The sequence below is a fragment of the Quercus robur genome, chromosome 5 (assembly GCF_932294415.1).
Source record: "Quercus robur chromosome 5, dhQueRobu3.1, whole genome shotgun sequence".
NCBI lineage: Eukaryota > Viridiplantae > Streptophyta > Magnoliopsida > Fagales > Fagaceae > Quercus > Quercus robur.
The window spans coordinates 71,271,251-71,343,339 of record NC_065538.1 but is presented as its reverse complement, the minus strand read 5'-3'; the positions used below and the strand labels follow the sequence as shown (position 1 = coordinate 71,343,339).

At 31.9% G+C, this 72,089-nt stretch overlaps 3 protein-coding genes and 2 long non-coding RNA genes across 6 annotated transcripts in view; 4 read left to right on the top strand and 1 right to left on the bottom strand.

Moving 5' to 3' along the window:
* Window positions 1-1,136, top strand: part of LOC126726942 (tonoplast dicarboxylate transporter) — a 3,848-nt gene extending 2,712 nt beyond the window's left edge. Inside the window, exons 5-6 of the mRNA XM_050432359.1 lie at window positions 72-585; window positions 692-1,136. Coding sequence (XP_050288316.1) covers window positions 72-585; window positions 692-726 — 549 coding nt within the window. The 3' untranslated portion in view covers window positions 727-1,136. The remainder of the gene's footprint in view (window positions 1-71; window positions 586-691) is intronic.
* Window positions 1,137-16,140: 15,004 nt separating this feature from the next.
* Window positions 16,141-19,054, top strand: LOC126726941 (uncharacterized). The gene is made up of 2 exons (XR_007656100.1): window positions 16,141-16,270; window positions 18,763-19,054. It is a non-coding gene; the product is annotated as an uncharacterized LOC126726941 (long non-coding RNA).
* Window positions 19,055-27,675: 8,621 nt separating this feature from the next.
* On the bottom strand, window positions 27,676-30,390 carry LOC126726939 (uncharacterized). The gene is made up of 2 exons (XR_007656099.1): window positions 30,135-30,390; window positions 27,676-28,269 (listed from the first exon to the last, which is right to left on the bottom strand). It is a non-coding gene; the product is annotated as an uncharacterized LOC126726939 (long non-coding RNA).
* Window positions 30,391-33,440: 3,050 nt separating this feature from the next.
* LOC126726938 (DNA-directed RNA polymerase IV subunit 1-like) lies at window positions 33,441-56,599 on the top strand. The gene is made up of 19 exons (XM_050432358.1): window positions 33,441-33,560; window positions 35,805-35,930; window positions 36,321-36,441; window positions 36,547-36,671; window positions 37,464-37,520; window positions 37,628-37,852; window positions 38,147-38,296; window positions 38,411-38,506; window positions 38,601-40,535; window positions 42,281-42,450; window positions 42,545-42,611; window positions 42,691-42,809; window positions 45,637-45,782; window positions 45,940-46,199; window positions 46,321-46,494; window positions 46,600-46,737; window positions 47,745-48,007; window positions 54,086-54,206; window positions 55,926-56,599. Exons 2-19 carry the CDS (start codon window positions 35,817-35,819, stop codon window positions 56,094-56,096), a joined length of 4,452 nt encoding a protein of 1,483 aa, XP_050288315.1. The 5' UTR covers window positions 33,441-33,560; window positions 35,805-35,816; the 3' UTR covers window positions 56,097-56,599.
* A 13,768-nt stretch (window positions 56,600-70,367) lies between these two features.
* The window catches only part of LOC126726937 (cysteine proteinase inhibitor 1-like), a 13,359-nt gene continuing 11,637 nt past the window's right edge, over window positions 70,368-72,089 (top strand). The window contains exon 1 of one of the 2 annotated variants that reach the window (XM_050432357.1): window positions 70,368-70,907. In XM_050432357.1, coding sequence (XP_050288314.1) covers window positions 70,429-70,806 — 378 coding nt within the window. In that variant the 5' untranslated portion in view covers window positions 70,368-70,428 and the 3' untranslated portion in view covers window positions 70,807-70,907. Of the gene's footprint in view, window positions 70,908-72,089 lie in introns of those variants that run through there. The other variant, XM_050432356.1, reaches the window with a different exon arrangement.

Below are 72,089 nucleotides of genomic sequence, written 5' to 3'. Positions count from 1 at the left end.
ATTACAATGGGCTTAAAGGATGAACTTGATTCTCAAATTTGCACAACTTAGGGTGATTCATAATCATGCAGGTGATGATGGCAACCTTATTATTCATAATTCCAAACAAGAAAGAAAAGGGAGAGAAGCTGATGGATTGGAACAAATGCAAGAAGCTACCCTGGAGCCTTATTTTGCTTCTAGGAGCTGGCTTTGCCATAGCTGAGGGAGTGGAGTCCAGCGGCCTTGCCAACGTCTTGTCTGAAACCTTAGATTTCTTGGAGAGGGCTCCTTATTTAGCCATTGCCCCTGCTGTCTGTCTGATAAGCAGTATCATCACCGAATTCATCACATCAAACAATGCAACTACCACACTAGTAGTTCCTCTTCTCATCCAAATAGCAAAAAGTATGCATTTACACCCTCTCCTTCTTATGGTTCCCGGAGCAATTGGTGCACAATTTGCTTTCTTGCTTCCAACGGCAACTCCTTCAAATGTTGTCGGGTTTACAACTGGACACATTGAAATGAAAGACATGATCAAGATTGGATTGCCACTCAAGATTGCAGGAATTGCTGCATTGACCCTTTTGATGCCTACACTTGGTGATTAATCCCTTTCCACTCATCAGCTTACTGTTTGATATTTTTGTTTGAATAAAAAGATTACATTTGTCTGTGTTTGTAAGTGACTAACCAATTTGTATTGCAGGAGCTTATGTTTTTGAGACAAATAAAGATGTTTAACAACTGGCAAACTCCCAATCCAATTTCTGGCAAATTCTCAAGCAAAAGAATAAAGCATCATGTGAAAGATCAGTAGCAATCCATAGACAACAATGCGTTATTATTCCTTGGCAAACAAAAGGCTCACTGTATACAGAAGGAAAGAACATGACTAGAGAAAAAGAAATAAAAGGGTGCAGTTCTCATTCTTTTCCCCCGTATATATTTTTCACCGGTTGGTTGTGCTCGTGCATTTCATTTTATATTTTTATGTAGCAATAGTCTGTATATCTAATGATTGCTTGCTCCTCAAGTTAGAGCAATGTTTGAAAATTTTTCACTACTATGAAATGTATCAATGAAATATGTAAATTGGATGTCTGTGATTCATTCAAGCTTTGTATATAAATGCCAAGAGTCTTGTAGCCCCATGCACAAAGTGTTTGGAAGTTCTAGAGTAGAGAGGTTCGAGTTGTGGTGCTAGTAGCATATTACTGTATTTTTAACTATCTTATTTTTTATTTAAAAAAAAAAAAAAATTGTATGTAAATTATATAATGATTCGTTGCTTACATGCAGTGTTAGATTTTAGAAGTGTTAACTAATTTCTATGTCAAAACCAGTGTTAATGAGAGTTGTTCAAAATAGCTTCATTATATATTGTTCAACCAGTAAGTTCACTTGAGCGAGATTGCAGAAAATAGTGATTGAGTTTACTAAACCAATGTTTTATCCTAGGTTTCACCTATATAAACAACCATTGATGCACAATTTCATTTGGGAGTGGCAACCACCATAAAGATTATTGAGAGCTTGAATTCTTTGTGCCCACTATGTTTGAAAACCTCATCCCAGAGCTTATAGTTAAGACTGTGAGCTCATCTTTGAGTTTTCTCTTTGTAAGTTCCTTCCAAAGTTTCACTTGAGCTTCTCATTCAAATCACATAATTTGTTGCCCCTAATGCCTCAATCACTAATAGCCCGTTTAGATTGAGGGAGGAGGGAGGAGAGTACAGTAGAATTAGCTAAAAATAGACTAATTTTGGATAAACTTTACTCTACTCCCCCTCAATCCAAATGGACCATAAGTTCACTAACTTTTCTTTTCCAAGAGATTTACGGAATTATACATATTCAATATAAGTTTGTTATGAGTTTTGATTATCATAATTATAGGGGCCAACTATCTAGAAGGTAATATTAAAACTGTATGAATTGGGCCTATGACCTAATCCGAGAATGGTTAAATAAGGTTATAATGGGAATGGTATAAGAAAAAGAAATAAAGATTGTATGTGATGGTCCAAAATATGTCCGAGGAGAAAATTCATCTCGGAAAAGGGGATTCGAGGTCAGTAAGAATGTCTTATCATCCCAGGTATCCTTCAAGGTTGCATCACAACTAAGAGTCAGGCATTGGATAAGGAATGAGCAAAGGGAGGCAACAAATATCTTCAAAAACTGCTACCTTCATATTAAATGCCTCCCAACTAACTCTCTGACCATATTAATGTGGAGGTGATGCCTGAACAGTGATCAAGCAGCCTTGCAGCTACTAGTTGATGGTTCTGGAGGGTGTTGGATGGGACAAGAAGAAGTTCCTAGAATCCAACCTACACGTGTATGGTAGGGATGATATCAAGAATATAGTATATAGCATGGGAAGGTGGCTTAAAAAAGGGGATCGGAAAAAATCAAGAAGTCTTTGTAATAATATTGTGAACTCTTATAACTTTGTTCATCAACAACACATTATAATATAAGCTCCTCAGGCCAGGCCGAGCACAGATTTTCTTATCTTATTTGTGTTTAACAATCTTAATTCAACAACTTTTATTATTTTTCTTCTAGAGTAGAACTAGTTCTTTCACCCATGCTTTATAAATTTATTGTTCGGCCTTGTTGGGCTAAAACTCAATCCTATACTGCGTCCAATCCAAATTGAGTCCTTACAATAATAATTTTTTTTAAGAGAATGAAAATTTTGAATTATTTATTTAAATAAAAATTATACACACACACACACACACACATATATATATATATATATATATGTATGTATTTTACTTGAAGGTATAATCAACCTCATGTAATTCATTTAAAAGTAATACATTATAACAAATAAGAAACCGCCTTAAAGATTAGATTTGTATATTCATAGCCTTAAGGTTTAAAAAGACTTTTAGTTAAATTTAGATAGACTAAAGTGAACTGAAATGCTACATTAATGTGACTCAATAAAAGTGTAACAAAAAAAAAAAAAAAGTTTTGCTTAAAATTTTAGATACTGAGTTTAAGATCTATATATATTTTAGGGTAAATTCCATTCATACCTCTCGAAGTTTGGGCTAATGCCATCCAGGTCCAAATTTTTTCAAAATTAACCAATTTGGTTCCTAAATCCAATTTAGTCCCTTAAATAGTTGAGAAAAATAACTAACTATTTAAGGACTAAGTCGGCTTTAAGGACCAAATTGGCTGGTTTTGAAAATTCTTGAATTTAGTTGGCATTAGTCCAAACCCTAAAGTATGTTAGTGGAGTTTACCCTCTTTTTTAATGAATTTAGATTTAGAATAGGTACTCTCAACCCAAAAAAAATTCCTTATATATAACTACATTAAAATGAACCAAAGTGAACCAAAATGGATCAAAGTGGACATGTATGGACCAAATGGGAACAAGGTGGATTGAATAGGACCAAATAAGAATGAATGGATAGATTAGGACCAAAGTGGACATATGGACCGAATAAGACCATAGAGGACCAAATAGGACCAATGTCAACTAAATAGAACTAAAGTGAATAGAATGGACCGAATACGATCATAAAGGACCAAATGGGACCAATGTGGACAAAATAGAACCAAAGTGGACTGAATATGACCAATGTGGACTGAAGTGGATTATCTAGGACCAATGTAGACCGAATAGGATTGAAGTGAATAGAATAGGACCAATGTGGAACGAATAGGACTGAAGTGGATAGAATAGGACCAATGTGGACCGAATGGATCCAATAAGACCAATGTAGACCAAATAGAACCAAAGTAGACTGAAGAGGACAAAATGGACCAAATAGCATTTTTGAATATTTATCATTTTTATTGCATTTTTAGAGTCATATTTCTAATTTATAATGTCTATTTTATTTGTATTTTTTAACTCAAAACTAAAGAGTTTAGCCCAAATATAATAAAATTTCATACTTTTCAGCCCAAAAATTAAGAAAAAAAATGAATTTTTTAACTAAACTGGAAAAGGCAATCTACAAAAAGGATTATTCTAAGGCCAATTAGCCCAAAATGAGCCAAGGGGGACCAAAATTGACCAAATGGACTAATTTGGACGAAATGTACTGAAGTAGGCCTAATTGGATTGAATAGCAATTGTTTAATTTTTAGGTAGAGCAAATTATGTTCAACAAATTTTAGAGTATAAATTATACATTATATTACAATTACAAAATAATTATTTTTTCATGAGCATCATGTGGGTCTATGACTAATTATAAATAAATTGTTAAATTACTTGCTATTATGCAATTTATTATATTAAAGGAAAGTTAGTGATTAAATCAGATTAAACTACATTCGTACGCACTGACGAGGAAAAATCGTATTATATTCAAAGTCAATTAAGGAAAATAGCCAAGGGCCTTGTAGCTAAATTAGCACATTTCCATGCACAAAGTGCTTAGGGGTCTAAGGAAGAAAGGGTGTTCAAGTTGTTGAGTTAGCATCATATTGTATTTATCTCTAAAAAAAGGAAAAGGAAAACAATGATACAAGTAATTATTAACCTAGATTTAGGGATTCATAGTCAAACCAATTAATTAAGCATGTGAAAAATCAAATAGATTGATTGATGCATGAGATTTATCAATTTTAGGTTCTGGTTGCGTATGCAATCTCAAGCTTGCATGCGCAAGATGAAAATCCTACATATGTAGTCTCAAGATGCGTATGCACCTGTCTTGCAAGAATATACTTTCATGTGTTAAGATTGATTAACAAGAAAATTGAACACAAAAACTAAGAAGAACACATTGAAATTCCTTGAAACTGAATATAATTAACACAAATCCAAATTAACATATATTAACATATATCAGGGAAAAATAGGTTTTTTTTTTTATTTTTAAAATGAAGAATAAAGTAAAAAGACTCTAGCCTCCTCTTGAAATGGAGGCATAATAGTGTGTTTATAGAGATCAAATTAGGGGTTTTAGGCTCTTTCAGAGGTTTTAGAGCCTCTTAGGCATCTAAAATGCACTTACCTGAATATTAAAGAGTTTTGATCCCAAATATGGATGTTTCGGGCTTCTGGGGTGAAGCTGTGTTGTTAACCATGAAGCTTTCATATGCAATTTTGAGTCTATGCATGTAGCCTCATGTGGAACCCTAATTTCTTGATAACATTGCATTCTTGACTTCAAACAAGCTTAACTTGCTCATTTTTAATCCCAATTAGGCCAAATTGGTGTCCATTTTGAAGCACTAAGTTTTTACTTTATAAGTGAAAAAAACTCACTAAAAAATTATTTGTGGTTAAAAAGATATTGGCAAAATACTAAGAAAATATCATTTTTCATATTTCAAAGTAATTTGAACACTTTTGAGTTGTGATTACCTTTGAATTATCGAAAATGCTTCAATTACCCTTTGTTGAAAAGTGTCAAGCTTGTCATTGGTGTCGGGACTAAAGCTTATATACCATTACAAAAAAGGGTGTTTACACCAAGAAAGATCTAGGTGTGGGTATTCGGTTCCTACAAGTTAAATGAATCGATAGCTCATCATATTCAGTAGTTTTAATTTCTCATACACCTACTTTGAAACCATAAGTAGAGTGGGTAAAATGGTTTAGCAAATTTCATCAATAGATAAGAGGCACAATATGTTTTTCAATAGCTAACGGAGTCGCAACCTCTTATATATTGAAAATTTATGTAAGAGGAGCATTATGTAGGTGCAAAATTAGGGTTTAGAAAAGATGACACAAAAGAACCATTATCTAGGTGAAGTTATGGGTTGTTTTCTCAGGTAAGGTTCTCTTACACTTGAGTGAGTTTCATTTTTTCTTGAGTGAGCTTCACTTTTGCTCAAGCGAAATCCTCTAGATTTGTGCAAAGTAAAGAAGACTATTACAATAGCAACTTTCAATTAGGAATTGAAGCAAAGGTTCAACTGTAGGTTGGTATTTTTGGAAAGGCCAGGGTAGTGGTAAGATTCCTTATACTTGTAACTGTTTAATTATTGATTAATGGATTCTTAGGAGTAGTGACCTTAAATTCACCCAGTGAGGTTTTTGCCTTGCGAGAGGTTTTCCTCATTTGTAAACAAATCACCTTATTAATTTATTTTCAGATGCATATTAACTATTTGGTGATTTGTTGGTGCCTCCCTGATTTGCATGTAATTTGACCAAATTAATCAACTTGGGTAATTATATTAATTAATCGGGGTCAATTTATCTTAACCCAACAGACAAAAAGGCCACCACACAATGAATGAATGATATCAAAATTTGAATTGTGGTTACAATCAAATTTATGGGATTTTCCCACAATAAAATGCTAACAAACATTCTTTTGATTAATAAAAATAAAAATTCTAAGTTAATTTATGATTTTTATAAGTATGAAGTTTACTTTAGGTGCAATGCATACAAGAAACATAAACATATACATAACTTTATGCTTGTAGATATGGATATATACGTGTGTCCTATTTAACATTATTTTTATGATTAACACTTTTGGTCCTTAAAGTTTCAAATGACTCTTATTGGTCCCTGAAGTTTCAAAATTAAGCATTATTGGTCCTTTTATTAACCATCATTAGTCTCCGTGCCTTTGTGACCAACGAAATAATGATATGACTTTTTTAGGTGATATGACAACTATTTTATTAATTAAAAATTACGCATCACAATTTGCGCATTACACCTAGGTTTTCTTTAAGTCTTTCATCACATCAGATTCAATAGAAACAAAATTTCCCCCAAAATACACAAAATCCCTAAATTGAAACCAAAGAGAAATCATGTTAGAATTCTATCTAACTCCTATAAAAATCAACTCATAAGCCATCAACATTGTGTTCCTGTTGACACCCTATTTTACAACCCGTATTTAACCTCACATGGAGGGTAAAAGGATAATTTCATCTTGGAAATATGCATCTTGATTCTGGTTATTAGATCCTTAATCTCATTTCACCAAAATGATCTTGATATTGTAACAATTAAATCGACTGGTCATAAGCCCGAATCGGACCATCAGATTGAAAGTTATCATCAAATCAAGTTTTAATGGATGAGATGCACCATCATAAATTGAGTCCGACTATATGTGATTATGAACAATTGATTTCAATTGGTTATAAGTATAATCAATTTGAGATCAATGATGTGTTATAATTTGATTGGTTAGGATTACATTATATGGTAGGATCGCACACACTTAATTAACTAGATAGTTAATCATTAATTATTCAATGAGTAATTTGTGTAATTATCTTTTAATTAGAATAAATTTGAAACCAATTAAGTCTGAAATGGGAGTGATTGGAGCTATTTAATGTTAATTGGGAGCTAATTTGGGACCTTTTAATGTTAATTGTTCTGAAACCATTTTCTAACAAATGACCTCTGCTCACTATTCCATCAATATCTCTTAGAATATTTTGAATTTGTGAATGAGGTTAATTTTCCCAGAAACTAGACATCCGGGGCTTCAATTTGAGCATAAGAATGAAACAATTCCGATCAGAATTAAGTCAAATATAATTTTTTGAAGTTGACTCTACCTGTTGTTACAGTAGTTACGAGAAAACCGAACTTTGCTTGCTCCCCACTCTCATCAATCTCCACATTTAATGCACCAAATTTCCCCAAAGGCTAAAATAAGGTCTAGGTTCATGATTCTTTGTCAACCCTCATTAAATGGCCTTTCATTCATATTTCCTCCATCACTACTATATAAACCTTTCCTTTCCTTCATTTCAAAGCACACAAAAAAAACCCCATCTCTTCTCTTTTCTTGAGTTTTAGTGAAGTTAAGTAGTCTTTTCATATCTTGGTCTTCCTAAAACTCAAGATATTGAGTGAGACTTGCTCTCCCTCTCCTAACTCTTCTTTTCCTCCACCTTTAGGACCTCCATCAGAAGTCCCTTTCTCCACCATATGGATCTTGCATGAAGGTATAATCTCTTTCCTTAACTTGTTTTTTGTGTTGTCATAATGAGAATTTAGGATTAAAGCATGATAGTAAATATTAAATTCTCTAGAATATGTTTAAATGTTTTTAAATGTTCTTCTTGATTATTCATCACATGTTCATGCATATCACTAGATTTAATCTTAAATCCACATCAAAAATATGAAAAACATATTTGTTTAATAATTCTTTTAAATTCTTGAATCTAGTTTATCACCATCCACACATATTCACTAGAATTTATTTTTTTCAATTCTTAATAAATTGAATTAGGGTTTATCACATGCACACATATTAAATTCAACATGCAAATTAATTAATAACATATTGGATGATGTGATATGAATGTTGGCCACCATAGTCTAGAAGACGGGTTTCACCGGGTAAAGTGGGTGCCTAATACCTTCCTACCTTGTAACATAGTCTTCAAGTTTAGATCAAGGGTTAATAGATCAAATACTTATCCATGTACTTTTCGATTTTTAGATTGTAACTAGGAAATAAAGCAATGTACTTTATCTTAGATTGTATCTAAGGCCAAAGCCATGTAATTTCCTATGATCAATGTAAATTCAATTTCAAGTAAATAAAATGAGGAATTTTTTTCAATTTTGGTTTTCTTATTTATCCCAATAATTAAATAAGTGGCGACTCCCCTTAATCTAAAAGAAAAAATATAACTAGTTGAATCTCCATTTTGAGAGATAATAACACGACTCTACCCATTCACGTGGGTTTGGCCCAACATCTTATAAAAGCGAATCGAGGGCGCAGTCTTTCACAGTTCCTACAATAAATCTGAAATCGGAGCATCGGTTTTATTGGTTGCTACTGTGAAAATAGGAACACCACTTCAAAGTTTTAGATTAGGGAATGAAAAGTTTTTCAAATGCTTGCAAATTCTTCACAAGCATATTATTTGTTGATTATATGTAGACTCCAACAATATTTCAATATCATTATAATACATACTTGCAAATGCTTGGCATAAATACTCCAACAATAATACAATATTATTGGAATATTATTGCCTTATGGATGTTAGCTCGAATTTATGATGGGGATAATTGAAAAAATTCTAGAAAAGGTAAATGATGCAAAAAATAATTAAATTTTTTAGGCTATACAGTATTAAATTTTTGTTATCCTCTATATGCTTTTTTTTTTTTTTTTGGTTTTGGTTTTGGTTATCGCTAATTTTTATTGACAAGTTAAACATGCAATTTGAGTCATAGCTCATTCACAAATGTCAATTTTTTAATCCTTTTTTTACATATATTTTTTATTATATGAAAAAATTAGATATTTATGCGTGATATCTTGTGTTAATGTGTTTATATTAATGTTTATGTTCATCATATTCTTATTATAATAAAATTTATGAGTGAATTTTGAGTTTTGATTTCATAAAATATTTGAAATAAAAAGCTCTTTTGCATGGAATAAAATAGTGATACTAGCAAACATTTTTTTGAGAAGAAATCCATCAATGATTCTATTTAATCTGGTAAATCAGCCACAACAAGAGAAAGATAGTTAGACGGAACATCCTCCATTCAAACTAATAACGGGGTGCGAAAGTTTTGTCTTCCTAACTAAGGCATGTGCTATAACATTAACTTGCCGATAAACATAGGAGAAAGAATAACTTTGTAAAGAGTTTATATGAATAAGAGTATCTTTGATCAAGTGTCCATATGCAAATTGTAATGTATCCAAAGGTACTGTTTGCAATAGAAGAAAACACTGGTAAATTCACCAGGAAGTTCGTCCCCCATTCGATGGCTGCAACGACCCAACCTCCGCCCCCATGATACATTATTGGGTGAATTTCCGCGTTGATTATAGTTGGAATGCTGGTTATGATTGGAAAAGCAAAGACAACAACGACAACTAGCATTCCAATAGCTAGGAATCCATTGTTACTTGGGCAGCCGGCATCAAACAAGACCCCATCTTCATCCTAGCAAGACTGCTTACTCTCCCTCAGTTTGTCAACGCACCTACCAACTTTGAACTACAAGAATACAAACAACAATTTTTCAGTAGGAATTTTAATTGAACTTTGAAAAGAGAAGAACAGAAAATTCAAATATTTGATGATTTCCATACATTTTCTGTGTCGGAACAATAGCCACATCCTTGCTCCAAACATTCGTAACAGTTGGAATTTATCCTTGAAATACATTTTGTTGAAATGACAGTGGTAGTGGGAGACATAGCTTATTGGTTATAGAAAAAAAACTGAGTGCGGCGAAACCAAATAACAGTATTCCCAGAGAGATCAACATCATCTTTTTTCTTAAGGCTCTATCTACAAGAAGCGCACCGACAATGGATCCAACAAGTGATAGTGCTGAAAGCAGCACTAATACTAGAGATGCAGTTGATTTCGAGTTGACACCTCTGATTTGGAAGATCATTAGAGCCTGTGCAAGAGCACAAAACGGACACCAACAAATTTTTGACAAGTTTGAAGCGTAGCTCCTATGAGGATACCCACTAACAGGGAATTCCTCTTGATGTTGAAGCTCACATTCTCTTCTCTGTCAATGATGGATTGCAATCTCTTGAGCTTTACTTTGACAGAAGCTATATCATGAGTTTTCTCCAGTGCCACTTGGGCCTCCTCAATTTTTTATGTTTATGTTAATGTCTATGTTCCTTAAATTCTCATTATAATAAAAATCATGAGTGAATTTTGAGTTTTGATTTTCTTAAAACATTTGAAATAAAAAGCTCTTTTATATGGAATAAAATATTGGTATGGACAAACCTTTTTTTTGGAGAAGAAATCCATCAATGATTCTATTTAATCTGGTAAATCAACAATAACAAGAGAAAGACAGTTGGATGGAACATCCTCCATCCAAACTAATAAAGGGGTACGAAAGTTTTGCTTTTTAACTAAGGCATGTGCTATAACATTACCTTGCCAATCAAGAACAAGAGTATCTTTGATCAAGTGTCCATATGCAAATTGTAAAGTATCCCTACACTTAAAGAAAGTTTATGATCATTTCAAAGGCCTACGCTTAAGAAAGTTTTTCACAATTTCAGAGTCACCGTTGAAGATAGATTGACTGATACCAATTTCCTGAACAAGTAGTGTAGCCCGTCTAGTTGCTAAAAGTTCATGGACAACCATAGAGGAGGGTTTTGGTATCAATTCTGAAAGAGAAGCCATCACTTTACCATAGGAATTTCGAACCACTACACCAATTCCAGCTTCATCAGTGTCTTCAAACAAAGCCTCATCAAATATTTTTTTTAAAGGTAAGGTGTCCAAGTTTTCCATTTGATATTTCGAGCTCGGGGATTTTTTTTTAAAGTTCTGGGAGCATGAAATCTATGGAAATCCGAGAGAAGGGTCTTGGCAGCATCGGCCATTTTTTCCAGGGGTAACACCTTCTTTCCAGTCCTGGATTTGTTTCTTTGGTTCCAAATATGCCAAGTAGTGATAGCGAAGAGTTCCAGCAAATGAGATTGATGCTTTACCAAATCAACGAGCTCTGCAAAAGGTTCCCAAGCCCACTGTCCTCTTATCAAAGAAGCCAAAAAATTTTATCCAAACTACTTGAGTCGTTGCACAACCCCACAATGCATGTATGATGGTTTTAGGATTATTGAACAAAAATCATAGGTGGAATCATTAACAATTTTCCTCTTCTGCAAATTACATTTAGTTGGTAAAGCATCATTACAAACTCACCAAATAAAATACTTAATTTTACCTGGATTTTTAGCTTCCATAAATCTGACTAGAACAATTTTGCAGTTTCTTGATTCGAAGCAGTAGCAAAATCTCGGCCTTCTTCATCACATAAGAGTTTGTATCCAAACTTTACTGCATAAATGGTGCAATTTGAAGGAAGGAGGCATGTGTTCAATCTAACCGTGCTTGTAAAACAAGCTTTTAGAACATTCACATCAGTATGGCCATTTTAATATTTCAGCAAATATATAACTAAAAATTCAAAAAAACTCACACATTAATCTCATTAAACTAGTGCAAAAAACTTAGCGAGGACCAGTGCCACGCCAGATGTGACGAGACACTTTCCTCGCCATAGCCAAAAATTGGGACCATTCTCACTAATATCTTTCAGCTTTCATCTCTCTCTCTCTCTCATTTGTCCTTTGTCTTCCCTCTTGGTCTGATTCTCTCTCTCTCACTTCAAATCAAACCTCCATGGCCGAGCTCTTCTTTGAACAAATTGTGTCGGAGTGGACGACACCATAACCAGCGGTTGTGATAATCTATGACAACTCTGCGTGGCGACTCCATTTTCAGATCCAGGTCAGGTGGTTGAGCTGTGTTTGATCTGGGTTTCTGTTGCTTTATGCTTTGATATGGTTTATAAGTTTGATATGTGACTATGATTTGGTTTATGGGTATGGATTGTTTGGCTTAATTTGGTGGTCGATAATGTCGACTTCCGCTTGGTTTATGGTTTTGGATTGTTTGGCTAGGCTTGGCTTATGGGTCAGGCGGTTGGGTTGTGTTCGCTGCTGTTACTCTGCCATTGTCCGCTGCCTGTGATGGTACCATTGGCGGTGATCAGCAAAGACAGCTCTACTTGGGAGATTTTGAAGTCTGGGTTTATACTTTGGGAGATTTTGAAGTCTGGGATGTGGATATGATGGTGAAGGCTGTGGCCGTTCTTGGAGCTAGTCATTGACAAGCAGATCTCCTTTCTGGACCGAATTCCATGATCCAAATAGTCTTGGCAAGGGGGACATGAACTTAGAAAGAGCACTGGACTGCATCTTCGAATTCTTATGCACGTGCAGTAAAACTACCATCCTACTCATATGCTTGTGAAAGACTCGTTAAAAACTATTCTAAATAAATAACAAGCTCGTCCATTTTCTTTTGGGTCTAATTTTGTCGTGATCTTAAATTGGGTGCTTTGCTTCTCTTTGGTATAATACCAGCCTTTCATTAGCGGTGTCAGTATTACATAAAGTCACTGTTTTCATCCAAAAAAATTAAAAATTGTGAAGAGAAGGAAATAATATTTAATTGAAAGAGTGATGTAATATTGAGACTGATATATTTGTATGAAAAAAAGAAAAAAAGAAAAAAAAAGATAGTTAAACTAGAAAAAATAGAATTTTTTATTTATTAAATTGACTAAAAATTTGAGGAAACCGATGTGAATGCTCTTAGAAGAGCAATCAACCCTCGGCTCGCCAAAGAAATTTATATATCTATATCTATATATATAATAATAGATGAAGCAAAGAGAAATTCAAATTGCAATTTCAAATTAGAACTCTAATTTTGTGCCATATGTCTAGATTTATATGGGGACCACCAATTTTTTTTTTTTGTTGTTCAATATGAATAAATCACTTCTGGATTTATCTTGGAAGAGTAGATAAGGATAGTGAATGGTAACATTTATTCATCTCTCTCAATCTCAATACAATTTTTATCAGTTTGATAACCTTGACGTTTAGGCTTCTATTTCTCCACACTTGGTTGTCTGCTCAACTCCTTCTAAAGCCCCCATTGATTATTGGTTTCACTTTTTATAAACAAGCAAAGCGGGGGCAGTGGTAGATTCATCCCAAATTTACTCCACTATGGAAGGAAAACTCAAAGGTCTCTAGATGAATGTACTTTGGGGATCAACTAGCCATCCAAATTTGCCAAGGCCAATTTCTTTTTATTGCAGGTAGTTGTTCTTCAATCAAGATATTTTATTGTAGAGTATTTTTATTGCATTCAACAGCCACGCAATCAAAGTCATGAACATTAAATTTTTCTGAGTTTGTTTGTTTGATTAACATCTTATGTCTTAGAGGTCGTCTGTTGATTAGTGGGATTATTTTATAGCCACACCAGTTCTCTCTATCACTGTCATCTGGAATAAAACAAGAAGCCTCATTGATTGTGAAAATATTCACTGTAATAAGTTTTTTTTTTTTTTTTTTTTTTTTTGGGAGATTTTGATTGTTTGCACAATTGTGGCATGCATTTAGTTTTGGAGGAGATGTCAGGGTAATGGTGTGAATACTTCATTCAAGAGCACCAAACAACAACGGAAGCCACACCTATTTCCATATCCAATGCAATTATCAAGTTTCTTCAGGTAAAATCTATTTCAATTTCATGCTTTTTTCTTAATTATATTGAAATTATATTTTACATTGATTTTTCTGTTTTGTTAGTTTTGGGGATTTTAATATTTTTGCTCCACAATTGCTACATTTGGTTTAAACTTGTGTCCAGAGTCCACATACATGGAACCTAACAAGGGGTGGGATGTCAGTTTGCATCTAGATGTAGGACTTTTTACAAAAATATGTCTATGAGTTCACATCTGTCAAATGTTTATAGATGTAGGACTTTTTACAAAAATATGTCTATGAGTTCACATCTGTCAAATGTTTATTATTAATCTTCCTCATACATGCCGCATTTCAAAACTGTTGGTCTTTCAAGGTTAGTAACATGTACAATAAAGACGTGGATGTGATCTCTAGATATATATACTCCCACCATCTGCTACTCTCCCAAGTTGGTGATGCATTTAGACTTGATACATGATATTTTCATTTAACTTTATCTTTTACTCCTCATGCTATGATAAATCTGAGTAGTTAAATAATGTGGTTCTTCAATTTATCACTAAAACGTAGTTTTTGTGTGAGAAGCCTCCTACATGCACACATGGAATGAATCTCATAGTGGTGGCTTCTCTTTTTTAACACGTGTTTAACCAAATCAAAATGACAATAACATGTTTCAACATGCAAGTTGGTATAGATATTTCTATTTTCAAATTAATTATTCAATATGCCCTTGCTGCAGTAGTAGCCCTTGGAAATTTGGTTGAAGTTATAACAGGGTATTGACAACACCAATTTCATTTTTTTTTTTTTTTTTTTTGAGAAACAAGGACAACACCAATTTCAATATGAAATTAGAGTCTAATTTTCCTCCATTTGTCTAAATTTAAGTGGGATCAGTTGTAATTACGCTCACTTTCATTTAAAAAAACATTGTGCTCCTTTTTTTTCTTTTTTTTTTAGCTGAATAAAACATTTTGCTCTTCCACAATAATCACACCTGCGTATTTTCAGGTTCACCTCCCTTTCTACAATAATCGAAACCCAAAATCCTTCCTCTCCTTCAATATACAACTCCTCTCTTCTTCAATGAATGCTATGGAATTTCAAAAGAATCTCTCGGTATCAATGGTTACTTCTATTTGAGTTTTCCTGTTGGACAGGTTTAGATTTAATTTGTTTTTGTTTCAGGTTTTTAAAACACAGAATGATTGAGATTTGAGAGGGATACAAAGATAGTGTTCGTGAATGTCGCTGCCACCATCAGATTATCAGAACTGGTGCCGGTACATTCTTTCCCCCTTTCTAGATTTAGGTATGAATTTTTTTTTTTTTTTAATAACATTTAGGTATGAAATTTGATTTTTTTTTTTTTTTTATTTATTCTTTGATAGGATAGTTTTTTTTTTTCTTTTTTATAACTTACAGAAATTACAAAAAAAAAAAAAAATGATTTTAGTTTTGGCTTTTCATCTTGGTTTTGATTCCTTTTTGTTCTGGGTTTTTGGGTTCTCCATAAAAATGTTTGGTTTCTCAATTTTTCAATATTTTTTTCCCTATTTTGGATTACAAAAATCACTAAGCCTTTCCCTGTTTTCTAATATCTGCATTCATAGTTGTTGTTGTTGTTGTTTTTTTTTTTTTTTTTTTTTTTTTCTTTTCCTTTCTGGGGTCTCTGATTCTGGGAATTGAAGTTGCCCTCAAATTATGAAGTTCTTCTTCGGAAAGTATTCGATGATTGTACTAAGGTATTGCTCTCTCTATCTCTGTGTGTGTGTTTGTCTTCTGTTTGGGTGTTGAGAAAGTGTGTAAAAATTAAAAGTTTCAAGTTTTTAGATATGTTTTTTGATTGGTTGTGATGGGGTTTTCGTTTATTAGGAAATAAATACGGCCCTGTGATGGGGTTTTCGTTTATTAGGTTTTGAGAAAATGAGGGGTAGAAAATAAATTTTAATTTAGGAATCTTAGACTTTATTTTAATTAATTGAGAGGGGAATAAAATTATTTGGTTTTGTTGTGATAAAGTTTTGGTACCTCCTTGATATGGTTCTCTGGCTTATTTCCTATTTGGATTATTCATATTATATGATTTTCTTGATATGGATCTGTTTCTAATGGATTTATTGAAAAATTGGCTTTATGCATAGAGTTTGGCTACATAAAAGAACGGGTGGTGTTTGTTTGTCCATTGCTTCAAAAGGGTTAGCAATCACCGGGATAGGTGATTGAAGATATTGGAATCATATCCCAACTGAAGAATCTAGGTGAGATTCGTTCAATTTTTTAACCCTTTTTTTTTAGTTTTTATGTATTGATTTTTCAATGGAAATGGGAGAAAAACTATATTTTTCTTCCCATGTATGTTTTAGATGGACAATTGAAACTCCAACCCATTGTGGAATTCCTTTGTTGGAATTTGTCTGAGTAGGAATTTTTTTTTTTTGGTGATCTTTTCTATCAATTATGATTGAAATTTTAAAATTTATTGTGTGATGCTATCATAATTGCAATTGGTTTCATAAATCATAATAACTTTATTAGCAAGTTTTCTTAAATAATAAATATGGGTCATTTGAAGGATGTGGTCATTTCGAAGGATGTCCAATACCATTGAGTTTGTTTGGAAGTTCTTAATGTTTAAGACAGTTCTTATTGGTAATAAAATGACCATCATATTATGGAACTTGAAGTTATGCTGTCTTTGAGTTGGACTAACACATTTGATCCTTTAAAAACTAATTGCTATGAGAAGAATCATGACAAGCCTAAAAATCCTCCCTTCAAACTTTCCATTTTCCCTTTTCTTACATTGTTGCTGTGCTGATCCAAAAGTAGGCATTTGTAGTCTCTCAATTGTTGTTAAAAGTGTGAGGAAAATTATTAAAATACAACAAGACGCTAACTTTTGTTTTTTGCATGACTTTGTGATTCATTAGATTGATTAGAAAAGCTTTGAGAAATTAAAAAGCTTTTGTTGGTTTTTGAAGTGGTGCTTTAGTTTCTCAACAGTGGAGAACTGCAAAGCTTTTCATTTGTTATAGTGCTCTTTTTGCAATTGTATTTGCTAGAATATGCTGCCTTATTTCTTGGACAACTTTTCTGCCAAATTTGTTTGAAGGAATCTCTGCCAATCAATTACATTACATAATGATTTAGATGACCACCTACATCTATTAAATTGTATTATTCATTAAATCATCTACACAAGGCACGTGATTACTAAATATGTCATGATTAAATACATGTGAATAGCTGTTTTTTATCATTTCTTTTCCTGCTTAGTGTAATGGAGAGAACCTTTTGGTGAAGTCCAGTTTGTCTTCTTTTCTTGGTTTGCATGGAATTGGACATTTATTAATATACCATAAACTGGCTGTATCTATCCTCTCTCTCTCTCTCTTCCTGGGAAATTTAGATTTTAGATAAAGGCATTTGATTTTCATAGGAATTGAAACTTTATGGAATATGTTAGTGTATTGGGTCAAATATTTTCAAATCTTAGCATCTATCTAGAGATGGTTTCTTCGAATAGAAGGGTACCCCATGCATAGCACAGGTAATAGGAGGAGGTGCTGCCAAGTTAGGAGAAAATCACGCTTAAAATTCTAACATATGTACATATTAAAAGAGAAAACCAAGAAAAGTCAGTTTTTTTTTTTTGTTTTTTTTTTTTTTAATTCCTAACTTGCATGTCACATCTTATTGTCATTTTGGAAGTGGTATTGCGTTTTGTGGTGTAGAGTTTAGGAATTTGTGTTTGGCCTCTTTGTACTTTGTAGTCTAACGAATTTTAAGTAATTATACTTTAATTGTATAAATAAGATCTACTCAGGGAAAAGGTATTTCTAAATTTAAGTTAAGCATATGGATATGGTATCTAATGTAGAAAATATTTGCATGTTAATTAATCCTTTAAATAATTTACAAAATCATTTATTAAGGCTTAGCAGTCACAATTGGATGAAAATTGAAGAAGATTTTCATTATTTTAAATTTTGTTAGTTATGAGAGGATGAAAAATGAAAGACCATGTTACTTAATGCAGAAAAGACCATGTGGACACAAAAGCTCTTACTGTTTTGTATGTGTTAGCATATGGGACAGCGACAATGGTTTTGGATACCACAATATTGATTGTAAATTTTTGCCTATCAAGACTTGATTTTACACAAATCTATGAGATTTTCCTGTTGGGTGATTTCATAAATGTTAGAGTTGATTTATCATGTTCATTATGTGTGCATTATATTTTGATTGCTTTAATATATTGTTTTAAGTTATCGTACAATCCAGGATATATTAGCACTTAGCACAATTAGGCAATATAAGGAGTTCCTGTATAATATTCCATTTTTTAAATCATCATTTGTGAAATTATGTTTAGTTTATGAGAATGTTGTGGGCTAAACTTTTCCAATACTTTTTGTAATACCCAAAAGAGAAAAGGTGAGGAATGGGGTTAAAAGTGGTCATAAATTGGGTTTAATCTAGAGAAACAATAAGAGATATTTCTTTTATTTTAACTTTTTATATGCTTCTTCATACCCTCACACAAATTATGATACATACCTCAAAGGCTCTAACTAATATTGTCATATAAGTTTTAGTTTGGTGTGATTCATTGTGGTTCCTTGGAATAGCAAATATGGTGTTTGAAATTGTCATGTAAGTTTTAGATTTGTGTGTTTTAAGCCTTTATGTGGTTTGTAAATTTTTTTTTTTACTTAGGTTTGTTTCTGTGTATCATTTTTTGTAGGTTCTTGCTTGGAACAAATTAGTAAATGCTTTAAAAATAAAATGACCTTTGCAAATTGTTAGTGAGATTAGTAAAGGGCAGACTATTGAAAGCCAAAACCGTAGAGCACTCCACTGCAGAGCATACTATGCAAGCCATAGTCCAATTATAAATTTTATAAATGTGGTTTTTTCTTCTTCTTTTTTTTTGTATTTTATTGGGTTTGTTTATGTGAGGAATAATGGTTAATGGGTGTTTGATTAATTATATATTGAACTGAATTTACAATGATGGGCATGGATATCTAATGTTATCTGAACTTTTTTGTGTTAATTGTATTGGATTCGGTTGCCAAGGTTAGATCTTTTTGGGTCCTGTTTATTATGGTTGTTTTAGTGAGGAATAATGGTTAATTCTACATTGAACTTAATTCACAACGATCTATACTACTAGACATTAAGTACATTTCTGTTGTGAATTGATGTGGACTTGCCGACCAGTTATGCATGGCATCATAATTCAGCTTCCAAATCGGTTTTGTAACAAAATTGCAATAGAACTTATAATACCTAGAGCAATTTTCATGTGAATTGGAATTATAGGAGAGGACACATTATATGAGTTTGTAATAATACTATTAATAATGAATAGAGATGAGTCGAAAGGGACTATTCTTTATAAAGGTCGCCTTTTAATATATTTTCTTGATGGTTTATATATTATCTAAATTACAGACCTATTATCTTGCCATTATGTAATCATTGTGTTCATTTTTTGTGTTAGGTTTCATCAAACTCCTGACAATTTCGGTGCTATAACTATTTTTTACAGTGATATTTTGGATTCGCTTAATTTTCAAGTGGCTTATTAGAAATAGGCCCTCAAAGATTAAGAACAAATGTCCCATCATAATATTATTTACAACAACCCCTTGATGAATATCCTCCTTAATGTACTGACTCGACTTTGAAGATTAGTCCCAAATGTTTAGACAATGATGTTATACCAACTCATTTGGATATATTTGCACTATTTTCTAATTGATTTCCACTGTAATAAATTGTTATTATTTGTTTCCTTTTATTTCTAAGTAAGTTATGATGTCAAAGTAAGTCAAGTTTTAATTGCTTTGAAGATATTGCATTTTTGCATGCAAAATAGAGAAGCATTCTAGAGAATTCCCTTCATTCAAACTCATTTGAACACAATGGAAGTAATAAAAGTGGTGGTTGCTAATTTCATATGTTCCTCCAAATGGTCTATTGGGGAATGGAAGTACATACATGATGTGAAAACTGAATTAAGGTAGAAGCCATATCATATAAGGTTTGCTGGCCTGCTTGACTGAAATTGTGCCTAATTATCATCTCCTCTTCCCCTCCTCCTTTCATCTGCTCTATCTTACCCCACCACTCATTCTCATCAACAACTTCCATCTGCACATAAATATCATTTTCAAACCACAAAAATGGAACAAATAATATACATACTGCTAAGTTTTGTTAATGAAATTTTCTGGTTAATAATATGAATTAAGATTTAACTGAGCCTTTTAAACATGAATAAACTCATGATTAATAATATATTACCGCACGGGTTACATACTAGTATATAATAATAAGTGAAACTGAGAGAAACTCAAATTAAAATTTCAAATTAAAGTTCCAATTTTGCACCATGAGTCATAAATTATTTATTTTTAAAGAGTTTTATTTCTTAATTTTAGAATTAAATGTGGGACCGCATTATAAATATTCATCTAAATGACTTATTAAGTGCAAAAACCAATCTCAAATCTAATGTTATCGTCAATTATCATGTCCAATTAGCAATAAACAATTTTTTTTCCTTCTCCTTTAGGTAGCATTCTTTTCATATAAATTTTTCACTAGAAAAATCTTATTCTATATTGTGAGATAGATTATGCAAATGTCACCATATTACTCTATATTGTGAGATAAATTTTGCATTTGTCAAATAGATAAGGTATATTATGCATTTTTTTTTTTTTATAAATAATAATTTGATTGTTACAATAGGGGATTGAGAAGGAATTTAAACTTTGAAATTTTTTTGTTAAAAACACCAAAAAATGTACATTTAAGCTTAAAACTCTTGGTAGTATCTTATGGAATAAATATAAGGCTCTTGGCAGTATCTTACGTCAGCCAGTTAAGTTATAAAACTCTTTGCAGTATCTTATATTATAATTATATGTATTTTCTCTCTCACATTAAGTGGATATCCACACAATTATGGACTTATTAGACCTAACACAGCCCCAATCCTGCCTGCTAACTAATCATATCCCTACCATGTGTAGACCACCAAAAAAATCTAAACACATACAGGCATATTGTTTTCCGCATTTAGTATACATGTCAGGTGGTAATTGAATTAATTTTCATAAATGCCAATATTTTTTTTAACTATGTGTAAATGATATAATCAGTGGTGACTCCAGGAATTTTATCCAGGGTATTCCTATTTTACTTTGAAAAAATTTCGGGCCATTTCAGTCTATTTCGAGTGTTTTGGGACGTTTCGGTAAATACCGGCCGAAATTCAAAATTTGGCTGGTATGAGGTTTGTGCTTTAAAAAAAAAAAAAAAAGAAGTTCTTAAAACCAAAACAAATTTGCATTTTGTACATCCAAAAACCTCAAAAGGAAAAAAAAATGAAAAGAAAATTAATGAACAAAGGTTGCTTACAATAAACTATAAGTTCGTTTGAAATATTAATAAAATTATTAACTATTGTTGTTTAGTTATTTTATTAATTTATTTGTCTTTTATAAACTATAATTTGTTATATTATTATTTCATTAATTATAAAATTATTAATTATTATTTAGCCTAACATAATTTAATTTATTTGTCTTTTATAATGTATTGGTTAATTATACAGCTTTAATTATTGTTGTTTAGCATAACAATAAATTATATTACTTTAATTTGTTTGTCATTAATTATACTACGTTAATTTATTATATTATTTAGCCCCTTATACACATTACACTAAAAAAACCTAACATTATATATTTCATATGCAGCACAATAATTAAAACAGTGTCATGTATAACATATTACATTGCTTTAATTATTATGCTCCCAGCCCCACGTGTGATGTGCCCATCAGCCCATCTATCCCCACCCCACTCAATGGACAAGCATAAGCCTTATTGCCTGATGCCCAATCACAATTGCCTGCCAATCAGAAAATTTCGCAAGATTCACAAATCACAATATTCACTAAAAGACAATTAATATTACACCAACACAGAACACACACTGACCAACACAGCACCAACGGATAAAATAAACACTAAAGCCAAATTAAAAAAGACAAAATAGGAAAAAGCAAAATATAAATAAAGACAAACAATGATCCATTCGGCCAGCCAATCAGTGAGAGGAGTGATTCATTTGGCCAGCCAAATAGCCAATCAGAGAGAGAGAGAGTTACTGAGTTAATTTAAATAAAGACCAAAGAGAGAGAGACGCTTATTATTTTAGAAAATCACACTCAGTGAGAAAAAGAGAGAGAGATTGAGAAACTGAGAGAGAAATTAGAAATACCTTGAGGGAGCTGAAGCTCAGGGAGGGTCCGCGGGTTCGGAGGGATCTGCGATCTGCTAGCACCGAGCTACGGCGACGACGACTGCGACTGCAATCTGCGATCTGCTAGCACCGAGCAGAGCGATTTGCGACTGGCAACTGCGATACGATCTACAGTCTACGATCTGCAATTTGCGATGAAGGGCGAGCTACGGCGACCGAGGAGCGAGTATTGGGGTTTTTTGGTTTGGTTTTGCCGTTTTGGTACAGAGGCTTTGTATTGGGTTTTTTTTTTTTTTTTGATAAACACAGTATTTCTTTTGGTTTGTTTTGCTTTTGCTCTGTATTGTATAGACCGTATCGTGTATTGGGGATTGGTTTTTTCTGCAGCGGCGTGACCAGGGGTACGATGGGTAAGTTTGATGTCTGATTCTGTGTTGTTTTTTTTTTTTTTTTTTTTTTTTTTGTAGAATATGTGGGTCGGTTTGTTCTGTTGGGCTCGCCGTGGGCTTGGCTTACCATGGGCTTGGTGTCGTTTCAAATTTTTTTTTGTTTTCAGATTTTAGTTCAATTTTTTTTTTGGGCTTTTTTTTTGCTTGAAAGTTGAACAGATAAATTTTGGCTTGGCTCTGTTACAATTTTTTTTTTTTTGTTTTTTCAGATTTTAGTTCTTTTTTTTTTGGGCTTTTTTTTTTTTGCTTGAAAGTTGAACAGATAATTTTTTTTTTTTTAATCTGAGGGTGTTCCTAATTTTGTGTTGAGGGTGTTCCTAATTTAGCTTAAATATATATATATATATATATATATTTTAGTAATTTTTTTCAGGTCAGGGTGTTCCTGGGAACACCTTGACCTGTATGTGGTGCCGCCACTCAGTGGCGGAGCCAGGATTTTAGTTTAGGGGGGGCAAGATCAAAAGACAATAATAAAAAATAAAAAATAAAAAAAATAAAAAACCTAAAATTATTAATTGACAATTGTAAAATAAATAAACAATTGTAAAACATCTAATTCATAGTTATTAATTGACAATCAATCATCGAAGTAAGAGATTAATCTATATACATAAAGTTTAGAAATCTAATTTGATTACTCAAAATAAATTGAGAAAATAAATTTCAACTTTTCTCTATTCTTTTAATTATTTTAAATTTTGGATTTGCGGTAGAGACTCAAATTTTGAAACGATGAAAATGGAAGAGATGAAGGATAAAAAAGTAATGGACATTTTAATGCTTTAGTACCATACAAGACTTTATTATTAGATAAGTGAAAAAAAGTAAAAGACAAAAAGAGTTATAATTGGTCAAAAGTGTAAACAGTTTTAACAAGTTTTGTTTGGTGGCATTTATTTGTGTCAGATTGTTTAAAGTGGGAGGAATTGTTTTAGTAACACTACAAAATTTCACAATATTTTTACAATAAATTAAGGTGTTAGACATCATTGGTCAAAATAAAATAAAATAAATTATTCTGAAATTCATTTCAACTAAAAATAAGAGTATTGTGAAAATATAGTGAGATTTTATTGTGTCTCTAAACTTTCTCAATTGGAAGATTTGTTATTTTATTATTTATTTCATATATGTACTGTTGGTTTAGGTAAACTATTTCGTTGTTTTTCTATTCTGTTAGGAGCTAAATCAACTTTACATAAGCATGTATAATGGACATTGTGGAGTCAGGGGGGGCAGGTGCCCCCTCTCGCCCCCCTCTGGCTCCGCCCCTGCCGCCACTGGATATAATCTAATTATAAATACATACAAGTTGTAACTATTAAATTATAATCTACATAAAAAAAAATATTAAATTATAAAATTAAAAAATAAAATAAATGTGCAAATTATGGCAAAATTCGAGCTTATTTGAAAAGAGTTCAAAAATGACAATCCATTTTTTTTTTTTGATAGACACAATCCAATTATATTCTTTAACGTTACTCTTCTATATCCATGACCCAATGTTCTATGTTGGTACGTTAAGCGTTACTTGTCCCAACGAAATTTCCACCCATTGCCATAAGTAACCGTATCTCCTATAAATACCAGCCAGCAGTTAAACATTCTCTCCCATGATGATGAGTTTGTACTAATCTAATAATCTTGAATCCTAAACCAACAGTTACAATGAAGACCCAGTGCTTTTACCTTCTTCTTACCCTTGTGATCCTTCCAATTCACGCTTCGACAGCCCTAGGAGGCAAGCGGGGTCTTCTTGTGGTTGGCCCTGCTGGTCCAGGTGGGTGGTTTCAGATAAACATAACAGAGCCGCATGTGAAGGAGATCGGAGAGTACGCGGTGGAGGAATAATACAACAAGGAGTCTAAGTCTCAGTTGAAGTTCACGAGCGTCGTGAATGGCGAGGCCCAGGTCGTGGCCGGGGTCAATTACCGCCTCATCGTGGCCACTAAGGACGGTGCCCTATCCAAAAACTACCAAGCTGTTGTGTGGGAAAAGGTTTGGGAACATTTTAGGAACCTTACCTCTTTTACTCCGGTTATGGCTTAATTAAATTATTCTTAAGGAGTTTTGTAATGTAAGTGGATGGATTTTGAGTGTTGAATGAATGCACCAAACTTCTTCAGTTGTTAACTTGTTATAAAACTTGAGGAATTTTTAACTTGTTATTTCTTATTTTTTCATATTTGTTTGCTTATTTCATTTTTATTTTTGATTTTTGGTGTGTGTTGAGGATCAAATTTTTACGTTTGCTAAGGAAGTAAGGATAAGGGGAAAAAAAAAAAAGTGAAAAAGAAAAAAGACATGAATTTTTACTTGAATAAAATTTAGGACTTCGTAGAAAAATTGGCATTTAATTGAATCATTGTTCTCACGGTAGGATGGACTTAGGATATTTGTCAAATTGAAAAGCAAATGGACAAATGAAAGTAGGAAAAATATTCATTAATTTATTGCGTTTAAAGAAAAATATTAATTTGATAAAAATACAGTTAGGGTCTCTTAGGTGTTTATGGCGAGTCACCGTTGTGTTTATTTTCTAAGAAAATTGTTGTCATGTGATATCTATAATCCATTGTTGAATGTTCAAGTAAAACTACTGTAAAACAAGTGATTTCAATAAATAAATAAATAAGTAAAAAAAGTGACAACCAATGCCAACAGTTCATAAATACACTAACACTGAAAATGTGCAATAGATTCGGCGACAATTGATTATCCATATAATAAATACTTAACAATAATTGCATTTTAATTGCCTTAAAAAAGTTAACAATTATTAAATAAATCAACAAGAATAGCATCACCACCGTGTACCCTTGGGTCACTCCACAAGATTAGATTATAAGATAATTGATTATCTTGTAACCAATAAATACATATTTTATACAATTTTCTTCGCTGCCCAACCATTTTTAAATATAATTTTGCATATAATGTTACAATATTTTTAATGTCAGGATCAACATTATTATTAACTTATTGATGAATTTAAATATATGCTTCATTCCAGAAGATCCAAATATGATGCCAAATGACATTGAGGCTGGACCAAGTGACTTGAATCTCAACATTAATTATGGTAAGCTCATTACAATCTATTAATAAAGTTTACATGTCATGTCATGTATTTAAACATTTTATTTATACAATTGTGCAAGAGACTTTTATGAATGTAGGGAAGAGATAAGATTCAACCTACCAGATATGTCCATTTTGTAATGCATGACTGTTCTGCACCAAAGACATGTCCATTTTGTAACACATGACTGTTCTGCAGTGAGTCTTCCACGATGTACTGTATGAATGGAAAAATATCTCTTCCCAACTTACCAATCTCAAAACCATTAACGGATTTATTTTGTGAACAATTTGAACAAGGTCGACATTTTAGGCAATTTATACGGTCTTACAATCACAATTTTGCATTCATCTCAATGGGTGTTCATGTGGATGACAGTATGGCATCAACAAGTCGCAAAATTTATACTTTTCGAGCCCAGGGTTCCATATATCACAAAATTGGTAGTCTTTTACCAACAAATGATAGGCTGCGTTATTTACAATTATACATCTATGACACGGACAATGAAATTGAGCATAGATTGAGTGAGTGAATCACAAGACCTTCGTGCACATATTGTCCAACGTGTAAAAACTATTTTAGACCAAGAAAATCCATTTATTAAGGAGTTTAGTCAACTAGTTCAGAGGAAGATTTACATCAATGTAAACTCATTATCAAAGCATTCTGCGACATAATATAGGCAACCAAAGCTGAAGATGCAAGTAAGCAGTATAATGATTGCTATGAAACAACATTTTGGGAGGGAGAAGAAGGAATGGAAGTTGGTCAACGTGGGAACACAACGGTGATATCTAGCGTTTTGCTCTCAATTTGCATAATAGATAATACAACCTTCAATTGAATCTCTAAATACAAGATATCCCTAGCACTAAGACGAAAGGAAATTTGTGTTGTATTGTGTGAGCCAAGGAGATTTTTGTGAGAACAATTAATTGAAAGTCACTTTGTGCTCCAACTTCCAAACACCATTTGCCTCCACCTTCATTATCATCGTATTCCTTGAGCTCTCAAACACATAAAAAGGAATCCAACCCTGACACATCATGCAATCAGTTCCTTTATCTGGCACCCATTCTATAGGCGGCTTAATTACAAAGGATAGTTAACAATTAGTGTTGTAGGAATTGTCTGCCACCCATTTTAGCTTAATCACAAAGGATAGATAACAATTAGTGTTGTAGGGATCAAATGCAAGAAGACGAGCAAGTACCACACCCAATTTGAAATCTCCTTCTTAATAGAATTTATTTGCACACCAACTAGTTTGTCAGAAGATTGACAAAAAGCATGAAGTTCTTATCTTTTATTCCGAAATAGTGTTGATTATATGACCAAAATATTCCCTATCCCAATAAGATTTAAGATAATTTGCCACTTTCTTTAGAAGCATTGAGTACATTCCTACGAAGTTTAAGGGTTCAAAACACATATTTTATTATTGAATTTTGTTATCCAATTTCCTTACATGCCCCATTTTTTACTGTTTTTGTTTTCTATTTTCGTTTTCTTGTTTTCAAAGGAAAAAGATTTTTTTTTTTTTTTTTTTTTTTTTTTTTTTTTTTTTTTTTTTTTTTTTTTTGTTTTCAAAATGAAAAACACGTTTGGTTAGTTGTTTTGAAAAACACATTTTTCAAAAACAAAATTTAGGAAATTTGTTTGGTAGTTTTTTTTGAAAAAGTTGAATTTTGTTTTCTTTGGTTAATATTTTTAAAAAAAATTATATTTATTCTAATTCAAAAACATGTTTGCTCCAAAGTATTTAAAATCCTTACACCTAAAGAAATTATAAATCAATTGTTTCGTATATAACATTCAAGCCTAAAACTGTAACAACAATTATCAAGTATTATAAAAGATAATCAATAACTAAAAAGTTTACTACATGGCATCAATGCAAGGGAATCAATTTCATCCAAAAAATAAAAATAAAATAACATGGCATCAATGATGCCTATTATTTGCCAACATCAATCCTGCGATATGATCCCTATAAGCTGCCATAGCTTTAGCGGCTTGATCAGTTAAGTCAATAGTATGCGATGGCTCACCCAAATTATCCCAACCTTCACCTTCAACAGTAAGGTTATCAATATTGAAGTGAGTAAACAAGCGATCATTTTTTGTTGCCATTCGATTGAAGTTATGAATTGTGCAACAGGCTCTCATCACATTCCCTTGTTGACATGGTTTGTAACGGGGCATCATTTTTAAGATTGGAAATCTTGCCTTTAAAACGCCAAAACATCTTTCAATTATATTACAAAGAGATGAATGTCTATAATTGAAAAGCTCTTTAGCACCTTCAGGATGATCCCCACCTCGAAAGTCTCATAGATGGTATCTCTCAGTACGGTACGGAGGTAGAAACCCCAAGGTGCATGGATAACCAGAATCCACTAAATAATAATTTGGTTCAACATTCATCCTGGAGAATTAAACAACAAATTTGATCTCAAATAGTGCTTTTTATTAACATAAATAAAACATTATCAACATAAATAAAACATTTTATTGGCCTAAGGGTAAAATGGTTGAACCCAAACCAAAGAGAAGAGTTCAATCATACTTGGGACATCCGACAGCAAAACAAGTTTGCCTAGTCATGATTAAACCCCAAAAAAGTAATTTGGATAACTTGATTGTGGTCTTAGTTTGATTTGTCCTTTATATAGAAGATACATTTTCACCTAGAATGCATTGATTATGAGTCAAAATACTCATTTTCTCACTTTCCCCTTTGTTTGACATTTTTTGTTCCTATTATGAGTCAAAATTATTGTATACAACAAATGCCTCACACACACACACACACACACAAAAGAAAGAACTCACCACAAACAGGATATAAACACTCAACAACTGACAAGAACAAATCAAACTAAAACTAGAAAACAACCCAGATTGTTAAAACTCAACCCCTTAGAAAAAAAACACAATAATTCCCACACAAATCCAACAAAACCTCTCTTCATTACCAAGCTCCTAACAATTCTCAAGCTGACTTTTCTGATATCCTTCTACCTAAATTTTTATAAACTCTGAGATCTTTTGTTTATATAATTTATAAACTCCTTATTATAGAAGAATCTCTGGTGCAACTTCTTGTAAAGCCATTATAGAAGAAAAATTTAAATGGTCCCATCCATATACATCAAGGTAGCTAGAGAAACATAATTTTTTTTTTTTAACATGCATTTGAACATCCCATGGAAATTAAAAAGAACCATTATATTATATATAACTTCATAGAGAAATCTATCACTCTAATTAAGGCCATTACCAAAAAAAACAGTCATCAACAACAAAAATATAATAAACTAGAAACAAAAACATTCATGAGAAGTTCGAACAGAAGTCATAACATTAATTTGACTAACAATAGCAGTTCTCAAATGGCCACATACAAGTTCCTTAAAATGCCAATTAGAATAAGATTGAGCCACTAAATTCCCTTGGGCTGATCAAACAAACCCTTAATGCTTGTTTTTCATTTTACTAATTTAAACATCCAAGATAAGGGCTAAAAACATTCAAAGAAAATGGAAAGTTTTAAAATTAAGAATATGGCAAGGAAGTACTAGCTACTACTCCAAAATACTCGTCTATTTTTTTATTTAATTTTTCAGCTGTGAATGTGATAACATGTTCAAGCATTGATTACTAATTTCAATTTGAATATGCCATTGCAGACAAGATTCTATATTTGAATTAACATTAGATTATATCATCGTGGACTATTTCTCATTGTTTCCCTCGCACTTGAATAAACTCCATGGGATCAAGGACTTTCTCACGCCTTCAATTTGGAATTTATACATATATATATTGGACAGTTTTTTATTAAACAGAGCATATATATATATATATATATTGGAAAGGAATGCAAGACACACACAAACCCAACACTATAGAACCCACAAGCATACCAACACGGCCAAAGCAAACCCAAAACCCCAAAATCCCAAACCAAACACACATAGAAAATACCCATTCTGAGTAAACCCATATTTAACGCCCATACCTAGATTCAATGCAAAATACGTAGCAAACTTCTAGCAATTTTGAAATAATCCATGAACAAAGAAAAAAGGAAAAGACCCATAACTTTGAGTGATTAGGTCCCTAAAATTATGAAATACTCCCCCAAATCTGAGATCGCATACATCACGCACACACAAAAAAGAAAAAAAGAAAAGGAGAGTGAGATGATGAATAGAAAAGGAGTAGAAGAATCTAGTGAAAAACAAGAGGCATTCATGAAGGATAATCCAGTGAAGACCTTTCACTTACCTTACAAGTTGTTCTCTCAATCAAGGTTTTCTCTGTGAGCAAGAGGGAGTCAATGAAGGCGCAGAGCAAGATAAAGGGTTATCAGAGTTAGGCGCTAAAATATTGAGTGAAAAAAAAAGGAGGCGCGGGAATTACTTTTTGTCGTTCTTGTGGGTCGAACCAGTGTGTTGGTTCATTAATTGGCTGTTTTTCAGGCGTGTTTTAGCGTGTTTTCTTAGGGGAGGGAAAAATGAAAAACAAAAACAGTTCCAAACCAGTTTTCAATTTCCTTCCCAATATGAAAATTGAAAATAGTTTTTGAAATTAATAAAATGCTCACACCAGGGAAGTCTAGTATAAACTATTCGAGTTGCTGCACAGCATTTTGTTAATTTCCTCCAAAATTTCAATAATCTTACTTCTAAAAAATTGTACTAAAAAATCGTTCTAATATTTAGTGTTCTATTTTATAAACAAATAAGAAAAACAATAAAAGGATTGTAATAACTTGATCATACTATATATGTTTACAAATTTGAAAATTGCATGATATTGTTAGTGATGTAGGTAATTAAGCCAGTTTCATACCTACTAACAAAATAAAAATATCATTTTGATAAATAAAAATACAAATATCGTTTAGTGGTTAAAGAACTTGCAAATCGAAACTGAATTTTAGCTAACAATGCCATGTCTCTTAAACGTGTACTTTAGTTATAGATGTGTATTAAGTGCCTATCTTTTAGGAATAAATAATTACTCCCTCCATCCCACTTTGTTTGTCCTGTTTGAAAAGTCAAATTTTTTAAGGGAACATCATTTATTGTCTTGTCTACCTTTTAAAAATGTTTAAGTTTCCAAAACTATCCTTAAATAAATTTATCAAAAAATTGAATTAGTAAATTAATAGGGGTATAATAGGAACATTAGTAAATTAATAACTTTTATTTTTAGAAACAGGATAATATTTTGGGACATCCCAAAATAGAATAGAGGACAAACAAAGTGGGACGGAGGGAGTACCATTTTAAAAAAATTGAATAAAAAAAAATACTGAGTCTACAACGTGAGAGTCTTTAGTATTTGAAAATTTTGTTCTGCCTTTTAGTACTAAGTGGCTGCCTTTTAGTATTATTATTATTTTTTTTTAAATTGATAATTGTGACCCTCTATGACCAATATATCTTTTTATGTTATTACAAAGTTCACAATCCAAAATGAATAATTTTCATTCATTAAACTTTTGGGCTTGGGTTCAAAAAAATAATAGATGCACCAAAAAAAATTACATCGCTTGATATTAAGGGTCTGTTTGGGATCCACTTATTTTGCTAAAATTAAAATTTTTTTGTTGAAAGTACTGTAGATAAAGGTAAAAGTTAGCTGAAATAGTACAGTGAGACCTATGAATAGTATCAAAAAGTGTAGGAGAACCCATAAATAGTAGCAAAAATAAGCTAAATAGTAAAATAAGTTGACAAAATTAATCATACCAAACGGGCACTAATTTTTTTTTTTTGAGAAAACAAACACTAAACTTAGAGAATATGTGAACTTCTCAAAGCTTTTCTTGGTGTTTTAAGAAATTAATACCATTTAAATTTTCTTTTATTTCAACTTAGCCTTAATCCTATTTCCAACTTTGTGAAAATTAAATTTAAGGGTGTGAAAGACATTGAAAATTATATATTACACTCAAAATCAGCTACCAATCAATTTTAATCCAACCTAACAATTAAATAAATAGCTATACAAATTAAATCAAATAAATTTTTTTTATAGTTATTTTTATACTAAATGACTATCTTTTAAGATTATAAATAACTTCATATATAAATCCCATTAAGAAATTACTAGCCTCTGAGCACGCACTCACACATGTGCTCAAAGGCTCTTCTATTTTTTGGGTAAAATTTAATAATTTGCATCAATTATAATTTGGGACTACTACATTTTCCAATCACAAAATACCTAGGGGTGTGATGAGTATTATGTGTTTGCAGATGAAACAATTTTTCATCACACCCCTAAATATTTTTGTAATCGAAAAATGTAGTAATCTCAAATTAATTGATGCAAATTATTAAATTTTACTAAAAAAATAGAAAAGTCTCCTCACGCGTATGCTCAGAGGCTAGTAAAAATAATTGTTTTTAAAAACTAATGTGGGCCACGCCACATCAACATTTTATAAAAAATTTGTAAAATTGTTTGTATTTATAGCAACTGAAAAAACAAATGACAATTATTCAAACTTTTTATTTTGAAAACTGAAAAAAAAAAAATGACAGTTATTTAAACTTTTTGATGGTGATAAAGATAAGAAAATAAGGATAGTATTTGTTTTAATTAATTAATTTATTTATATATATCCATTACCCTAAAATGTGGGATTAAAAAAAACCCACCGGCCAATGACAACTTGAGTTCAGGAGTTAGTGACTTAGTGGGTTTACTAAACAATTTGTTAAAAAAAATAAAAATAATAATAATTTATTGACAAAATAAATTTGTAGTTCAAGTTGAATTTGAAAACCACCGAAAAAGTTATCCTATTTTGTAGTCAATATTGTATGGGGGGAAGTTTGAGAGGTATTTTTACAAGGTTGGTTTTGTCTTTATTTAAATTAGAGTATAAAAGTATTTTTGATACTAGGAAGAGTCCTATTCCATTTATAAGAGTTCAAAAAACATAGTTTAGATAGGTTTCTACCGAGGTATTGTGCATATTAGATTTCTTCAACCATTCAAATTAGTTAGTTAGGCACGTTTTCAAACAATTTAGAAAACTAACATCTCGAGTTTTTGAAACTCGAGATCCATATTAGAACTCGAGTCTTAAAGACTTGCTTTAGATCTCGAGTCTTTAAAACTTGAGTTTCATGCAAAAAAAATTTAACCTATAGTGGCGTTTTTAAGACTTACAGTGACGTTTTAAAACCCTATAGCGACGTTTTCCTGCAAATTTTTTTTTATAAGTACAGGTTTAAGGAGCCCTATAGTGGCGTTTTTAATCCCTATAGTGACGTTTTATAGACCTATAGCGGCGTTTTTTGCAATTTATGAAAATCGACTCTCTAAAACTCGATTTTCAGCGCAATTTTTTTTCTCCAAATCGAGACTTAAAAACTCGAGTTCCATCTGGAACTCGAGTTTTAGATACTCGAGATGTTATGTTTCAAAATTGTTTTGAAATATGACAATTAACTAAATTGTTTAATATTTATTGTTATTTTAAAAAAAAATTCGGTTTCTACCACCTTCGGTGGTTTAGCAGTTATTGGACTCGCTCGATTTCTCAGAAAAAAAAAAAAAAAAAAAAAAAGGACTCACTCTAGTGTTTTGGGAGTAGAGGTAACGCTCACTAGTTCTCCTAGCAAAAATAAATAAATAATAATAAGTGAAGCAAGTTTCTTCCAACGAGTGACACCCCTGACCCCACCACCCGTAAGATACTCTTTTTCATGTTTGTTTTAGTTTTTCTATGACTAATGTTTCATGTTTGTTATGTTCTGTTTGATAAGAAGTTATGAGGTTGGTTCTTTTCATTTTTGTGATCATGGGATTTCTTTTTTACGATAATGGTTTCTGGGTTTTGTTAGGGGTTGTATGTTTTTCTTTTGTTTTTGGGCAGTGTGCATGGGGGGCTTTTGTGTTCCGTTTGTTGCAGGCAATGTTGATCAGGGTTTGAACTTTTGAGAACTGAGCTTTGGAAAATTTGCATAAAAATTTTGTGTTTTACTGATCAGTTTGATTAATTATATCAGTAAATTTGTCTTGTAAGTCATGCTATGATCAGTGTTTTTGTTTGATATGTGAACTTATAAGCTAATCGGTGCTCTGTTTGCTACTTGTTTTTATGAAATTATGCGTTGCTAGCCAAGTGATCAATGGGTGAAGATTGAGGTTTATGTTTAAATGTGAGTGATTAACAGCGAGGACGTATTTTGTTACTTGTTGCTGATTGCAGTTATAGTGATAATTTCAGGTATATTTTAATAATTTGAGAAGTAAGGGTTAATGTATTTTTCATTATTGATCAATCAGTGAGTCCTATTTATGATGTGTCTTTTACTGTTTTGATCAATTTAGGAGGGAACTTGTTTGTTGGTGCTGGGTAATGGTAGTTCTTTTTTGTCTTGTTGATATTGTGAGTTTCATTAGTTACTCTGATTTCTGTGTGCAAATTTGAATGTATGAGTTCAATTGAACGCATTAGATTGTCCATATCATGGCAGTACTTGTATGTTGTTCTCTTATTAATTTTTATGCCAGTACTTGTATGCTGTTTTGTTATTATTTTTACATTTTTGTAAGATTATATAGGGGATACTGACAAAATTAGTGAAGGACATGTAATTTAAGTCTGTTGTTGATGGAGCATTATACCCTATTTGATCATGGCATTGGTGCCACATTCATCGCAAAGTGGCCCTGTGACATGCATGAAATGAGTTTTTCAATGACTTGCCTATTTCCTGTTATTTTTAAGCTTTAGTAGAGACTTTTCATGTTTGATCTATATTTCTTTGTATCCACTTTAGTTGTTGTACATGTGATTCCAGAGCTGTTACTTATTAGTTGATGTGGTTTACAACATTTTTACACCTAGAAAGGAAAAAAAAAATTCTTTTTAATTTTGTCTTTATTTTGGAGTAATTGAAGTTTTTAAGTCCTTGGTAGTTGGTGCCATAACTAACATATAGTTGAATACACTTAAACAGTGAATCATATAGTTCATTGAATGAATTGAAAGTTAGATATTTAAGGATGGTGATTCTCTTATCAACATAATTTAACAATTTAAAATCAAAGTTTTTTCTTTGGATATCTAAAAGACTTGAAAGTTAGACATTTAATTTATTTCCTTTCCTCTTAGAAATTTGAATCTTCTGTAATTCATTTGTCATATTTAAAATAGTTTTTTGGTAGCTATATTTAGCTTCTGCATTCAGTTTCTATATAAATCAAGCTCATGTTAATAGAGGATGATATGGTTGAACATTTTCTTGCTGAGGAATAAGACACCTAAGCAGTGTGGTTCCTATAAATGGATAATAGGATGTTAATTAGAAAACATCCAAGTTTCTTATGAACAAAAATTGGTAAACTTCGACATTTTTTGAAATGGGCTCTACTTCATGCACCATTAGTCTCATTGATTTTTTTAGATTTTCTTATAAATTTTTCAATATGTTTACTTACAAGCATGTTTTCTTCCTCCACCCTAAATCTCTTTTCTAGTCAATTCAGTGAAGTAGTAGCTGTACAAGCTTTTTGAAATGCTTTTAAATCAGGCCTGTATTTCTACTCACAAGAGACTTTACCAGCTAAATCTGGCAGGCTTTGATTGAAGTTGGCTTTTAAATATTTATACAAATATCTCCAAAGTTATTTTAAGTCACCTATTAACTTTCCGATTTACTTCTTAGCATTTTCTTGAGGCATCCAAGATTAATTGATGGGCATGAGTACTTGGACATGCCATGCACATAAACTTTGTTGGTTAAGGAGTGAGAGGGGCATTTTGCGTGTTTCTTGTTATGCCTTCTGGATTTTACAATCAGCAGGCTTTTCATACAGATCAATTTTTATTCAGATTGCTTTGCTACAAAATTAATTTCTGTACTTGATGAATTTTTTAAGGGTGTCCAGTCTTCTTTCTTTTAATGATTTTGGTTTGCTATATAGGTTGTATGAACAATGACTTGTATGAAGAGCAAGTCTCCCATGGAAAATGATTTGTATGAAGAGCAGCAATTCCCATCTGGTCTCCTCACTGGCATATGTTTTAATATTGCATCTAAAAGGGATACAGTAAGTATTTTAATGAACTTATTTTTTTTAAAGAAATATTCTTGTTCATGCTTCTAGTCTGCAGATTGAATCATCACTCATTCACATGATTTTATGCCCAGCAAATTAGTAGCTTTTAATCCTAAATAAATTAAAAATGGTAACTTATCTCCAATTTGGGATGGCAGTGGGTTGGGTTAAGTAATCAACCAGCCCAGTTTTAAAATAATTGGGGGGTGAGGTTGGACTTTGAGGAATCAAACAGAATTCAGGTTCAGTCTTAGAATATATATTTTTTGATAATCAGTCTTAGAATATATATATATAAATATATATTTATATATTTATATATATATTCCTGGTATTGTGTTTGTTACTTGTTCATTGAATCTTTTTGTGATATTGTAACAGGAGAAGATATCTGTTCTAGCAGTTGATGCAGTTAGTGACCTCTCTGATCCTAAGCTGGGAGTCCCAAATCTGTCTAATGAATGCTTGACATGTGGTGCTAAAGATACTAAAAACTGTGAAGGTTTGACATGCATTTATTATCAAAATTATGTTGTGTGATGAGTTCCTTTTCTTTGTACTTCTACTGGAAATTGTTCTAAAGTAATGCAGTTATTGTGTTTTTAAGGTCATTTTGGGTTTATCGATTTCCCATTCACCATAGTCCACCCTTTTTTTCTATCTGAAGCTGCAAAGATTTTGAACAAAATTTGCCCAGGATGTAAATCTATCAAGCAAGAACTTCAGGTCAAGGTCCAGTACCTCACTCCTTGAGCTGAACAGTAGGTTTTTTTATTTTTTCAAATAATTTTTTTTTGCTTTGTATTCCAGCTTACTGCTAGATTTATTATAGGATACAGCATTGAATGCGTTATTAAAGGGAGATGCAGTTTTTTCTATTTATATCTTATTTATCCTGAACACATTTCTCAAACATTGTTAGTTTCTTAATGTTAGTTGGGATAAAAGTAGCTGTATCAGCCCTGATATAAATATGAAAGAATCTTTTCCAAAAGTCTTGGGTTAAACCTAGTTTTGACTTTTTTTTTGCAAACTGCATCTCCCTTTTTTACTCTTCTGATAAATTTGTATCATTTGTATGATATGGAACCCCTTTTTTTCCGGAGTAATATGTTTTATTGTGAAAGAAAAGCAGAAGGATATGACTCAAGTACAGCAATAATATTCAAAAGCCACTAATAACTTACGATCTAAAATTCAAAAGGTTAGGAGAATCTAACAGGGAGGAAAAGATTCAGACCCATCACTTTCATCCACTCAAAAGTGACTCAAGAAAATACTTTAGCTTATTGATAGTAAGCTCATTAAAGATCCTAAAAACATACATGAACTGCACTATCTAAAATTCTTGTATTTTATGCAGACCATTGTGGACAATAATTTCTTGTATACATGCTATCAATTAACATACACCCCATTTTGAAGATTTTAATGTAGACTAGTTTAATTTTAAGTTGAATGGATATTTCCTAGTCATCTGCTTGTAGCTGATGGTGTTTTATGCCTGGCTAATCATGCATGTAGCTGGATGGGGATTCAGCATTGGATCATAATCAACCTAAGGGTTGCAAATATTGTGTGGTAAGTTTTCTATACTCTTATTAATTTTCTTTGCCTTTTTTGCTTGCGTGATTTTAATATTTTGGGACTAAACCTTTGTTGTTGTTTGTCACTTTTGTAATAAACAGGGAAATTCAACAGAGTGCTATCCAACAGTAAAATTCAAAGTTTCCACTAATGAACTCTTTAAAAAAAGTGCAATTATAGTAGAGGTAAATGAAAGGTTGCCAAAGAAGTCTCAGACAGAAAGTTTAAGGAGTCTACCAGCTGATTTTTGGGATTTTATTCCAAAAGATGATAATCAAGAAGAAAGTAATTTGAAACCAAATAGAAGGGTTCTATCACATGCCCAGGTAGCATAGCCTTCCTAAATAGATTTTAAATCTGCTGTATTCTTTAATTTTAGGAAGAGTAGGCATAAAATGACACCAATAAATATCACACCATCCTTGACACAACACCTTTACTATCTTTTCAAATTGGTGTTGCCTTTACAAACCATTCTTTGTGCTGTTCACTGACAATATACTGAATTGTTTGATTTGGTTTTGTTCTAATTGCTGTCACAATTAGGCATACTGTTCCTATGCCAACCCGAAAGGTATATGATGCCCCCTTTATTATGATTCCTTATTTTTGTTTTTCAGGTTCATTATTTGTTGAAATCTGTAGATCTTAAGTTCATCAAAAAGTTTGTTTCGAGGACAGATTCACTTTTCCTAAACTGTTTTCCTGTGACACCAAATTATCATCGTGTGTGTGAAATTACACATACAATTCCACAGCAATTATTCTTTGTAAGAATTCTCTCATTCACTCTTCTCCTTGTTTTGAAACGGATTTCAAATCACATCATCTTGCAAGATTTCTGGTTAATGTTCTCTTGCATTGATTCTGATTAATTGTTGTAGGATGAACGGACCAGGGCCTACAAGAAACTGGTTGGTTTTACCGGGACAGCTAATGAGTTGGGTTCTCGTGTTCTGGACTGCCTGAAATTTTCAAAGGCAAGCTGCACAGCCTTGATTTCTTTTAGTTTTTGAGTCAGATTTTTTGCGTATCATTATGCATCTTGCTTATTTTTATATTCCTAACATGCAGTTAAGCTCAGGCAAGTCATCTAATAATGTTTTGGCTTCTGCCCAACAAAAAAACGGTACAGATCCTTCCAGCTCTTCTGGGTTGAGATGGATCAAAGATGTTGTTCTTGGGAAGCGAAGTGATCATTGTTTTCGCATGGTTGTTGTTGGCGATCCATATATCAAACTCAGTGAAATTGGTATACCATGTCATATTGCAGAGCAATTGCAAATTTCTGAGAGTTTGAATAGATGGAACTTTGATAAGTTCATTGTTGACTGTACACTATCTTTTATTGAGAAGGGAAAGGTTTACGTTCGCAGAAAAGGTGAACTGGTTTGTGTCCATCATATTAATGAACTTCAAATTGGGGACACAATGTATAGGCCCCTGAATAATGGAGATATCGTGTTGATAAATAGGCCTCCATCCATACATCAACACTCCCTTATAGCTTTATCTGTCAAGGTACTGCCAATAACTTCAGTTGTTTCCATAAACCCACTTTGCTGTTCTCCTCTTCGTGGGGATTTTGATGGTGACTGTCTTCATGGCTATGTTTCTCAATCAATTGATGCTAGAGTTGAGCTTAGTGAGCTTGTTGCTTTAGATAGGCAAGTAATAGATGGGCAAAATGGTAGGAGCCTGCTTTCACTTAGTCAGGATAGTTTAACTGCTGCTCATTTGATCATGGAGGATGGGGTTTCCTTGAACCTTTTTCAACTGCAGCAGCTGCAAATGTTTTGCCCATATCAATTTCCGTTGCCTGCAATCGTCAAAGCTCCCTCACTTAATGGTTCTGTTTGGACTGGCAAGCAATTATTCAGCATGCTTCTGCCCCCAGGGTTTGATTATGTTTTTCCTTCAAATGGTGTTCATGTTAGTAATGGAGAGCTTTTATCTTCTGAGGGATCGTTTTGGCTATGTGACAATGATGGCAACCTTTTTCATAGTCTTGTCAAACATTGTCGGGGTAAAGTAGTTGACTTCTTGTATGCTGCTCAGGAAGTTCTTTGTGAGTGGTTATCAATGCAGGGCTTGAGTGTTTCACTTTCAGACTTGTACCTCTGCTCTAACTCACGCTCCCGGAAAAACATGATGGATGAAATAAATTTTGGTTTAAAAGAAGAAGAGCATACCTCTAATTTCAAACTGTTGATGATAGATTCTTGTCAGGATTTTCTTGCCAAAGGTGGTGAGGAGAATTCTGTGGTTCTTGATGTGGAGCATTTCTATTATGAGAAGCAAAAATCTGCAGCACTATGTCAAGTATCTGCTGATGCTTTCAAGCAAGTGTTTCGGGATATTCAAACTTTAGTCTATAAATATGCTAGTAAGGATAACTCATTTCTGGTTATGTTTAAGGCTGGAAGCAAGGGTAATTTGCTGAAATTGGTTCAGCATAGCATGTGTCTTGGCTTGCAACATTCAATGGTTCCGCTATCATTTAGAATCCCCCGCCAACTTTCATGTGCTTCCTGGAATAATCGAAAGGCACATTATTCAGTCAAGGTTGAAAATTCTCCTGAACATGCTGGATCTTACATCCCGTATGCTGTGGTTGAAAATTCCTTTCTGGCGGGCTTGAATCCTTTCGAATGTTTTGTTCATTCAGTAGCAAGTCGAGATAGTTCTTTCAGTGCCAATGCAGATCTCCCTGGGACTTTGAACCGAAGGCTTATGTTCTTAATGCGCGATTTGTATACCGCATATGATGGAACAGTTAGAAATGCATATGGGAATCAGCTTATTCAGTTCTCTTATAATATTAATAAGGACAAATCAACTCCAAATAGCAGCACCCGTGACTTATTTAGTGAGAGTGTTGATGATGATGATGCCATTGGTGGCCAGCCTGTGGGTTCATGGTCTGCTTCTGCCATTTCAGAAGTGGCATATAGTGCTTTGGATCAACCAATTAGTCTACTTCAAACTTCTCCATTGCTGAATCTAAAGGTACTCTTCCTGCTCTTGTGCAAGGGTTAACATATGGTTTTTTATTCTTCTTTTTTGGGGGAAATATCTGAGGGTATTTGGCTCAGTCAGTTGTCGATGTTGAATATTTGCAGAGTCATGTTAAATTAATTCTATAAAATTACACTCCAATCAACATGCTATTGACTGAATCTACTTTTATTAAATAAGAATCCCCTCCCCTCTGAGAAGCAGTTCACCTGAACATGTGTTCCAACCATCTTTAATGTCTTATGATGCTCCAACTTTCTCATTTGACAATTTTTCATAAGTATTCTCCATTCTCCTAAGGTTGAATTTGGAGTTGTCGTTTGAATCTATGGCCAATGTTAGACTGAAGACAAGGATTATTCTCTTGACTAAGACATTGATGGCAACGGATTGTACTTCTTAGTCGTGTAATTAAGATCTAGACAATTTAATTTATAGGAAAAAATTCTTAGTTAAATTGGAATGGAATACCCAGAATTAATATTTATTGGATTTCAGAAGTTAGACTTGGAAAGGGAGAGCAATGTATTTGAGAACTTATATATGATATATGTAATAAGAAAATTAAACCGGAGCTTCATGTGGAGAGAGAGAGAGAGAGAGAGAGAGATTGTGCTTTTTTTTAAGGGTAAGATATTATACAAAAGTTACATCTTGAAAATTATCTGATTAGTTTTTGTTGCCTAGTTTATGAGGATTTGGATATTTTAATGCTTATTTCAACTAACATTATAATACTTATTTTTTGTTCAGCGTGCCTTTATTTAGTTTCCATGTATGTGTCTTACATATTCATTTAGATTTTAGCTCTCCTGTTATATAAATCTGCCTATAAATGTCTGGCAAAAGGGGAATGAAGCTCTATTGTATCAACTTTCTTAGTGTCATCTTAATCATGTAGGATATCGTTTGTTGATCGTATAGCTTTAAAAAATTTTAAATTTGACATGTAGTGGCTAGGGTGCCAAATTCAGTCTAACCTGAAAGACTTGAGTATATGAACTTGGTTGCATAGTCAGATTTGCAGTTGCATATGTTTGTTTCAATGAACATACTGGTACCTGTAAGGGGTAGATGGTCAAGTGACTGTATCCATTGTTGAATGTCATGTTTTAAGGCTTAAGAGTATCTTATTCTTTGTAAAATAAAACACCAAATTTGCCGAAGTGAAGCCTATTATAATTCAGTTTTCCAAAGTGAATAGAAAACACAAGGATTTTTTCCCTGCTAGAAAACACATGCCTAAATGCAGGAGGCCATTAATATCAAGAGATTAATTTAAATAAAATGGAACCACATGAACTTATGCCCTTACAAGGTTCACTCCTTGAGTTTCTTAATGTAATTAAGAAATTTAAATAATGTATTACAACTAATTAAGAAATTCAAATCTGCTTATCTCATTTGAGCAGGTAGTCTAATCACCTAAAAAACACTGTTCCTTTTTATGTTTCATGTATGGTAGTTATCCAAATTTTACATGACTTGGTTAGTGGTCTATGTAGCTAGTGATCCAGTAGATTGTTGTTTCTTTCTTTTGTGTTGAAGTAGGGCATGTCCTGTCCATTGACATTTATTACATTGGTTCCTCACTAATCTGCATGCACTTTTAGATTTTTATGTAGTTTTGCATTTTTGGACTTATCTTTGGGTGATGTTCTAGTTGATTAAATGTATTTATAATTATGTCTCGATAATTCTTGACAGAACTTTTGTGATCTGGGTTAATTATGCAGAATATACTGGAATGTGGTTCAAGAAAACATAATTCTGACACAACTTGGTCAATATTTTTTTCTGGGAAACTTGGAAGACGGACGCATGGTTTTGAGTATGGAGCCTTGGAGGTTAAGAATCATTTGGAGAGACTAATATTTTCAGACATTGTGTCTACTGTCATGATAACGTTAGCTTCTTTTTCCCTCCTGTTTCATGCTTAATATTAACAATGACTACATAGTTTCATCTGATATTAATTAATGTGATTCTGTGTGTATTAGCTTTTCTCCACAGACTTGTAACGAGACACATTTCAGTCCTTGGGTTTGTCATTTTCATTTATGCAAGGTATTACAATCTTGCAATCCATATCTTTTCTACATCTATGCAAGTCCCAGATATCAGGTATAAATACATGTACTTTCAGGAAATTGTGAAGAGAAGGGGATTAACAGTACATTCAATCATGAGTTCCCTTCACAAGAGGTGTAATTCTTCAGAAACAGACTCAGAATCAAATCTTCCCAACTTGCAAATATTGAGCAAGTAAGCTTCTCCTTCTGTTTGATTAAAAGATTTAGTTAAACTTCCATTGGGGATTCTTTTTTCATGTTCATTTTTTTGGTAGATTCTTCCTATGTTTCTGGTGTTTTCACTGATTTTTTTAGTATGAAGTGGACTTATTTTTACAAATTAGAATTTGAAAAATCGTATATTTGTAATAACTGGTAGAAATTTATATGGCTACATTTAGGAGTATTGTCACATGTTACAGCAAAACAATTAATGTCTAAAAAAAATAAAAAGCTTGGATATGCTACTAGTTATCATTGTACTACTGCCTAAATTTTTTGAGCTGTTGAAAATAATATGAAAATGAGTCTACATTTTACCTAAAGGAGAAAAGAAAAACCAAAACTTAGCATCTAGCCCATTAAATTGTTGTAGTTAAATTTCACCTATTATATATCAGGTGTATTCAATATTTATAATTTGGAAAAATGTCAAAATTCAAAAACATTCCTTGGGGTTTCAATTCTTCATTGTAAATCCTTGAGGTTTTTATATTTGTGAAATTAACCCCTATATTAAAATTTCGTCAATTTTAGTGATGGAAAGTGGTTACCTGCAATAAAAAAAATAAAAATTCAATAAAAAAAAGTTAAAATTTAATAAATTAAATTTTTAAAAAAAATACAAAAGATATAAAAAAAAATTTCAAAAAAAAACATTAATTCCTTTAAAATGATAAATTCAAACCAAAAGGCACAAATTAATTAATCTTAATGCAACATTAATTCTTTTTTCTTTTTTGAAAAAAAAAATTTATATATTTTTTTTGCTATATTTTATTTTTCAAAATGATTTTATTGTTTTAAAAAAAATTATTAAATTTCATATTAGTTTTAGTAAATTTTATATCAAATGAAAATTTTGTAATAAACCTGGTCACATGTAATCATCACTTAAACTGAGGGAATTTTAACATAGATTAGGGATCAATTTCACATATATTAAAACCTTAGAGAGTTAGATGGAAATATTGAAATCCTAAGGGGTCAGTTTGCAATTGACCCAAACCCTCTTGGTGTTTTTTGCATTTTGGCACTGGAAAAATTCAGGAAACCCCCCTATGGTTAATGGTAAAATACGAAAACCCCCTAAACTTTCGAAGGTAACACTTAACCCCCTTATAGTATTGTTTTATGTGTAAACCTTAATTGTGTAACTCCCTAGGGTTTTGGAGTGTAGCACAAAGCCCACAAGTAGTACTGTCACATGAGCAACTCATCATTTATTTTTACAGATGTTTAATGTTTTACACATAAAATGATATAACAAATGGTAAGTGTTATATTCAAAACTTTAGGGGGTTCCATGTTTTAAGGAGAAACCACATGGGGTTTTTTGTGTACTTTTCCCTTATAATATTTTTAGAAAAAGTAAATGATATAAATATACAGGAAATTACGTAAAATTTTTATTCTAACTCTACACTATTTATTTGTGTTGATTGGTGATTACTCATGCAACTATTCAATTAAACGAAAATAACCTGAAATTGCATATAAACGATCCTATGTTTATTGTTTATACATATACTTACAAAAAATTATATTATCAATTTGAACAGTGTAAAGTCAGTTTTATTTTAATTTTTTTTAACTATATGCTGCATAGTCGACATTTTTACATGTAAAGCATATGATAATAATTAGGCTGAATATAATATTAATGTGCCAACTATAGATGCTAGCAGAAAGCATCTTTAAACAACATGCCTAGAGGATGGTCATATTAACTTGATGTGACTCATGCATCCCAAATGTAGTAATCAGTCATGCAATGAAGCTGTAGCAGTCTCATTGAATAATTCTCTTTGTTAGATCAATTTATATGTTTGAATTTGAAAATTTTGATCCTATGCTCCTACAATATCCATTTAGACTGGTACTCCAAAGTTTATTTGTAATACACACTTAGTACAGTCCATTCTGTTTTCAGCATATTATGATTTGTTAAGGTTTGGAAATCTAGATAAACATAAAGTCAGGTCTCAAAATTGTGGTTGCATCTGTTGTGCCACATGCGCCCCCGCCGCCCCCACACCCCCCCCCCCCCCCCTCTTCCTTTAGTTCCATGATTCAATTAGTTTTCTCATCAATTAATCTAATAATTTGTTTCAAATTCAAACAAAGTTTATTGTAAATTAGCATCTGAGCATGTGCTCACGCTCGTTCTCAAAGACTCTTCTTTTTTCTTTAAAAAAAAAAAAAAAAAGTAAATGTATAGTTGCTTTGAAGAAGTGGGTTAGTGGGATAGTGATCCTATTTTGTAGGAAATGTTTTAAGAGAGAGTTAGAGATATATTTTTGCAATATTTACTCAAGTTTTGCCCCTACTTAAACCTAGGTTATAGACGTATATTGGAACCAAAAAAATGTTCAATCCAAACAGGAGAAGTCCCTTAAATATTAGTATAGATAAAGAATAGTCCATAATTGCTAACTCAAATGGCAGTTCCCTCTCTCACAAGAGCGGGTGGAGGGTAAGATTGTGGGTTTACAAGCCATTGGGTGAGTGTATCTTATGAATAAGGTAAAAAATGAAACAAATAATCTCTCCATTCATAGTGTTTTATCCCAAAAGTTCATGTTCCTTTTATCTCTCTTTTTCTCTCTGCCTCTCTCTCTCTCTCTCTCTATGCATGTAATGATTTATTTTTTGGCCGCTTTTGGAAAAGACTATTTTTTTTAACTTTTGATATGTTACTCATGCTTTAATACCAAAATGAAAGTATGACCATGATTTTACAAAAGTACCTTGGTTTAATATTATAATATTCCCTTTTGACTTGGTTGATTAAATGGCAGCGATTGTTCTGTAGTTGAGACACAGAAGGAAGACAATGATGCATTTTGCATCACTGTCGCAATACCTGAAATTTACAAGACTCCTTTAGCATTGGATTCAGTTAGAGACTCCTTCATACCTTTCATTCTTCAAACAGTTGTTAAAGGTTGGTAGCGCACTAAAGCATCTCTATATTTTTACTAAGCCATTCCATTTCAAGATATAGACTTGTGCATATTCTATTTATTGTTTGCTGAATATGTCATTCATGCTTGTTTTGTATTTATTTATACTCATTTTCACATTTCTTGAATTTTCTTTAGGAATCCCTGAGATAAAGAAAGTGGACATTTTCTGGAATGATCAACCTAAAGTATCAAGACGTCATCATGGTTCGTTTAGTGAACTCTACTTGAGAGTTGCTATGTCAGCAGGCTGTGATACAACAGATCTTGAGAGTTTAATTTCGAATGATTGTGTCCAAATGACGGATTTGATCGATCGGTCGCGCAGTCATCCAGATAATGTTCATGATATTGTTTTGGCCTTTGGAATAGAAGCTGGATGGAAATATTTTCTTGAGGTGTATTCTGTTGCCTAAGATTTGTTTTTTTCTTTGGTTTCTAGGGGGAGGGAGTGGATTTGCATTTCAAATTTCAAGGTAACTGATACTCTTAACTACTGCTATGTCTTTTCATGTGCAGCGTTTAGAAGTTGCAATATCTGATGTTGGAAAGTCCATACATCCTCAACATTTGGTTCTTGTTGCTGATAGTCTATCCGCTACAGGAGAGTTTGTTGGCTTGAATGCAAGAGGCATTGCTCGACAAAGAGAACATGCATCTGTCTCATCACCCTTCATGCAAGCATGCTTTTCTGTTAGTTCTCACATGTGTTTTTCTTTATTTTAGTATTGCCGTGATTCTTTTAATGAAAATTATTTGTAGGCATGTAATCCTGTCTGTCTTCTGTTTTTTGTGCAGAACCCTGGTGCTTGCTTTCTTAATGCTGCTAAGGCTGGAGTTGTGGATAATCTTAAAGGAAATCTTGATGCATTGGCATGGGGAAATGTGCCTTCTACAGGGACTGGTGGCCACTTTGACATTCTATATTCTGGGAAGGTAGATATTATATTGTTCTTGCAGATAAAATGTCTTCAGTAACTTCACCAATTCAGGGGTTTTAATAAAATAGCTCAATTTTGAGCGAGCACAAGAAGGGATTTATGCAGGGGATTTGGCTAAGTTTTAGTTAAGAAATGTTTATTTGGATCCCTCCTTTATAATCCTTCATCTAAGTTTAGGAATAGAAAAATTATGAGGCATAAATTATGCTTTTAGGATTCTAGTTGTGGATGTTGTCTCCCTATAATGCTTTTGATAATTTTTAGAACAAGTGGGGCTGGAGCTACAAGGCTTTTGGTAAATTGTAAATCGTCTCCCTATAATGCAAAAGTCTTGAAATTTCAAAGATCCATCCAAATCCATCCAAATGCAGCCTCAGACTATAGGCTTAACATATGAATGTGTAAAGACCCCATTGTGGTGATAATAGGTTTGTCTTCCTTTTTTCCCTTCCCTTTTCTTTAGTGCATCTTTTTTTTTAGGATGCTAAAAGATTTCCATGTAAGTCATCCACCCTATCAAATTTATTCTAAAGGATGTTTAAAGAAGCTCTGACTAGTGCATTAATAAGCTTTGTTGAGATTTACTGAACTTGGAATTTGAAAAGTTGTTGAATATTTATTTTATTAACACTTGTATTAAAATGAAACTGAATTATTGTCTTTAAGGTTCTTTGAGAAGTGAGTAGTAGTCCCTAGAGAGAACATACTTCACTAAGCATCCATGTCTGTCAGTTTTCATTTTTCTGTCTTATCCTTGTCCTTAAATTGGTCCGAGTCTTGTTTAATATGCAAATATACAGAGTGATACTCAACTAACTCTATGGAATGTAGTTTGTTAGGAGTTTTTTTTTTTTTTTTTTTTTTACTCATGAGCAAGCTCTATGAAAATTTACATTTTCACTACGTATTTCCATTAAAATTTTTTTTTTTTTTTTCATAGCTGGATTTTTCTTTTTTCTTTCAATGATCTAATTTATTTCAATCCCAACTATTGTTCCTCAGATGCCTGAGCTTGAGAAGCCTGTAGATTTTAATAGCCTGATGGGTAGGCAAACTATTTCTGATAAGCAGAATGTAAAGGCTGCAACACTTGAATGCAACAGTATGTCTGATAATTCTGGTGCTCAGCCTGTCTACAAGTATGGCGGTCTTGCAATGGAAGGCCTTAAAAAGTTAGAAAGCAAAAATAATTCTGTATTAAAAAGGGTTTGGACACCAAATGATATTCTGAATCTGTCCCATGCGTTGAAGCAGATATTGCACAAGTAAGTCAACACCTCCAACGATTCTCCTCTCTTAATTATGTTCATTGCATTGTATTCTGTCATGTTACTCTAATTGGTTTCTTATAAATATTTTAGTCATCTTTTTTTACTAATTTCTCACTCATCATTATTCATTCTTTCCTTGCTCTATGGGACTCTAAACAAGAATATTGTTTCTTTCTTTTCAACTTATAGCATAACCGTGTAGAAAAATCATATTTATATGACATTAGTGATTTTTATATAATGATTCAAGTGCCTGATATTCTTTGGGACTAGTTCTTAGTTCTTACTTCTTACCCTCAGCAAAAAGCATTAGCAAATTATCTATATCTATATCTATCTATATAATCAATATCTATTTAATAAATCATTAAATGAGTTAATTTAATTATTTTGTCCAAATCTATGTACGTGTAGTCATTTAAGCTTTTTTTTTTTTTTTTCAAATTAATATTAATCAAACAATAAGATCTTTTAAATTATGCATCTTTGAATGTTTTCATTTAATTTTTTAATAGTAAAAAGAACATTTAAATGATATTGTTTACTAACTAAAAAATTTACAGAGTAACATGATTGATTAGTATCACATCAGCAGCATAATAAACAAAGTCTTACTTACTTTAGTGATATTGTAGTTAGTACAAACTTTCTACATAGTACATATAAGTCTTACAAATCTATATATTACTAAAAGCTGAAACGTAGCGTTTAATGCTGCTACTCTCACGTTGCGTTACATCAGTTATCACGTTATTCTTTTTTTTTTTTTTAAATATAATTTGTTCTACAATTTTAAAATGGTTTTTACAATTTTCAGCCCTATAAATGCAGCCCACTACTTATTTTTTTACTTCCACTATCATCCTATAATAAATTCAGACCACTACTTATTTATTTACTTTCGCTACCACCCTATAATAAATCTGTATAATTAATTCAACCACCTCTTTATTTATTTAGTTCCACTATCAAGCCCAACTCAAAACCTTTTCAGTTCAGTTTTAAGGTTTTGTGTGAGCCTTTTCAGGTTAAAAGGGGGAAAAAAAAAAAAAAAAAACAAAACAAAACAAAACGTTGAAGCCTTTCAAGCTTTAGGGTTTTTTTTTTTTTTTTTTTTTTTCAATTTTCTTATAATTATTTTTAACATTTATTTTTTTAATATTTATACTTCTCCAACCTTTCTCTCTCCCTTACCATTTCATCTCCCCACTACTTCTTCAATCTTTCTCCCTCCCTCACCTTTTCATCTTCCCACTACTCTCTACATTAATATCATTCCTCCTCTTTCCCTTTATCTTCCTTTATTTTTGTTTCTTCTTATTCACACTCTCTTACTATAAATTTGTCATTATCTCTTCTATTCTATGCATAGTTCATTATCTCTTCAATTTTATGCATAGTTTTCCCTCACAAAAAAAAAAAAGTTTTCTCTCTCTCTCTCTCTCTCTCTCTCTCTCTCTCTCTCTCTCTCTCTCTCTCTCTCTCTCTCTCTCTATATATATATATATATATAAATTTTTTGGTGGATTTTTTTTATTTTTCTTCCATCTCTACTTTAGGTTGATAATTTTTTATATTCTTTAAAACTCTATTTTGAGTTAATGCGATTTAGTAATCTATATATTACTAAAAGTTGAAGCGTAGCGTTTAATACTGCTACTCTCACGTTGCGCCACATCAGCTGTCACGTTATTCTTTTTTTTTTTTCTTTTCTTTTTTAAAATATAATTTGTCCTACAATTTTAAAATGGTTTTTACAATTTTCAGCCTTATAAATGCAGCCCACTACTTATTTTTTTACTTCCACTATCATCCTATAATAAATCCAGGCCATTATTTATTTATTTACTTCTGCTACCACCCTATAAGAAATCTATATAATTAATTCAGCCCACTTCTTTATTTATTTAGTTTCACTATCAAGCCCAACCCAAAACCTTTTCATATCAGTTTTAAGATTTTGTGTGAGCCTTTTCAGGTTAAAGGAAAAAAAAAAAAAAAAAAAAAAAAAAAAAAAAAAAAAAAAAAAACAACAACAACAACAACGTTGAAGCCTTTCAAGTTTTAGGGTTTTTTTTTTTTTTCTTATAATTATTTTTAACATTTATTTTTTTAATATTTACACTTCTCCAACCTTTCTCTCTCCCTTACCATTTCATCTCCTCACTACTTCTTCAATCTTTCTTCCTCGTTCACCTTTTCATTTCCCCACTACTCTCTATATTAATATCATTCCTCCTCTTTCCCTTCATCTTCCTTTATTTTTGTCTTTTTTTATTCACACTCTCTTACTATAAATTTGTCATTTTCTCTTCTATTCGATGCATAGTTTTCCCTCACAAAAAAAAAAAGTTCTCTCTCTCTATAAATTTTTTGGTGGATTTTTTTATTTTTCTTCCATCTCTACTTTAGGTTGATAATTTTTTATATTCTTTAAAACTCTATTTTGAGTTAATGCGATTTAGTAATCTATATATTACTAAAAGTTGAAACGTAGCGTTTAATACTGCTACTGTCACGTTGCGCCACATCAGCTGTCACGTTATTCTTTTTTTTTTTTCTTTTCTTTTTTAAAATATAATTTGTCCTACAATTTTAAAATGGTTTTTACAATTTTCAGCCTTATAAATGCAGCCCACTACTTATTTTTTTACTTCCGCTATCACCCTATAATAAATCCAGGCTATTACTTATTTATTTACTTCTGCTACCACCTTATAATAAATCTGTATAATTAATCCAGCCCACTTCTTTATTTATTTAGTTTCACTATCAAGCCCAATCCAAAACCTTTTCATATCAGTTTTAAGATTTTGTGTGAGTCTTTTCTGGTTAAAGGAAAAAAAAAAAAAAAAAAAAAAAAAAAAAAAAAAAAAAAAAAAAAAAACAACAACAACAACAACAACGTTGAAGGGCCCATTTGGTTATAGAGTTCAAAAATTATTGTTTAAAAAGATGTGAAAATTGTAATTTAAAAAGTGTTATTGAAATACATGTTTTTAGTGTTTATAAAATAAAAAAATGTGTTTGGTATCATGGTTTAAATAACATGTTTCAGTGTTCAAAAACATAAAATATGTGTTTGGTATGTGTGTGTTAGATGGTAAAAAAAAGTTGAACAAAGTACAAAATAAATATTTTTTAAATCAGCAAAGTACAAAAAAAATATAAAATATTGTTTAAATGCTGCCGGGTTGTGTCTGTGTGGGTGAAAAAGCTGACCGGTACTGTTCAACTTAATTACAAAAGTGCCACTCAGCAATAGTTTTTGTTGTTCAAAATCATTCCCAAGGTGATTTCAAAAACTATTGTTTAAAACATATGTTTTGAGCAATATTTTTTAAACAATACTTTTTGAAATCAATGACCAAACATATTTTTTTTGTTTTTGAACAATATTGTTTAGTGTTTAAACACTAAACAATATGTTTTGAAATCAATGACCAAACACCCTCGAAGCCTTTCAAGATTTAGGGGTTTTTTTTTTTTTAATTTTCTTATAATTATTTTTAACATTTATTTTTTTAATATTTACACTTCTCCAACCTTTCTCTCTCCCTTACCTTTTTATCTCCTCACTACTTCTTCAATCTTTCTCCCTCGTTCACCTTTTCATTTCCCCACTACCCTCTACATTAATATCATTCCTCCTCCTTCCCTTCATCTTCATTTATTTTTGTTTTTTTTTATTCACACTCTCTTACTATAAATTTGTCATTATCTCTTCTATTCGATGCATAGTTTTCCCTCACAAAAAAAAAAAAAAAAAAAAAAGTTCTCTCTCTCTCTCTCTCTCTCTCTCTCTCTCTCTATAAATTTTTTGGTGGATTTTTTTATTTTTCTTCCATCTCTACTTTAGGTTGATAATTTTTTATATTCTTTAAAACTCTATTTTGAGTTAATGCGATTTAGTTTTGTTTTTTAAATTGCTGCTGTTGTTTTTTTTTTTTTTTATTTATTTTTTTTTTTATTATCTTTGATTGTTAAATGTTATCCTATTGCGTTCTAAAGAATTAAATATAGCACATAAAAATATAATATTATTATATTACATAGCATGATTTGGATAATTTGGTATTTATTCTGTTACATAGCATGATTTTTTATAGTGCTCAATTTAGATATCAAACTATGAGACTTTACTAATTTTTTTTTATTTTCTAATCCTTTGTAGTGGACAAAGTACTCTTAATAGTTGTATTAGAAGTACTCTATAATGCCATTTATTTAAAGAAAAGCAAAGGTTAGCCAAACGAAAATAATCGGATAGGTAACAAATTTTAACTTTTGCAATTTTATTTTTATTATTTTTATTTTATAACAATACATGTATAGAAATTTAATTCTTAGATTTTGCTAATAATTCTTTATTTGATAATATGTTTTGGGCGGCCGAAATTATAATTTCTACAAAGAAAATAACCTGAATAAATTACCAAAAACAAAATTTTATCCTAATATTGGTTCAATTAATCATTGTTAAGTTTTATTAATTTTTTTTTAGCTAATGTTTTTTGGTGTTTTGGATTGTTCCTATATTACATTTATAATTGTTTCTATAATAAATAAAAATGTAATTACGAAATATATTACTCATTATTAGATTAGTTTAAATTGTAAAAAAAAAAATTAATAAAATCACCACAAAAATAATTATCACGCGCAACGTGTGGGTTCGCAGCTAGTCTATATAATATCTAAAAGCGGAAGCGTAGCATTTATTTTTGTTACGCTCATTTTGAATCACATCAAAATGTTAGTCAATTTCGGTCCACATTAGTCCATTTCTATCCTCTCCGGTCCATTTAGTTTACTTTGGTCCTATTCAGTCAATTATGGTCCATTCCTTCCACTTTGGTCCATTCAGTCTATTTCGGTCCAACTCAGTCCCATTTGGTCCAATTGAATGTATTTCGGTCCATTTGAGACTAATTGGACCTTAAATTGATTTTTTTTTTTTTTTTTTTTAGGTTTCCTTTTTCAGTTTTGGGCTCAAAATAATAAAATGATATATTTATAGAAACAAAGAAATGGAAATTACTTTTATTTAAAAAGTTTTAAAGAGAATAAATTATCTTTAACAAATTTCAAAGAGCAACTTCTTTATTATACCACATTACAAACTAATTATATATTCTCACGCAATGCGTGAGTCTACTAAAATAATAAATGAAATAATGAAAATAATATATGATTAATAAGTCCAGTAATAGTGTCATGGGTTTCTTTCAAATGTTCCCTCTTTTGTGTTGTTGGAAAATAGTTCAATAGTGGTTTTTTAATTACCCATAAATAAATATATAAAATTTTAAAGTAAGAATAAATTTATTAGAAACAAGAGAATGTTCAAATATATGCAGGGAGTTTATTAAAACTACTCATAAAGCACTGGATTCTGAAATTTAGAATTAATTATCAAGAAAAGGACTAAGAATGGACACTGCCTAAGGAAGTAATTGAATCATACAATAATCTCAAATATAAAGATCAAACTTTCCTTGCCAACATGCAAGTTGAACCACATTCTGTAGTAGCACAACTAACTAGTTTATGAATACCGCCTTTTCCTATAGAAAATTTTATTAAAAAAAATTATTATTTGGGTGACTAAGAATATGCTAAACTCCAATGAGCTTACCTCAAAATAGCACCTCTCACCTTGGATATAGAAGGTGGAGGCTCACTAGGTACATAGCTTACCCTCCAAAAAAAAGTGCTGCACCACCCCCAAGAAGTTCTCTATTTGAAATCTGACTGCTTATCTTAGATATTGGTGGCATTATCAGATATTGTAGTTGTGAGTTTTCTATTTAAATGTTAATATGCGCACATATAGGTCTACTGTCTTGCATGTGTAAGGGTCACACCTGATTTTAATTATAAATTGTATGATTTTTAGTGCTTTGCTTTTCATCATTAATATGATTACTTCTTTGAATGATTGACATGCTTACTCTCATTTTTGTAGTGCTCCTTGTATTCATAGCTTAAGTTCTGTGTGTTTATATAATTTTTTTTTTTCATTAAAATGGGTGGGAGTTCCTTAAATAATTATACTTTTTTTGGTTGTAGGTATCCAATTAATCAAATGGTAAATGACCAAGACAAGTCAATTTTGATGACGGCCTTATATTTTCATCCTCGAAGAGAAGAAAAGTTTGGAATTGGAGCTAAAGACGTACGTGCCATAAAGGTATATAAAATTTTATGAGGAAGAAAAAGGAAATAAGTTGGTTTTAAACCTTATGTTTGGATTATTAAATGCTTCTTTTGAAAGTTGGTCCTTGGATAAAAGGCATCTCCTCCTCGTATAGATAAGGGGTGGGCATGGTAGTGTGTTAATTAAGGGTGTTCGCAGTGCGGTGCGATTTTGGATCATTTTTAGCATCGTGTTTTGCGATGCGATTTAGTCAAAATCATAACTGTTAGAGTTTAGCCAAAACCACAATCGCACTGCACCTCATTTTTATGATCACATATGCAATACGGCGTATAAGATATGGTTTGAAGTTGGTATATTTTTCAAATTTCAGGTTTTTCCTGCCTAACCCAAAACTAATTTTTCCCTTTGTTTTGGGCCAAGTTTTAAACTATTGAACTATTTTTTCTTTATTTTGAGTTGGCTTTCCTAATCAACATTGCTAGGGTTATTATTATTATTTTTTAAATAGGGTTATTAAACTATTAATAATATATTTAATATTAAAATATATATATTAATATATAGTGAGGGTGCGGTGTGCTTTGTGTGGTTTTCTTATTATAAAACCGCAAACTATATTGCACCATGTGGTACGGTGCGATGCACTATTACATGTGGTGCGGTGCGGTTAAGCCATTTTGCAGGTAATTTTGGTGTGGTTTTTGTGGTTCGGTGAACACTACTGTTAATTGTATTTATCTATAAGAAGAATAAGGAAAAAAAATGTTTGTTTATATGTCAGTAAGAAAAATTATTACAGGTAAATATTAAATATTTTTCAATAGTGTTGGGTGTTCAAGTTATACAATAAACATTATTGCATGATAATTGATTGTGTTGTGTAAAAAAATTAAAGGCAATACTCTGCTAGGAACTTGTGCTTAGCTATATGAAGAGTACACTTATTTTGCTTTTCAACTTATTTTCATTGTGAATAGATATAAAAGTATGGAATCAGTACTTGTAACTGAGATGATCTAAGAATTATGAGTTACAAGGTTTTTTTTATAAGGGTTTCTTATTATGGAAAAATTGTAATATGCTAGTCAAAATTTTCTAAACACACACACACACATATATATATATATATGCCTACTTATATTTTATTATTCATATTCCATAAATAATTTCAATGATGACTTGCCTTAGTTTACATGTACAATTATTTGCTGTTTGATCAATTGTAAAGGGACCATTTTCATGGAAAATAATACTCAGAAAGTTTTTTTTTTTTTTTTCATTATTATACATGGCAGTGGCTTGTTAGTAAGATCCTCTTTCATATCCATCCGCACTCCCCACCCAAAAAAAAAAAATATATGGAAAACCCAAGAAATTTCAATTTTTCCATGTTAGCAAAGTTCATTGCTATCATAATGACAATGCTTCTTTCATATGTTTGAACAGAATTACAGAACCGAAAGTAGTGTTTTCTACAATTTATTAGTTAAAAAAGGATAAATAGAAAGCCTGAACCATTTGAATTGTATGTGAAAAAAAAACCTTTAATTTCCTGCCAAACTGTAATTTTGTATAGAAATGAACACAGCTCAGTTGCATATCATTTAAGATTGAAAATATGGTTTATTTGTGCCTAAACAACTTGCTAATCAAAGGGTCACTATTAATATCAATAATATATGATTTGATTATGTGGGATTTTTTCCTTGGACAGCTTCATAATGGTTCTTTCCCCTCCATCTTTTACAGGTTGCTTGTCACCCTAAGTATCAGAATACACGCTGCTTTGAAGTGGAACGAAATGACGGGACAACTGAAGATTTCTCGTACCACAAGTGTGTCATTGCTGCTTTAGAGATCATTGATCCTAAAAGGGCAGAAGCCTATAAATCAAAATGGTTGCAAAACTGCAATTCCTAAGTTTTTCACATCAGAAAATTAAATGTGGTCATTCCCACTATTTTATTATCCGAGGCTGAGCTATTAAGTAGTCTTATAAATCTATAACAATGGTGGTGGATCATCGCAATGATTGTTTAGACCTTTCATACCTTTTCAGATATGTACATCTCCATTAAAGCAGTATCTTTGTGCACAAGTAGAGGGCTAGTAGAGATTTAAGAGATTTTCTTCTTGTAGTCAACAGTATATCTTTTTCTTTTTAGGTACTACTTTTACTATAACTTCTCTGCCTTGCATGACATCAAGCAAAAAGGCTCTAGTGGAACCAGCAACCAGAATCTTGTAAATGTCAATTACAAATTTCATGATGTGTCTATGATTATGTGTACAGTTGAAACATTCATTTTAACAGCTTTTCTAATAAAATTGTCTTGGCATTTCAGCCAATTTGTTGATCTGGTTTGTTTGCTACATAGCATTTTCAATGCAAATGATGTATTGGAAGTTATGGCTTTTGATTTATCTAAGACATTGGGGAATTCATATAAACGAACACAAATATTGTGGAATGAGTACTCAAAAATTGTCAATGTGACACTTTGAATTTTGTTTGTTTGTTTGTTTGTTAGTCATAATGTCTTTTGATTTTTTTTTTCTATAATTATTATTATCATTTTTATTATTTTAATCTCTCAGGTGTTGTTTGTTAGTGGCAACAGAACCGATGGGATCATTAATTGTTTGATTTAAAATGCTAGAAATAGGTTTGGAATCTGGATTTGCTTAAATGATATAACAAATTAAAACAAAGGGTCATTTTACGAATCGCACACAATCTAGATTGTAGTCACAACTTACACACTCACTTGTTAGCTCATAGTTGTGTGACTTTTCTCAATTTTTATTCATGTTGCATATAATTGGTAACGCACACACTTTTTTAGGTATTCAAAATCAGAATGTAGATTAATCTTGTTATTGGAGAAAACTAGTAAGTTGTCCGTGCGATGCACAGATAACATTGTAATATTTTATGTAAAATGGTTTCAGAGAATGTTGTGTATATATTATTATAACATAATTGTTATAGAGCTTTGTTAGTATAATGAGTTCATTGTAAAGAGTAACAAAAAATAAAAAATACTTGTAGGGATTTCTGCGACTTGATGGTGGTGAGAGGCTGGCATGATGATGTTGGCGGCCTCTTAGATTCCTCTATTTCTTTCTCTTACAAATGCTTTGTCAATTTCAAGTCTTTTATTTTGGTAATAATAAAACAGTGTGTTTCATTTAACGATCCACAACATTTTCATGTCTCTCTATTTCTCTTTAGGGTCTTATCTGGTTAGTCATATTACTCCTTAATTATTATTATTTTTGCTTTTGTTTTTTAATACTAAAACGGGGGGTAAGGTCACACGCTAAGGTTAGTCATGTTACTCCTTAATTATTATTATTATTTTTGCTTTTGTTTTTTAATACTAAAACGGTGGGTAAGGTTTTTTGCTTTTGTTTTTTAATACTAAAACGGTGGGTAAGGTCACACACTAACATGTGCACGTATTGCTAAGTAGCAAAATAGGGAGTGGACCCATCTGATTTGATCCAAGGAGTGTGTGTGCACGTATTGCTAAGTACCAAAATAGGGAGTGGACCCATCTGATTTGATCAAAGAGTGAGGGTACACGTATTGCCAAGTGCCAAAATACTACTATAAGGGGCTCTATTTTAATCAAGTGAAAGTCATTTATTATTTACTCCCTTCGTCCCACTTTGTTTGTCCTGTTTGAAAAGTCAAACTTTTTAAGAGAACATCATTTATTGTCTTGTCTATCTTTTAAAAATGTATAAGTTTTCAAAACTATCCTTAAATAAATTTCTTGTTGATTTTCTTTTCAAATAGTTTTGAAAATAAAATAGGGGTATAATAGGAATATTAGTAAATTAATGACTTTTATTTTTAGAAACAGAATAATATTTTGGGACATCCCAAAATAAAATAGAGGACAAACAAAATGGGACGGAGGGAGTATTTATTTTTGGGTAAGGTCTCCCGAAGAGCATCAGTAGAAGATGTTCTATAAAAAATGTCATTTTGACACACCAAAAGCATACTTTATTATTTTACCACATCATTTTACAACATCTCATTTATCAAATGTTTTATCATTCAATTCTATACATTAAAATAATATTTACAACACATTAAAATAATATTTACAACTACTTCCCTATCATCATCATCATCAACAACAACGGCACAACCACCTCAGCTGCAACAATGCCGACAGCCACCACCAGCACAAACCCACATCCACTAACACCACCTTATAAATAAATAAATAAATAACCATAACTAGAAAAATTGTTGCGGCCACAACCACCAAAAAAAAAAACCGCCGCCACCCACCGACCCACCGCATCCCACACACCCACCCACTACCGCTGCCAACCCACCCACCGCCAACCCATCCTTCAGAACCCATTCACAGGCCGGTCCTCCCACCACCAATTTCGCACAACAGAACCCACCACCACCGATTCGCCCATCACTAGCCGACCCACCCACCACTGAATCTGACCATCACAACCCACCACCAGTGATTTGCCAATCACCATCTCAACCCACCCACTGCCGAACCGGGCATCAAATCACTGGCAAAAAAAAAAAAAAAAAAAACCACAGCGACAGAGATTGGAGTGAAAGAAGAAGAAAAGAGTGAGAAGAAAAAACTGAGGGTAATGTCTGAGAGGAAGAGAGAAAAACGGCGAGATTGAGAAGAAAAAAGAGTGAAAGAAGAAAAGAATGGAGAGGCTTGATGTCTGAGGAAGAATAAGAGAGAAGAGAAATGAATAAAGTGAAGAGAGAGGAGAGAGAAAAGAGAATAAAAAAAATATTAAATCGTTGTACCATTTCTGTCTGTATCGTGTCAAAATTGAAAGGGTACTGTAGCATGTTGCAAAAATTTGACACATTTAACACATCTAATAAAGCTCTATTTTTTGTGTTTGGTGTGTCAAATGCCAAATATTATAGTGTGGGGCCCGGCCCAAAAATAATGGGCTATTCCAAATTCAGGCCCATCCGAGGAGTGTCCTGTCCGAAGAAAAACCACATATGAAGCATTACTCGATCCCACTAACGCCAAGGAAACCTGTCCGAGGAGTAACTCCTCCTCGGACATCACGAAGCCCAGACAAGGAACTCTCCCCAGCCATTTCAGTTCATCCTCCCAACATATAAAATGAATAAAATCCAAAATATCTCATGGAAAGCTACCACCACATTAATTGCGTCCCAACCACCCTCTTGGCCGCATTAATGAGGAAAAGACCCCTGAACAGTACCACCTTGGCCTCTGTAACTCACAAAGGGACTGATGAGGGTGTCTGATGGGACAGGTGCTCAAGTAGATGCTTAGATGATCAACAGGTGTAAGGTTGAGATGAGAGGAGGAGAACTATATAATGCAGTGGAGTCCCTCAAAGGAAGGGGAGGGAAAAACTGTATTGGGAACTGAAGAAATAGAATCATACAGGAGAGATCCATTCTTGTGTTTTTATTTTTTCTGCAAACAATACTGTCCATGTATCAAACCGAATAGGTTCACTGAGGCTAAGTTCTTTGACCCATCCTCTACAAATATTTATTGTGGGTTGCGCTTTGGGCCAAGGCCTGATCAATAGAAGTTGGGCCAGGAAAATCGTGCAACTACATATAGTATTTAGCACAAATACCACATCTGCTGTGGATGCTCCCTTAAAATAGTTTGAACTTTTTTTGAGTGTATAACTATTGGGAGAAAGTGTATTGGGGGTGATCCTAAAGAACTGGTTAGAGATTTCAAATTCTGCATCTCATGAATCTCATGAACCTTGGAAATTACTAGATTAATGTTGGAGCATTTTAATATTAATTAGTTAAAATGGATTTATATGATAATATAAATGTAAAGATGTGAGTGTTAATATGGAAAATAAGGAATTAGTGAAAATGTGTAATCTTAGGTTAAAAATGAGAAAGGCTATTTTATTTTTTTTAATTGTGGTGATTAATGTGTTGATATGTATTGAGCAACTATTGAGCTAGATACATTCAGAATATTTTCCATATCCATTGGTGAGTAAATGATCTTTTTAATATGGAAAATGAAGAGTCATTCACCCACTAAATGGATTAGTTATTGAGCCTATTTATTCCTTCAGAAACTCTTTATCTTGTCCATTACTTGTGTAACTCCAGCCCATCAAATTTATGTCTAACAATTAATCTTGTAATACCCACTACATCAGATTTATGGACCTAATTAATTAGATTAATTGGAGTAATAATTTTGTGAGGCCCATTGAGTCTATAAATAGACTCATTGATGCAGCGTAGGCATGTAGAAGCAGAATTTATTACACACAAATACTACAACTCTTCCACTATACCTAAGTTCTACAAGAACATTAGGCTAATAGGCAAAATAATAGAAAAAACCTCTCTAGCAAACTTTTATTCAAAAACACACATAACTTAAATAACCTCTCTATAAAGAGTATTTATAGGAATAGAATTTCTCCTACTCCTTTTAGGAAAAGAAATAATAAACCTACTTCTACTTGAGAAAGGAAAAACAATATAACTAGGAAAAGAAAAACAATTAAAATCCCAATTCAACTAGGAAAATGATTTTAATTCAAAGTACTAGAGTAAATAAATTCTAATTCAAATAGGAAAAGGAAAAATAATAAAAACTCTTTGTTTTTCATAATGTGATTTGCATCACTCATTCAGACCTAATCCAAGTAATTGCAATATAACAACGTTAAGACACCAAAAAATCCAACAATTGCAAGCATTCTTATAAACTAAAAAAATAGAGAGATTCTTAGCAAAGAAGGGTGTTCTTTTTGGTAGAGCTTTGGGCTTGAACGCTTTGGGCTTGAACACTTTGTGCAGAGGTTGTTCTAACTTTACGACATTTGTTGGATTGTTGTATTCTAGGGAAGACAAGTTAGAGAAGGTCTGCACCAGTTACAAAGTTTAGCCAACCAAGGACTTGAATCTCTTTGAAGATAGCAAGTGTCGCGCCTCAATCCAAATAGTGTTGTGTATTTCTTATTTTTAAATTAATAATATTCAGAATTATTATTTGATTTTTCTTTGTATTATTTCCATTATTATTATGTTTGCACCAACAATTAATCCTTTGAATATATTTGCATGTTCATCTCAAAGTAAGTCATGATCTAGAACCAAGACACTCAAATGCACTACCTCAAAATCTATATTTTTATATTATATAAAAATGGAAGTGTAGTATTTAATATTGTGATGCTCTAATTGCGGCACCTCATCCGTGACATCATCATTTTTTTTTTCTCTCATTTATTATTTGCATATTAAAAATATGAATAGATTGACTTTACCCATTCATTTTGGGTGTGATTTTAACTATACATATAACTTTTCCTTTACATACATACATATATATATATACACTTTAATTTAAATGTTTATAATTAACTACACATTGAAATCAATGAAGAATTTTTTTTTTTTTTTAATTTTTCTTTATATATTCATTTGCTTTGATTTATATTTTTATTATTGAACAATAGAATCAATGAAAATAATGTCTATAAAATGGTATTCACAAATCTTGAGTGATCTTTGATGTAGAAATACAATATTTATGTAAAAAAAAAAAAAATTCAAAAATTTTCCTCTACCTTTATTTTCCCTTTCTACTTGCACTCTAGGTCTTTTGTTTTTGTTTTTATTTAAGGGGAAAAAAAGTGACAATTATCATGTATAAGGCTATTACCAACACTTCTGCTTGGGATTAGCCATCTTGCATGGCTCAAAGTCTTATTAAAAATTTTGAATGTAATTATGCATTCTTGCAATTTTTGCACGCAACATAAATTTTATTTTCTAATTTTGTTTTATCTGTTGTTAATGGTGATATATTCTCAGTGAGAAAAATAAGAAGGATCTTGAAAAATATTAAAGTATTTCCCCCCAGTTTTTTCTTCTCATCTCTTATTCCATCTTTGGTTTTAATGTCACATAAGAGGTGTTGAAGTAAATCTTTTTGCACTTTGGTTTTAAACCGTTGCTTTGTTGAGTTTTATTAATTTTTTAAATACGTTAACAGTGTTTTGAATTGTAGAAAGAATAACAAAAGGGTTTGAGAAAGTTAGTAAAAACTAAAAGAATAATTCCAATTTCTAACATACTTTTTAATGATGCACAAAATGTTAAAAATAATTGTTATTAAAAAATACATATTTTCCCTAACTTACTTTTGCATTCTTGAGAAAGATTGTATTTTTGTTTTTAATTTTGGCACGACAAGGATTTGAATTGTTATATATATATATATATATATAAAACTTTTGTGCACTTTGTGCATGTTAGCGACTAATTATTATTAATAACAATACACATAAACATAAATAAAATAGCAATAAACATGAACATAAATATTAAAACTAATAATAATGGTAATCATGATGATGATACTTCTTGATTGTGATTTTGGTTTTCAAGCAATACCCTTAACTTTAAGCCTTCATTATTTAAATTTTTTTTTACCAATAATTATAGGTTGGCAAGAGTGCATAAGAAAATGGATAATTAATTATTTTTTCGTCATGCATTATCAACTTTAATAATTTGGGATTGAAATGGCAAATCTAACCAATGTACTTGGCAGTGACAAATTGAAAGGACAATTTGATATCAATTTTGGTTGCATTTGTATTTGAGAAATAAGAAACCATGTAAAATTTTAAAAATGAGATTTCGAAGCATTAATGTCAGAGACAATTTTTTTTTTTTTTGGCTACAAGAGAACATAATGATTTTTAAGGACTCTCTTTTGTAAATAGCGGAAATTATTTGAATTTCAAAAAGATAAAAGCAAATATTGCAATCTCAATTTTTATAACGGTGAATAAAAAAAGAACTTTTATCAATAAAATACCTTTTTATCATGGAAAAGTTAGCCTCCATGGCAAATGGCCATATTAAGACTTACCCCTACAATGGAAGCTATAAAAGTTTATTTATTAGACAAACAAAATATTAAACACCCTTGCAGAGCCCATACAGATCATGGAGGTAGCCATTGTAACCATGTTAAATTTATTGTTGTAATTTTTAATGATATAATCAAAGCAATAATTATCAAAATGAATAGGAAATGGTGAAACACCTTTGCATATGTCTACTCACCTTTTGCGGTTTCTTTGATATTAACGAGGTTGATGCATCTCCATAGATGGCCGCCCCCTCGCCATTGGCCTCAGTAGCCTATTGGCACCCAGGTACCTGTTTGACCTAATGCTCGGGGGTTCTAGCCCCCGCAATCACCTAGCAAAAAAACAAAAAAAAGATGACCGCCCCCTCATAAACACCAACCCTTGCATTTTAAAATTTTTTCTTTACCATTCTAGGAATTAAATTGAACACTTTTCTTCTACTTAATTACACACGTCTAGTCAATTGGAAAAATATTTTTTGTTAAGATGAGAATTTTCTCTTATGGTTAGGTATGTTAATTTTTTCAATGATATATATCACTAAAGAGTGCTTTTTAGGGGGCATATGCTACAAAAAAACACAGTCTATTGGCATATCAAAACTGCCGCTAAAAACTCTAAAACCACTAAAGGCACATATAGCACAATACACATAAACAAAATAAAAATTAAAATCAACATAAGTTAAAAGCTAAAGATCATCCTAAACTTCCAATTGTTGGCTGATATATCTTTGATTGTTGAATGGAAATTTTATTTTGAGTTAAAAAAAAAAGGAAAAAAAAATGATGATAATGATACTTCGTAATTGTGATTGTGTTTTTTTTAAGCAATACCCATATGCATCCATCGAAATGGTATTATAAAGGTTCAATGTGACATAAAGATATCTAGTGAAATGCATCAATAATAAAATTGTATGGACATAAAATACATGATTGTAGTTATAAGATATGTTAGAGATTTTTTCCTAATTCCATTAAAACCAAAATTGGTAATTGTTACTCATTGTGTTGTTACATATATATATATATATATATATATATATATATATATATATATATTAGAGGCCACAAGAGAATTTGATAAGAATAGACTAAATGGGAGGGGTAGCTACATATGTTTCTGATAGAGTTCTTTCGCATTGTATATCCATAACATTCAAGGTTTTATGCTTGCAATCTGGAAATTCAACAGAGTTTCAACAAAGATTTACAAGTTTTAATAAGAGGATTGGTAAATTGTAACAAAGATTTGAAACGGATTATAAATGTGCACAATCTACTTGATTTTAAAACTCTAATGCATTAGCTAGGTGAATTTATTGGATACATTGCACTAAGTACAGATTTCTCTCTATGGACAAATTTATAGGGCAAGAAAAACTTCTTTCAAGCAGAGTTTAATGTATATTAGGAAATGATAAATTTGTTTGATTGTAGCTCACATATATTGTTGTGTTACTCACCAAAAAAAAAAAAAAAATCCAAAATTATATAAGAATATGGCTTCCTTCATTTATTGTAAATTCATGGAATCTTTTTAATAGGCCAAAAATGTATTGACCCATTTGGTAAATTAATCAATTAATTATCAAAGTTAATTAATTAAGTCAATTTAACATGCACTAAGGTGGTAGCACAAACAAATCACCAAATAACTAAATGTAGTGGAAAATAAGTTTGATACAGGTGATTTGTTTACGAATGGGGAAAATCATTAAAGCAAAACCCCACCGACTGAATTTAAGGTCACCACTCCTGAGAATTCACTATTATCATTCACAAGCGGTTACAAGTAAAAGGAATCTCAGTACCCAATACCAACCTACAATTGAACCCTTACCCCAATACCTAATTGGATTTGTATTGTAGCGGCAATCTCTTCGTTCAATACATGAATCCCAGTACGTGACTAACTAATAATACACGGATCCCAATACATGACTAACACACCAACTTGAGGAAGATTGTTGGCTGCAAAGTTTTTCAGTTCATCAACAATGAAGATCAGGAAGCTCCTTGGTCACAAAACCCTTGGCGTAAAGACGCAGTAATTTCTACAGAGAATATGATGAACTAGAGCAATTTTTATCTCCGATCACAACATGTATGGATTATTCTTTTGCAACACCTTGCATTACCTTGTGACGGCTTTTAAAATAATCCTTATATATATCTAGGGTTGTGAAAAAAGAAACCCTACACAAATACTCAAGGATATGCGTGTAATTAGATCTGGAAAACTTGATTTCATAATTCTCGACAAATATAGCTTCTGTCGAGTTTCAACATTAAATCTCGATAGAAGTTTTTCTGTCGAGACTGTTGTCGAACTTTAATGAACAACACTTCCTTCACTTTTTTCTTGATTAGACTTGCATGGCTTCAATACTAAACTTGAACACTTATTTCTTGAAGTACTAAACCCATCTTAGATCTACCCAATTACAAGTAGAGTGCGTTTTGTCAAAAGATTAGTCAATTACATCAAATATGTCCCTAACACTTTTGCATAACTATAAGCTCCATTCAATCAATACCATGCATACACAAGATACACAATGATAACAATGTCAATGACAACACTCAAGCTATCACTTCTAAGCCTTAACACCACTGCCAAGGATAACAACAAATATTCAAGCTATGCTCTTCTTAGCTTCAACACCAACTACAAGGTCTTTTTCTTTTTCTTTTTTGAGAAACAAACACACACAGGGAAGAGGGAAAGGGGTTCTAATATAAAGACACACCATAGATTGAAACTACAAGGTCTGTTACTCATCATTGAAGCTTATATATTTATTATCTTATCAGGATCCATTTTGCCCTGTTTATCAGTATAAAAATTATTGTACGGTTTTATCAAGTTTGGCTTTGGATCAAATACACCTACACAAGGAGATGTCTAGAGATACTAGAATTCTAGTTATTAAAATAATTTAGCCTTTCATAAATAAATAAAAATTAGAACCAAGTTTTTTCTACTTTGAACCCCTCCCCGTGACCACCCCCCCCCCCCCCCCCAAAGTATGAGTTCTCTGAAGATAAAGTGTAAATATTTAAATTTGATGAAAACATATAATTTGCCTGATGTTGTTTCGTTGGATCATGATTTAATCTACAACTTTCAATTAATTGCTACATTTGAGTTTTGGCACCTTTTTAATAAAATAAAATGGTTAGGGTTTCATCCAAATTAATAGATTTAGCATTTAGTGGATAAGTTATTTTCTCTTGCCACAGCTTAGTTTCATGAACTTTTCAATTCCCTACTTTTTCACCTCTAAGCCTTTAAGGTTTGCACAAAAATGAATCCTAAACGTTATTTTGGACAGAATCCTAATGATTTTATTTTAGTCCAAAGATTAAAAGGTCAAATGTAACAATTGAAAATTTGTAAACTAAATTGTAATGGGTCAAACCATAAGGAGTAATTATAATTTACTGTAAATTCCAATAATCATGGGATAAAAAGTTTCATAAAAATAAAAGCTTTTTCATAAAATGAGAATAAAATACGCTAGCATATCATAGAGAAAATACAAATGTTGGAGTTTAAGTGATAGTCCAATGGTAGTGGCATCCATTCTTGTATCTTATGTATGTGGTTTGAATCTCACATTAACCTTCCCAACTATCTACCAATTTTTTTTAATTAAAATAAATGTCCAATTAGCATTAATTTTTTTAAATTAAAGTTAAGAGTAAATTCCACTAACATATCCTGAGGTTTGGATTAATGCCAACTAAGTTCAAGGTTTTTCAAAACTGACTAATTTGGTCTCTAAAGCCAAATTAGTCCCTAAATACTGTTAGGCCAGTTAGTTATTTTTTTTCAATTGTTTTAGGGACTATGTTAGCTTTAGGGATCAAATTAGTTAATTTTGAAAAGTCTTGAACATGGAGTAATCTACTCTTGCCTTTTTTAAATTTTGATTTTTGATGTTTTTTTAACGGAGGGCGTGTTTGAATTTCAAGCACTTATGGTCCACAATTACATCATGATACCATAGCAGTAAGGTAGTCTTAAACTTAGGAACTATTCCTTTGGTTTTCATCTTAATTTTCTGTCATTTGTCTAATTAAATAACTAAAGAAACCGTGATAAAACACCATTCTCCATTTTTCTTTTTCTTTTTTTGCCTTCTGCCTACCAGAAAACCCATCAATTGTAGATCTCTTAAACTTTTCTCACACAATATCAGAAGATAAAATATGGCTTTAGAAGGACAGAGGAGCTGGAAATCATAGTGGAAGCCAGGAATGATCGATCTTCTCCATTAATCCCATTTTTTTCATTAGAAGATTGGTCTGTCCGTATGCTACACAAATTATTCTCTTTCTTTTCTTTTTCTTTTTCTTTTTTAAAGAGATTGTCATTGTAACGACTGCTTCGATAGATCCAATTCTCTTAAGTTCGGAACAAATAGCCATTTGAATAATAACAGTAGTTCATCATATTCATTCCCAAATATAGCGAATGCTTTAAAGGCATTGGTTTAGGATATATTTTTTTACTGTAAAAAAATAAAATGTATATTTTTAGAAACTTTTTGTGGAAAGAAAAATCAATTAATTTTTTTACGGCTTTTTATATTTTCCATAAAAAGTAATATTAAAATTTTCTTAAAATTTTTTATTATCAATTATCCTAAAGGTATTTGTTAACATGAATTTGTTAAAAAAAAAAAAAAAAAAAAAAAAAAAAAAAAAAAAAAAAAAAAAAAACCTACCTTCCCCATCAAATCCACAGCTAGCACAACCTACTGCTATAGTTCCACCCAAACCCAATCCCAATCCTCCGTGCTGCAAACCCAACCACCTCTATAATCTCCTTGGCTTCATCATTCTCTCTTGTTAGAACCAGGAGATTGTGTGTGAGAAGTCAAATCTAAAGCTGATTGGTTTTCTCACGGGCTAAAAAAAAAAAATGTCAAAATAGCATTTTGATCCCTACATTTTGGTAACAGTTAGTTTGGTTCATATTATTTTTAACTTACAACCAAATTTGGTCCATACCGTTAACTTACTAACGAAAAATACATATCTGGCAAATGTGTGCACTACTAGCACACTTAAAGCTTACGCACCTTATATAAGAATATTTCAAGCATTATATAGTAGAGTCTAAATTCCATAAGGATATTGGGTCTAAAAAAATTTAGGGTGGTTACCATTTTTTTAAGGGTGGACAAATCATAAATTTTTTAAACTTTATATATAATTTTTATTTATTTATTTTCTAGGTTAGGTTGGTCTTGTGACCATCCTGCCTTCAACATGGAGCCGCCATTGGGCCCAAACTCTTATCAATACTAAGCCCTCACTCCTGAGTCTTGGGGAGAAAATGTGAGGGGAAGAGAGTGCTTGAAGGAAAATTACTTATCCCCTCTTATTTATGTCTAACGTTGAGGGAAAAAGGAGGTTTTATCCTCCTACTTTTCTATCTCCCAACCAAACAAAAGAAAGCAACATTTGCACAAGGTTTTTTTTTTTTTTTTTTTTAGCTGCCACATAACTCATTATGCAACAATTGCTACATATTAGTATGTAGCAAAACATTTCTCTACATTAAATTATGATGATTTAACTATATATATTATTGCATAAAAGTTCAACTCACGCATGAATGAAGTAATTTTTTTTTTTTTTTTAAGAGAGTCTTAACCTATGACTCTTTAATATCAGACCAAAACATCAATCGGTTTTTGGTATAAGCAAGAATTGAACCTCAAATCTCTTATTCAATTGAACTAACTAGAATCTACAATGAAGTCAATTTAGGATGAGTAATTAATCAAAAGTCGCTACCATTTCCCAATCAAAATGTGCTTGTGAGTGACTCTTAGGCCATACCAATTAGCACAGCTTTTTTTGTCTTTGGCAATCCAATAAAGATCACTCCTATGATTGTGCTTGATTTTGTCTCTTCCTCCTCTTTATCCGCATGTTACATTTCAAACTCTTTTTTTATTTTTTAGAAAAATATTAAGTTACAACTTCTCTTAATATTTTTTTTTATTAGATATAAATTTTGATAAATCTAACCTTAGATAACATTTTCTTCTTATATTAATCACAATTGAAAATTTTATTGAATATCAAAGATCAACAACTATGTTACTAATTAAATGTTTAAATTTCAACTGATGGGATAGCAAAATAGTTACATCTCTGGTGCGTCCAAATGGGTCGTCCAGGAGCCAAGGGCCAGATATTTAAAGAGGTCGTCTATGGGCAAGAAGATCGTCCATAGGGAAAACGCCTGGACAATCTCATGACACTTGGGAAATTCCCAATAATAGATTTATTCACATGTGTTGAAGATTCAAACCACCCGGAACTTTGAAATGAGAACAAAACCCTTTTTTATCGCCATAACTTCCTCACAAATGCTTAACTTCCAGCAACAATTGTAACAGATAAGATTGGAAGTTATAACTTCCAATAGCCGTTGTGGAGGTTATGCCCGAACTTACTAATTCCCACAAATTTTGGGGAAGTTACTAAGCAAATAATCGTTCCAAAGCTCTCTATATAAGGGTTCGCCTACATCGAATCAAGGTAAATTCTTTTTCTGACATTTACTCCTCTAAAGTTGGAACTCTATTTTTCAGAGAAAAACTAATTTAGTCATCGGAGGGTACTTGGCCGGTCCACCCCTGTTACCTTTTGATCATGTTCTTCCTTTCAGGTCTTCCAAGTGAATCATTGTTTCATTGAAGCCCGGAACATTCAGTCTACTGATTCTGTACAGCATCATCAAGTTTTTGTAATATAAAATTATTACAAAAATAAATTTATGGATCAAATAGTAAAATAACATCTAATTGAAGATGAGATTTGACATGTTTGTTAAAAATATAAAGAATACGCAATTTAATCATTAGATTTTAAAAATATGTAATCATGTTAATATTTTGAGTGTGACTTGTAGCTACACTACAACCAAGTTTGTAATCAAATTTTGTCTTTTTCATTTTTATTTTAAATTATGAGTGACCAATTGTATAGCCACCAAGACCAAAACCCCCAACACTAGTCAGTTTCAATTAGTTCAACTAATAGAAAAATTTCTTGTCGCAGAAGAAAAAAAAAAAAAAAAAAAAAAAAAGGTCTCCACCCTTTCACCACGTTATCGCATGTGCCATGTCGGTTACAAGGACAATTTTATCTCCTCATCATGACTTATGAATCATGACAAGTCACAAGTAGCCGTTATCACCTATAAATACCAAATTACCAACCACCAATCAAACAATTCTCTCCAACTTCCTCTGATTTAAGTTTTTAACTATCTGTAACTTACAATGGAGCCCCAAAAGAAGCGTTGCTTTTACTTTCTTCTTACACTTACGATCCTTCCAATTTATGCATCGACAGCCCTGGGAGGCAAACGTGGTGGTGGTGTTCTTGTGGGTGGGTGGCAGCCGATAAAGAACATAACAGAGCCGCACGTGAAGGAGATCGGAGAGTACGCGGTGGAGGAGTACAACAAGGAGTCTAAGTCTCAGTTGAAATTCGTGAGCGTCGTGAAGGGCGAGACCCAGGTGGTGGCCGGAACTAATTACCGCCTTATCTTGGCCACTAAGGACGGTGCCCTAGCCAAAAACTACCAAGCTGTTGTGTGGGAAAAGGTTTGGGAACATTTTAGGAACCTTACCTCGTTTACTCGGGTTAAGGCTTAAATTATTCTTAAGGAGTTTTGTAACGTAAGTGAGTTGATGTACCAAACTTCTTCGGTTGGATTTAGAGAATAAATTTATGAAAGCCGGAGGTATCTTTATAAGTTGTCATTTCCTTCCTTTACATATTTGTTTGCTTATTTCATTTTTATTTTTGTTTTATTATAAACTATTTTATGTGTGTTTTTCTAATATATATATTTTTTTGAGAGAAATATATTTGTGTATGCCTGTGTGTTTGTGTGGAGGATTAAATTCTACATTTACTAGGGGATGAGAAAAGATGAAAAAAGACATGAATTTAATTAGTTCGAATAAAATTTGAGACTTCATGGAAAAATTGATATTTGATTGGTAAGGTATCAATAAGCCTATCTATTAAGAGATCTCATCCATCATCATGATGTTTTTTCATAAGAAATTTTATGTTATATCATCAAGTAGCAGTTCATTGCACACAATCAATTCTAATTGATAGCTTCAACAATGGAATGTAAATCAATAAATCAGATTCAGACAACAATGATAAATACATACAAACTAGTATTTATAATCAAGCCAACAATCATTACGAAAAGTTACAAACAAAATAAACAATAGTACACCCAAAAGAAATTGACAAAATCATTCAAATAGCAAAAGAAGTCACATCTGAATGAGAGGTAACAAGTAAAATTATTGAGGACAAGTAGTTGATATGATATAAAACACAACCACCCATAACCAGATAAATCAAAATATTGGATGAAGAAATTTGATGATGCCATAAATATCACCAGTGAGCTATGATGCCTACAAAGAAAAGAGAGAAGACCTAACAGAGAGCACCAGTGTGATGCCGGCCAAACACTCTCTGAAGGTCAAATTAGAACTATTCTCACAACTCTGGAGTGTTAAAAGAAAGGTAAATTATGTGTACCTTGATTTGTGAGGGTATTGGGGCTTTTATAGTAGTAAAAGGTTGGCCTATCTTCCTTGGTATAGAAGTCTTTTTCTTATAAGAATCCCAAATGTGATGGACAAGACTTTTCCTTGTAGAGAAGATCTCTATTAACATGCGTATCTTCCGAAATTCTCTTTGTGCTAGAATTCCTATTTTCTTTGGGATTTTATGATGATTCAGGCGTGTGTAGCAAGTATTTCCAGTCTAGGGGGCTTACCCACTATCGGCCCATGGGCTAGGATCTATCAGGCCCAATTTAACGAAGGTCCGTCATGAAATTTTTTACCCCTTCAAAATTAAATTAGATTCATGAATACTACTCAAACGACCTGTTAGTGAAAAA

Excerpts from the sequence above, each read along its gene's own strand:
- LOC126726938 (XM_050432358.1), top strand. The coding sequence starts at position 35,817 with ATGACTTGTATGAAGAGCAAGTCTCCCATGGAAAATGATTTGTATGAA. Across the intron at positions 35,931-36,320 it reads TTGCATCTAAAAGGGATACA|GAGAAGATATCTGTTCTAGC; the intron begins GTAAGTATTTTA and ends ATATTGTAACAG. Across the intron at positions 37,853-38,146 it reads GGGTTCTATCACATGCCCAG|GTTCATTATTTGTTGAAATC; the intron begins GTAGCATAGCCT and ends TTTGTTTTTCAG.